Below are 72,089 nucleotides of genomic sequence, written 5' to 3' on the forward strand. Positions count from 1 at the left end.
CTCATAAAAAAAAGAGAAAAGAGAAAAGATTCAAAAAGAGGCTGAATTAAAGAAGAGCTTGTGTGTTAAAGAAAAGAAACTCACTAAGTGGTTGTTAAAGAAAGCATTCCCCTAAGAGATGAAATGAAGAGAGTGATGAGAGCTGATTGAGTGTCAAGGATAAAATGCCATTTGGGGTGAGTAGACTAGAGAAAGAGTCTTGAAAGGTTTAAAGTTGAGTGTGAAAAGCATTTTGGGTGTGGGGTAGATGTAGTTCTATCTTTGTATGCATCCATTGCTTTTTACCCTTAGCATTTTACTAAAGTCTACTAATTTTTGAGTGACCCCCTTGCATGGAGTACCAGTTTCTTGATTGAGATCATTTTAATCTCAAAACCCAGTCCCAAGCCAAATGAATTCACTTGATTTTTATGAACATGATCCACTTGAAACTTTAAATGAATGTCAAAAGGTTGAGGTTAGGAATGCTTGTGAAGGTTGGTGCTTGAGTTTGGTTCATTTGGTGATAAGTATGGCTAATTTTTATGAGTAAACCAGTTTGCATTGCAGTCTAGAATTGGTGACTTGAACAATGAGCTTTGAATTCTTTTAATGATGATCTCTCTTTAAAAAAATATGAACTCCCATGCATCCAACCTCTCTCTCTCATTTGTTCTTGTTTGCTTGAGGACAAGCAAAGGACAAGTGTGGGGGAGTTGATATATTCATAAATTGCATCATTTAGTGTACATATTATAGTCCAAATCATGTCTTATCTCATGCATTTTAGGTCTTTAGGCATTGTTTTAGGACTTAGGAGATTGCATTAGGTCCAAGAGAGTTTTGCATGGTTTGGAGTGTTAAACAGGTGCTTTTGGAGCTTATTTGGAGTGGAGGATGTGATTCAGATGAAGAAATGGAGTTAAAATTATCAAAAATGGTGAAAAGGAGCAATTTTGGGTTTCTCGGCAAAATGATGTACTGATGGCCAGATTCTCGGCCAAAATCCTTCCCGCGGGTTGCTCTCTCGGCCAAAAACACGTACCGCGGTCAAGTCTCTCGGCCAAAAATCCCGGGTGCAGATACATTTCAGAAATCGCGTCACCGGAAAATCTTGCCGGCCGATTCAGCTTACAGGGTCTTCAGAAACGTTGGAGATAATTGAGTCAACAACCCAGGACAGGTTGAATCAGGGCATTTGGAGCACTGCGCTGAAAGATACGGTCACCGGAAGACAGACCTCTCTCGCATCCATTCCGGAGGAATCCGATACTCCTGAATGATCGCCTGTCCGGGTTACCTTCCGGTCTGATTCAGTTGTCGGGTGCTTCATCAAATTTGGAGAAGATTGAATCATGTTTCCAGACCAGGTAGAATCATAGAATTTGGAGGCGTGAGTAGAGAGTTAAGCTCACCGGAAGACACGCCTGTCTCGCTACCGTTTTGGACCGACCCGATGAGCTCCGAAGATTGCAAAGGACGATGCACTTCCAGACCGATTCAGTCTACAAGTCCGTCATCAAGATTTTAGATATTTGATTCCTCTTTCCAGAACATTTGAGATCATTCAATTTGAAGCCATGATCAAGAAGATAACGTTTCCGGAATGGACACATGTCTAGAAACCTCTTTCTGCCCGTGTCAATGTACTGCAAAGATGAGCCCTCCGGGGAACCTTCCATTTCCCAAGCGCTGAGGGTTTCTTCATCAAGATTCGAGATAATTGAGTTCTCTTTCCAGAACAGTTGAGATTGTTCCATTTGGGTTGTGAGGCGTGAGTTCCGGAAGAATAGAGACACACCTATCCTTCGAGCACCAAGAGCGTGGAAATTGTGCTAAGTGTATGGATGGCACGGTGGAATGCCACGGTCCACATCTGACCGTGGCACTTGATGCAATCCTTCGGGTTTTGACACGGTCTCCACACCACGGTCTACACTTGACCGTGGCAAGACAACACTTGGGATCCTTCAGAGCTTCGGGACTTGACACGGCCATGCATCACGACCAAAGGGAACCCGTGGCACCAAGATTCATCCAAGAACAGAAGCTTTGGGACTTGACATGGTTACTTGCCACGGCTTGACCAAGAGCTGCTAGACCGTGGCAAACCTCATTTTTACCCACTAAAGCCGGGTCAGTACCCGGTTTGTTCGGGGCTGACCCGGTCCATAACACTTAATATAAATACTTTTTTGGGAAAAAACCCTAAAAAACATCTTATCTTCTATCTTAGTTTCTCTCTAATTTTCTTTTCTTTTTAGTGTAAAAACGTTTTTGATTAAGAGATATCTTGCTGATTTAATCATCTTAAGGCTGTTTCTTGTCATTGCATCATATCAACTTTGCTTCTAATCATGATTAACATCACCTCTTGCAAAGGAAATGATGTGTTCATCATGATTAGTGAGTAGTCATCTTTTGAGCTTCTAGATTTGTAGATTAGGGTGCTTAGATGTTTGATTTGTGATGTTTAGGGTCTAGATTCTCATTTCATTTCCTTAGTTAGCTGCTCTTAAAGCTAGATCCTTGAGAATCACTTGGATCTAGATCATAGGCATTTAATGCACCAAAAGTGTTTGATGAAATGCCTGAATGAGCTAACTTAAGGGTTTATGCCTTTTTCATCATGGGAATGATTGTTTAATGCATGAATGACATATTAGAACTGTTTCTTAATGCTCACTGATTCATATTTCACAAATGATGATTTGGTTTGAAAATGGATTAGTGTAGAGGTTAATGCCTTCAAGAGAGGATTAGTCTAGATTATAGTTCTAAGTTGAAATGTTTTGAGATCATGTGATTGCTTGCTTTATCTCTCTGTATAAGATTCAGTCTTTCTTAGCTCTTATTTTGATGCACAAAGAGGCTGTCTGGTCATATTAGACTTCGAACCTTATGCTTGTTGATTGCTTATTCACTAATGAGAATTAGTCTTGATTAAGTAATTTTCAAAGGGATTTCTGTCATGGGAATGAATTAATCTATTTTGGAAGTCTAGACTAAAGAATTGCAAGTGTTGCATTGTTTGCTTAGCATCATGAATTCACATGTAAAGCACCCTAATCAATGATCACATCTAGAGGTTTAGCTTTCACTTTATTAGAATTTGAGTCTTTGTTTTGTTTGTCTTGTTTGCTTGTTTAATTCTTAATTACTGCTTGTTCTTGTTCGCTTTATGTTTTTAGATCACCTTGTTACCAACTCATCTGCTTATTAGACTTGAATTAAGATAGCTCCTCATAGTTCTAGTGTCTAGAATCTCTCCATTTGGATTGATACCTCAAGTGCTACAATGACATGAGTAGTTGAGGAATTGATCAAGGATTGAAAAATTCCTACTATCAACCCTAGAGACCGTGGAGTATTGAAGACTCTACATACTTGTTATTTAGGTCGTTTTTAGACAACACCTTCATATTTTTACAGAAACCCTTTTCTTTTAGCTGTTTTATGCGATTTTTAGAGAAGATTGTTCAACTCTGAGTTCTTCAATAGAGAAGTTTTCTTTCATCTCTTTTCTTTACTTTTTGGTTGCTTTTATTAAAACCAATGATGATGTCGACCTCAGCCATGTCTGAGTAGATCCCGAGTTGGGCTTAGGGTTCCCGAAAGGGGCTCTCATAATCGATTAAGACATCTAGGTTTATAGATCTGGGATTTTAACTTTTTCTCTGTTTATTATCGTTCTTATTCCATGTATGCTTGATTGATCACCTCGTATCTGATCTAGATAGTTAGTGTTGCGAAAGTTTTCATTAAGTATCCAACCTAGAATGAAACAGGCAATTTTTCCGGAGTGGAAACCTACCTGCGGCGAAATCGTGAGTACTGACGAGTCCTGTGCAGCTCTTGCGTTCTCTCCCTTCCAGGGCCATAGTGGAAACCTACTGGACAGGGTTGCGAGAAACAGTTGTTATGATCATGACAGTGACGTAGTCATACCGCCGTACTCTAGCTCTAGAACCCTATATTGTGATATCCGTCAATCCCAATCTATAATCCCTAGTGTTAAAACCGATTATGATCCCTGTAGAGTTCCCAAAAGCCCAGCGTTTTTAGCCATAGTTTACAAACCAATCGATTTTTACTTGCTCATTTTAGATCTGCATCTTACTTACTTTAGTTCGATATTTTGCTTGTTTCATTTGTCTTTCATTCGATTCTCTACTTGCTCTTTAGGATAGATTTATTTGCTTTCTTTAGTTTTAGTTTAATCCGTGGATAGATTTATTTTCTTTCTTTAGTTTTAGTTTAATCCGTGACAACAATCAACCTCTAAAACCAATCTAGTCTAGACATAAAGTTAAAAAACCGTAGAAGAATACCAGGCACACAAATCTATGTGGATTTGATCCCTAAATACTACAATTGATTAGCTGTGCACTTGCGGCTTTCATTTGTTTTTATTAAGGGTAAAACTTGTTCCCTCACGCAGTAGACACATCAAGTTTTTGGCGCCGTTGCCGGAGATTTGTTTTGCTGCCTTTGTTATTTTTCTTGTTCTAATTTTTGTTCTAGACACCTGATCTCTAGTTCTTTCTTAAAGTTTGCTGAACTATCTTTTCCTTCTTTTGTTTTTCTCTGAATTGCATGAATACCAAGCGCATACCTGTAGAAAACATTCCAATTCTAGATGATATAGACAGACAGGAAAGAGAGCTTCAAAGACTTAGATGAACGCAAGGAATGGCCAACGACGACCAGCCTGGAGATCCTGTTAACCGAGCTTTAAACATGGACCAAGATGGGTCCGAACATGGACAAAATGAAGAGAACGATCACAGAGAAGGTGATCATGCTCGACAAGATGGAGAAGAGGATGAGGTTCCTCCAAGAAACCATCAAAACCGCTAGAGAGAAGAACGTGAAGACCTTGATGCACCTATCAATGCAGCCGATGGTGACAACCAGGGGATGCAGCCGAATGGACACATTAACCGCCCTGTTCAGAAAGAAAATCAACACCGAAGAAGGAAGGAACCATCGCATAGCTGATTTCGATGCACCTAGGACCATCTCTGAACTGGAATGAGTTTGAAGTCAAGCCTCAAATCATCTCTTTGGTGAAACAAAACCAATTCCATGGAGTTCCTTATGAACATCCAATGGATCATATCGAGCTCTTTGAAGAATTCTGCAGCATGATGAGAACAAACCAAGTTCCAGCAAACTATTTAAAGTTTAAGTTGTTCCCTTTTTCATTAGCAGACAAAGCTCACCGTTGATTGAAATCTTTGCCTGCAGGATCGATTACTAATTGGGAAGAATGTAAAACTGCTTTTCTGAACCACTTCTATACTAAGTCAAGGTCGAACCGACTGAACCTTTCTATGAAGCCTGGGAACGTTTTAAGGAGTATGAACGTGACTGCCCTCACCATGGATTTCCCGGATCAAGCCGGCTGAGCACATTTTACCGAGGTTTGCAACCAAAATACAAACTTTTGCTTGATACAGCTAGCAATAGAGATTTTGGACAAAAAACGATAGCACAAGGAAGAGCCTTCATCGAGAATTTGGATCAAGCCAATAGCAATGATTGTCCTGAATACGATCGCTCGACAAAGCAAAACCGGAACAGACAACAAGGAGATAACCGAGTTGAAGAACATGATGAGCCAGCTTTTGAAAATCAACAATCGCCCAATCCATGCTTGTCAGACCAACAATGGCGCAGAAGACAAAGGACTTAGTGAATTCGATCACATTAATCCAGCCTTTCAAGAAGAAGAAGTGAACTATGTAGGAGCACAGGCACCATATCCAAATCGTTTCAACAATGGCCTCAACAGCAACTTCCGGAATGCAAACTACAACAATCTCTGTTACCGCAACCTGAATGTGGAGAATCCTCAAGATCAACACTACCCACCGCAGCAAAGATCCTTCCAAAATAAGCTCCAAGGTGGAAATTTCGGAGGGACTGGAGCTTATCAGCCGCGACAGCCATATAACTATCAAGGTACGGGTTTTAACAATCAATTTGTACAACAGCAAGGAGTCACAACGAATCAGCTAGCTTCGCAAATCGGAAGACTTGAACAGTTTATCCAACAGCTTGTTATGAGAAACAAGAAGGCATCTAAAGACATGAACGTGAAGGTTGACTGCATGTACAATGACCTGAACGGGAAGTTTGAAGCTTTATCTTCGCACGTCAAAAAGCTAGACGTACAAGTTGCCCAAACAGGCGACTCTATGAAGAGACAAAGTGGAGCTCTTCCTGGAAAAGTGGAAGATAACCCCAAGAGATTTTGCAATGCCATAACCACGCTGACCGAAGAAGAAGCCAGAATCGATGGAAAAGATGAAGAAACCCCAATCTTTGTACCACTTTACAAGGATGTCGATGCCAAGCAGCCATCATTCAAGGTACCTCAACGTTCACCGTTTCAAAGGCTTCCAAAAGCCGACGATCCGGGACGTTTTGTTTTCCAATGTTTCATTTCAGGAATCAAGTTCACAGACTGTCTATGCGATTCCGCAGCCAATGTCAACATCATGTCAAAGACGTTTGCCGAAAAATTGGGCATAAAAATCTTAAGGACATCGACGGTCAAGGTTATCTTCGGAGATTCATCTCAAAAAGATACTGAAGGGGCGATTCATGATCTACAAGTTCTAGTAGGGGACAAGATTGTTCCAGCAGATTTCCAAGTCTTGGAAATGGATCAAGACAAGGAGAGACCACTCATATTTGGGAGACCATTTCTAGCTACTGTAGGAGCAGTAATCGATCACGCAAACCGGCATGCTGTCTTCCTCAATGTAGATCGCAGAAGGTTTTATCCGACTGTCCTAGATGATTTTCCAAGCAAAGGAAACCGGCCAAAAGAGAAAGAAAAGGAGAAGCCGAGAGCTTTTGCAAAGATCAAGATCATCATTCCACCAGATGCAACAGACACTAGTGAGGACCAAATCCAGGAGCTGATCGAAAACACAAAAAGGGTTTTAAACAACGTTAAAGTCCGAAAGAAGAGTAAAGGAAAGAAGACGGCTCCTCAAGGAGAAGAAGTTAAACCTCCAGCGACCGGAAATGATAAAGGCACATCAAGTGGAGTGCCATTCAAATCAGCCTGATCTTTCATGCCTACGTCGAGCTAAACGACTTAAAACAAAAGCGCTTAATGGGAGGCAACCCATTTAGGTACTCTTTCTTTTAGTTTTCTTTTCTTTTTTACAATTTATGTTTCTTTTTCTTTTCAAGTTTCAGGTATTTTTATAAAATAAAAACACAAAAAAAAATCAGAAAATTAGAAAAACCGAGAAAGAAGGAGAGGTTTTTAGCTGCTCGGCCCAGTAGAAACCTGAAAGTTTGACGAAGGCCGCAGGAAAATGGGCCGCGGTCGCGACCAACCGACCCGCAGCGAAAGCATCATTGACTGCGGCATCGTGAATGTGACCGCGACCGAGCTTATGATTACCGCGGTCGCGCGTCTCTTAACCGCGGCCATTGGTCGTTGAGACGGGAACACGGACTTCTGCTGCTTTTCAAAAGTTCCCGGTGATTCCCGGTGATTCCTGGTGATTTCCGATGATTCCCGGAACATTCCCGGAAAAGCCCGTTAAGATTTTCCGTAAGTTTTAATCCCCTGTTGCGTACAAGACAAGAAAGACTTGGAGATTTAGGAGATAGAACATCTTTTTCAATTCATAAGCTTTTTAAGAAATTCTTGGCCCAAACCTCACTCTTTTTCAAAGCTGATCTCAAATCTATCATCAAATCTCTCTTTCCAGCAAGGTATGAAGCTCAAACTCGCCATTTTTAATTGATTTTGGAATTTAGGGTTTCCTTAAAAAACACAAATCTTGGTTTATTAATGGTGGAAATAGCTTAAGAACAATAGATTATCCTTCTAGGTTATCTGAAAATCAATTTTAACACCTAGCTTAAGAGGAATTGAGATTTTTGAGATTTGGATTCTACATGCTTTATAAAAAACGAATTTGGAACAGCAAAATTGATGAATTTTATTTAGTCTTGTGTGATTAGTGATTAGTGATTAGTATTAGGTAACCTATAGATTTGATATGGAAATTGCTCACTTAAACCAATTTTTAGAAGATTTCTATGTTGAGAACATCAAAAATCCGAATCTGGTCATGAACTACTCGATTTCTTTGATTCAATGTCAATTATGCTTGCTTTTGGTTTTAACTAATCTCTTGATACTATGATTAGTATAACTGATCGCTAATGTGTTAAAATAAGCATCCATATTCACTCTTTTTCCAAGAATCATCTCGTTTTATAGGAAAAATGGAACAAACCAGATCCCGAACAAGCCATCGCACTGGTGACAGCTCTGAGGAAATTCCTGATGATAGTACTCCTGGAGAGTACATGCTGAACCAAGCCAGACCGAGAAGAAGAAACTACGTGATGAGGCTGCTCCAGCACTCAAGAGAAACACGAGCAATTCCCGAGCCACCACAGATTCGATATGTTGGGAAAGATACCAACCGAGAGTGGACTATCCAAGATGTTTCAAGAAGCTGAACATCAAACCGACACCCTGCATTGATTATCATACACTCGAGATGCTTGGGATTAGAGAAGATGTAATCTGGTTCATCGATGCACTTAAGCTGAGACCCTACATGGAGCTGAACCTTCCAACTTATCCTGAGCTAGTCCGTGAGTTCTTAGCAACTGTCACCCTCCACCACACGAAGAGGAGGAATCCCAGAGCATCTGACGGCATCTTGTCGTTCTCTATCCGCGGACAGACCTACTCACTCACCATTTCTGCACTTTGTGAAGCTCTTAAGCTTCCATACACTGATGGCATTCACCTTGAAGAAGAACCCGATTTTGACTTATGGAGAGAGATGGGTTATGGCGTCTATGATAGCGGGAGATCCAAGTCAGCCCTTCTTACTCATCCTGCAGTGAGAGTTGTGCAAAAACTGTTAGCACACACGATTTTCTCTAGAGCCAACATGGGATGTGTTTTGAAGACCGAGCTCATTACACTTCAGATGCCATTTATGGACGACCCACGACTTGCCTGCTTTGCCTAGATCATAGCACATAATATGGTGAGGGTGAAGCATGATTTACATGGTTGCGAGGACGCTACTCCAGCTTATGGGAGCGCTATTACAGCAATACTACAGGCTGTATGATTTGATTTCTCATCTGATGATCCACTTCCCGACGTCTGGTATGACCTACTCTATCTCTCTCGCGATCTATCTCTCGTGCCGCTTTCGATCTAGACATGTTCGGTTACAAGTATTGCACTGGCACCGAGGAGCACCGAGTCTGTTTACCCTCAGCATCAGTCCCGAGATTGTGTAATGTAGGACGTTCGCGATGGACTCCGGAACCTGATGAGTTTTTACCATTTGTGCTTCGTCTACCATTCACCATCGGCCAATACATAGTGGCTAAGGCAAACCGCGATGCACCTGCAGCCCGTGCTCACTTTCAGCCATCTGTTTCGACCGGCCACACTTCATCATCGACATCGTCACACACACATTCTGATCTGGAGCACAGCGTTGAGAGACAAGGACGACGCTTTGAGCGCATTGTCACCTTCCTACAGGAGCAACACCAGTTCGAAGCAGACACATTGGAGGATGAGTGATTGATCAGCACTTCATTGTCATCTGACCATCACGGTTCTATCATCATTTTCTTTTCTTCTATCTTAATTTATTTTCACTTTTATTCACCATCTTCTCACCAACTTTTTCACACTGGGGACAGTGTGATTTAAGTCTGGGGGAGGATGTCTATTCGTACTAATCATTTTCTTGCTTTTGCTTTCAAAATTTCAAGTATTTTTCAGGAATGTTTGACACAAACTATGATGATTTAGACCTGCACGCTTCTACACTACGCATGATAGCTCATTTGTGGTTAGCACTAGATTAAGCGGTAGCTAGAGTACTTGCACTACGAACTCCCACCAGAGGACTTCTATTCATGGAGATTCTTTCTGACAGGATATACTAGCTCAATTTATTTGACCTTAATATTGATATCTAATTTTCTCATCATTGATTTTAGGCAGGCATCGAGATATACATCTAGGACGTCTTTTACACTCATTGTTATCAGTCTTTGTCATCCTAGGTGGCCAGTTCATCTTTATCTGGTACCATACCCTAAACCCAAAACCCTCGTTTTCAATATGCATTCTATCTTTAGTTTATATCAGCAGATATGTGCAAAAACGTCGGAGAGAAGAGGAGCGACACAGTTTTCAGTCACTCACGGGGAAGACTGAATGGAATTGGGAAGGAAGAGTATCAGAAACCTTATTAAGCTTTACAAGACTGATTTCTATTGGTAATTTTGTGCTCTCTATGACTCTATATCTAAAGGTGTTCCCTCATCTCAAAAAATAAAATAAAATAAAATTAAATTAATGAAAGAGAGAGAAACAAAAAGCCTAAAGAGTCTTAGATTGTCGAAATTTTTGGAGCAAGAAGCAACCACTATTCGTTTGAAGGGCTATGGTTTTGAAAGATTTACAAAAAACTAAGTCTGGGGGAGTTAGGAGAGAACCTGAGGAAGAAGACCAAGAATCTATGGCAAGAAGAAAGTGACTGAAAACTGTGGATACCAACAGCGTCACTCTCTCTTGCGGTTTTGCATAATATCTTGCATCCTCCAGATTTTCAGGTAACCCGTAAACACTTTAAGTCTACCCCTAGAATAACCCTTTTCACACCTAGCCTAGATTGCCTTGCTTAAATTTTCTTTGATGAGAACCACCAAAATTCTTAATGAATGTTAAGAGCTAGTTGACTGGAAGTTAGATCTTAGTGCAATAGATTTCCGCATGACGGATTAACGCACTAGTTATACCCGTATTGCTAGTGAGAATTTTCTAGGCTATTCCTGATTGATGCATGATGATTGATATTGGTCTACAAGATTGGTCTCTGAGATCTTTTTTAGTTGCTGTGATTTCAAACCTCTCACCGAGATTTGGCCTTTGTTTTGTTTGAGGACAACAAAAGACTAAGTTTGGGGAGTTGATAACACAGGATTTTGACCATTTTTATGGATCACTTTAATGTATTTTACAGGTGTTTTTACTCCATTTTCAAAGGTTTTCAAAGGATTTCTATGTTTTCGGATTTTAAAAGACTTTTCACGTAATTTGGGATAAAGAGGCATAAATTGGAACAAAAATACTCTTTTGGATAAATGCAAACTGTCAGAACTCTCATGTAGAGACGAAGACCTTCTCATTGTCTGATCACCCTCAAAATTGGACAACTTATAGAAGAATCAACCAGCTTTCAAATGCACTTGGTTTGGAGACATTCCAACAGTTGGATCTCAAGATATTCTATTTGCCCCTGAGACACTCGAAGACGGCCAGCAAGTCACGCGACACGCGGCCACCAGCCTATTTCCCGCGGTCACAAGCTTCACGACCATGGCCAAGCCTCTGTTTCCCGCGGTCACGTTACTCCCGGCAGACATAAAGTTAGAAACCATAGAAGAATACCAGGCACACAAATCTCTGTGGATTCGATCTCTAAATACTATAATTTATTAGTTATGCACTTGCGGCTTTCATTTGTTTTTATTAAGGGTAAAACTTGTTCCCTCACGCAATAGACACATCAATCCGCGGATTCTTAACTCGGTGCAGCCATCCGCTTTGTTAGTGACGACCACCGCGAGTTTGGGCCTAAGGATTTTTGGGAGTTTCCACTCTCATGCCTTGGTATTTGCTCTGTGCATCCGATCTAGCTGAGGATCTATCAACCTTCATCGCCAAGTGTGTCCGGTCTTAGGAGATTCATATCAGAGTCACAACAAACCAACTAGCCTCACAAATCGGAAGACTTGAGCAATCAATTCAGCAACTTGTCATGACAAATTAGAAGACAGCGAAAGACATAAACGTGAAGGTTGATTGTATATACAATGATCTAAACGGGATGTTTGAATCTCTGTCTAGTCATGTCAAGAAGCTAGACATTCAAGTTACCCAGACAACCGATTCCATGAAAAGACAGAATGGATCTCTTCCTCGAAGAGTCGTGGATAATCCTAAAAGGTTTTGCAATGCTATTACTACACTGCCGGAAGAAGGAGCAGCAGCCAATAAACAGGACAAGGAGACTTCAATTTGTGTGCCTCTCTATAAAGATGTCGATGCAAATCAACCACCTTTCAAAGTATCTCCGAGTTTCCCGTTTCAAAGGCTCACCAAAGCTGATGATCCGGGACGTTTTTCTTTCCAATGTTTCATTTAAGGAATCAAGTTCACTGACTGTGAGGAAGATTCTCATTGCTTCAGAGAGAATTGAATCGTGATCGAGGTGTCTCTGGAAAGATCTCGATGCAACAAAGCCATAGGAGAAAACGGCATCGTCATCAGAGTTACCGTCAGGCCACAATGAAGCTTTCTTCCTGCGCAAGAATCATCTGCGTCATCCTGCAACCCAGAAATCGGCTCCGACGCAGCAACTTTAAAGGACTGTGGACGACATGTTTTAAATCCGATCGAGCTGAATTTTGGTGGAGGGCTTCACAGTACATCTTTCTCTAGTTTCAACGGTGGGATCAAGATTCCAACGGTTGGTTGTCGAGGTATGAGTGTGTTTCCGAAGCAGCTTTGAAGTGTTTTTAAGAAGGGGCGTTCACCAGCGGCAACCACTTTAACCGCCATATTCTGAAAACGTTATTCCAGGTTATTTTAAATTAAGGTGAGAACAAGTTTGTGGATTTCTAAGATATATTAGTTGATTTAGTAACGTGTGTATGCTTAGTGTAGGAATTAAACATGATTGAAAATTAATATTTGTTAATGTTGAATGATATTGGTTATTGATTGGATATTGATGATAATTCATAATAAAAAGTATTGGAATATGATAATAGGATTGTAAGTTAGTTAATCGTTAACTAAAATAGTATTTATTTGGTTACAATATTGTTTGACAGCTTACAATAAAGAACTAAATGTGAAGTTGTATTGATTGATAAATTGTTTGACGGCCTACAGTGAGTGACTGAATATTGTGAAGCTATAGTGATCGAGGAAGGGCTGTGGCATAGATTGAGTACCAAGCGGTTGCGACCCTTGGGAATGTAAAGTAGATTACTTAGTTTGATTGTATTGAATGATTGCATGACTGTATGATTGTATTTATTTAGAGATATTAGGACCATATATAATATATGATAATATTAGTTATTTTAGGTTGATTATTGCGTGATTTTGATGCCTATATTATGTATATACTTTATTGTTATTTCAAATAATATGTCAAAGAATCTTGTGTGTTCCAAGAGCACATCTTCACTGAGTATTTTTCCCCGAATACTCACCCCTCTCTTTTTTTTCAGGTGAGACCAAAGAGTAGTACTTGTGGCGGTCGTTGTGGTGAATCATGGGCACATTTCTGTAATTATTTTAAGTAAGGATTTTAATTACATTTCCTTTATTTTTTCTCAAATATTTAAGACTTTTCAAGTTCTCGATTTATTTATTTTTAATAAAAGATTTTTGATACTAATAAATATTTAATAAATTTGTTATTCTTTTTAAAAGCTGTTAAATGAGTGTAATTCAAGTTAGGTTATATTTGAGATATTAGAGTGTCTCAATTTGGTATCAAAGCGTAAGGTTAGCCAAACCGGTTCTGACCCGGAAGGCGTTTTGGGACTTGTTGGAATTTTTAATCGGTTTTTAATAAAAAAAAAAAGGGATTTTTTTTCTGATTTATATTTTCTTAATTTTAAAAAGAAGAATTGAAATTTCATATTTCAAAAAAAAAAAAAAAAGGTTTTGAATTTCCTATTTCCCAAAAAAAAACTTCTTACATGGGTAAGAGAGTAAGAGAGCAACGACCTTGACCAAGTCTGTCTTCTTTGATTCTCTAGGTTGAAAATCAGATCCGAATGTTCCTCCAAGATGCAAGACCTTTGTGCAGCAGAAAAGGAAAACAGAAAAAAGTCAAATTCTCCGAGTCGCGCAGCGGAAGCGTTGGGATGTCACGTTAAAAGTAATTTGAACGACACTCCAAGGTATAGTCGATAATCAAGTAGGAAAGAAGCAACCCGCAAATTCGAAGACGAATTCATTTCAAGTAGGGGATTTTGTGACATCTCAAATATTAGTATTGGCCCAAACTTTTTTTTCTTTTTTTTTTTAGAAACATAAACCACCTAATATCCTTCTTAACACCTAATAAGGTCCAAATCCATATTCTAATCTATGCAATTTGTCTCTAAACCAAATCCGCTAAACCAAACCCTAGTAAAACCAAAAATAGAATGGAGAAGAAAAAGGGAGCAGCCGTAAAAGAAAATAGAGAAGAAGAGAAAAGAAGAAAAGAGAGAAGAGAAGAAGAATAGAGGAGAGAAAGGAAGAGAGGAGCTCACGTCCACCACCGGTCACCACCGTCACCACCATAAGGATCCATTGCCACCACAAGTTGCACATATCTAGAGGAGGATCCATGGTCACAGGATCCTCTGATCCACCACAGTCGCAGTTTTTGCTTGCACTGAGAAGAAGAGAGGTTTTGGAGAAGAAAAAGGTTGAAGGCGAAGGCACAGATCCGAGGTGGGGTTTTGTGAGTAAGATTCTCTTTGCTTCAGAGAGAACTAAATCGTGATCGAGGTGTTTCTGGGAAGATCTCGATGCAACAAAGCCATAGGAGAAAACGTCATCGTCATCCGAGTTACGGTCAGGCTACAACGAAGCTTTCTTCCTGCGCAAGAATCATCTGCGTTATCCTCTGCGTTATCCTGCAACCCAGAAATCTGCTCTGACACAGCAACTTCAAAGGACTGTGGATGACACGTTTTAAATCCGATCGAGCTGAATTTTGGTGGAGGGTTTCACAGTACATCTTTCTCTAGTTTCAACGGTGGGATCAAGATTCCAACGGTTGATTGTCGAGGTATGAGTGCATTTCCGAAGCAGCTTTGAAGTGTTTTTAAGAAGGGGCGTTCACCAGCGGCAACCACTTTAACCGCCATATTCTGAAAACGTTATTCCAGGTTCTTTTAAATTAAGGTGAGAACAAGTTTGTGGATTTCTAAGATATATTAGTTGATTTAGTAACGTGTGTATGATTAGTGTATGAATTAAACATGATTGATAATTGGTATTTGTTAATGTTGATTGATATTGGTTATTGATTAGTTATTATGATAATCTCTTTTATATAAAAAGGATTGATTTCCTGGCGTCTCAGCTATACCACATCAAAAAATATTGGAGAAAATAATTGTCCAATTAGAACATTTGAAAGTTACACATCACCAAAAAGCAGAGTTATTGTTTTGTTCAATTAGGCCACCAAACACACAAACGCATAAAAGACGATAGAGAGGAGTCCATTAGACACAGGCCCAAAACAATTTAGCCAACAGCCCAATAAAAATTCTTACCTCCTCCAAACCTCTTTATCACGCTCTCCGTAACAACACTTCTCCGGAAAAATCCCACAAAACTAACTCGATTCGCTTCACTCCATTCCCAATGTAACGCAAACAGAAACTCCAAACTCAATCCACAGCCGTTACGAACCTGTTTCAAAGTTAAACCGTATCCACGTTCTCCTACTGTAAATTCCCATTATGTGGAATTTGAATGAGCATATCATATTTATATAGACCCGCCCTCCCACAACTCCAGCTATACATGTTCTTCAATGATATTTAAAAGGTTAAGCAATGGGATTGATCAAATTGCAATCAGGTCGATTGGTTGGTCAGCACGAATCGACTCCTCCGATACATCATCACAAAACCGCTCTTTTCATGGATTAAACTTCACCATTTCTGGGGCAATTATTATTGGATCACAATCTGTCGGAAGAATGGCTGAGAAGCCACAAATGAAAAAAAATTAATCTACCCTGCCATAAACTAATCTGAGTGCCATAAAGGATGTGATTTTCCGAAAATGCCCTTAATGAAAACTAAATATGGCATTGCTGATTTTGTCTTTGTTTTCTTTTATTTAAAAAATCGAAAAGTTGAGAAATGAAAATTGGAAAATTGTAAAACCAAAACCGAATCTGGTTTCTTCCCATAACCCGAAATTCTGGGTTAACATATTGAACCGAAATCCGAAATCGAAAATTCTTCCCAGAAATCGTTCAATCGAATCTTCGATCCGTTTTCGTTTTTTATCGCTCGGCGCGGTGCGCCGGCCTTCTCTGAACCCGTGGTGTTCGGCAAATCTCGGTGCAGAGCCGTCGTTTGGTAATAAGGTAACTTCTTCTACAGTTTGGGGATTAGGGTTTAGTAATCGATTTGTCAATTCCGGTCGTTTTAGGTTGCACATTGGATAGTAGAGTGGCGTATATATGTCGATTTAGTCTTCTGAGTGTTAAAATTTAACTTGTTGCCGTTGAATCGAGCTGAATCGGAGGTTTGTAAAGTGAATCAGTGAGATATGGGACAACTGGTACAATTAGGTTAACTGAATGGAAAGGAACAACTGGTACAATTGGGTTAACTGAATGGAAAAGGACAACTGGTACAATTGGGATAACTGAATGTAATGGGAAAACCGGTACAATTCGGGTAAGTAAATGGAATGGGACAACTGGTACAACTCGGTTTACTGAATGGAATGGGACAACTGGTACAATTGGGATAACTGAGTTGAATTGGTTAACTTTTCAGGAATGGGACAATAGGGATAATTGGGACAATTGGGACCCGGAATGTATTGGGACAACTGGTACAATTGGGATAACTGATTGAGATAAGTGGGACAACTGGGACAATTGGAACAACTATGGAAAAAAAGGAAACATTGTTATTCGTTAATGACTTAGTTTTTTTGGTTTTGTGAACAGAAGAGGATGAGCGGCCACACAAACATACATTTTGAGTATGGAGGATGTTATTATAAGGAAGGAGAGGAGTTTAAATGGATATCAAGAAGCTCCATCTATGCTATATCATTTAAAACCTCTTTGGATGAGGTAACATATTCGATGGTGGTAGATGGTATATGCAAGAAGATTGGGGTAAACGATAGTGAGAAGAAGCTCAAGTTAAGCTACATTCCGTTGGTAGCTAAGCCACTCAATGAGTCATGCATTGTTGATGATGGTGATGTGTATGTCTATCTAACAACTGTGGATAAAGAGGGACTTAGATCTCTTTTGCATGTGGAGATAATGGAAGATTTGGAAAGAGATAAGATTCAAGAGCTAGAAACAGGCGATATTATGCTTGAAATCGTAGAAGCAGCGAAAGAACAGGACGAACTTGCTATTGTGGCTGTACCTGAGACTGAGACACAGATAGTGATTGATGATACTGTTTCACAACCGGATGATCAGGGTTTAGAAGAGCCTGCAGAGTATGGTATGGATGAGCATGATCACGTTGAGCCTGCTGGGGCTTCAGAACCGACTCAGTTTGTTATTGAATGGGAAGATGGTGCTGGTTTTGAGAAAAATCAAGAATTTCGATCGAAAGAGGCGTTGCGAGTATTGGTTGACAGAGCTTCGTATAAAGGATGTTTTGAGGTTAAAACAGTGAAGTCTGATCCTGGCCGACTCATTCTTAGATGCCGTCAAGCTGAACATGGTTGTTCATGGTATATACATGCTGTAAGAATGAAGGATTCAACTTACTTCAGCCTTAGAGTATACAGGAAAATGCATAGTTGCTCTCGGGTCCTTACCAGCACAATTGAGAACAAAAGAAAAGGTACTCCACAAGTTGTAGCAGATGTTTTGCGTGCATCGTATCCAGGTGTAGTGGACACACCGGCTCCTAGAAGTATTGTGAAGGTTGTTCAAAATGAAGCTCATGTGAATGTGTCCTACTCTACTGCGTTGAGAGGAAAAAAACTGGCGATTAGTCAAGTGAGGGGTAGTCCGGAAGAAAGCTTTCAAAGATTGCATTCTTATCTGTATGTGTTGAAGCTGGTGAACCCCGGAACAGTGACGAGCGTGAAAGTGGATGCTAATAATAAGTTCAAGTATCTTTTTGTTGCTTTGGGTGCCAGCATTGAAGGCTTTAGTTCAATGAGGAAAGTCATAGTGGTGGATGCGACTTTTCTTAAAAATGTTTATGGTGGTATGCTAGTATTTGCCACGGCTCAGGATCCTAATCATCACCATTACCCTATTGCAATGGGTGTAATCGATATGAAAAAGACTCTAGTTGGAGGTGGTTTTTAGAAATGCTGAAAACTGTTATACCAGATAATCCTGAGATCGTTTTTATGAGTGACAGACACACAAGCATAGCGAAGGCAGTGCAGGAGGTATACCCTCTGTCTCAGCATGGATTTTGTGTGTGGCACTTGTCTCGTAATGTGAGGGGTAAAGCAGCCAATGGTTGGAAGGATTTGTGTTCTAAAAAATTCATTGAGTGCGCTCATAAGTACACCGAAAGTGAGTTTCTAATTGCATACACCGAATTTGGTAGAATGTTTCCCAAAGCTGCGGAGTACTTAGAGAATGGTCTTCCTCTTGATAAATGGGCACGGTGGAATTTTAAAGGGGACAAGTATAACTTGGACACAAGCAATGCCTGTGAATCAATGAACAGCATCTTCAAGAAGGCGAGAAAGTATGCACTATTGCCATTGATTGATGCGTATGTTGAGAAAGTGTCTGAATGGTTCAACAGGCATAGGAATAACATAGCTGGTGCATCATATTCGAAGAAACTGGTGCCGTATGTGGAAAACGAGTTGCATAAACAATGTGCAATTGCGACCAAATTAGATGTGACTGAGCTAAATCTACCTGGGCTTGAATACTGTGTTGTTGGAGTTGATGGGAAGAGCTATCTGGTTAATTTGGAAACAAAAAGTTGTGGTTGTCGCATGTTTGATATTGATAAGATTCCATGTGTTCATGCAATAGCCGCAACCATTGCAATGATGCGGACGTCCTCAAGAAGAAGAGACTTACACATTTTCGATTTATGCTCGAGATACTACTTGTGATACTTGGGCGATGGCTTACCACAGAACCATCTATATGGTGCCGCATCATTCTACTTGGATTATTCCGGAGGAGGTAGCTAATTTAGTTGTTTACCCACCAGACTATACCAAAAAAGCAGGAAGAAAGAGGGAGAAGCGGTTTCCTTCCACCGGAGAAGCTCGCAGGAGTCAGAAGGCCAACCCAAACACAAACATTGGCCGTTGGTTTCAACCACTAAACCCAAGGGGCGGTCAGAGCGGTCAGAGCGGTCAGAGCGGTCAGGGCGGTCAGAGCGGTCAGGGCGGTGAGAGCTAGGCCTAAGGAATATTTTAATTATCTTGGATTTCTTGCAATACTATGTATTTTGGAGTAATTTGTATTTTGAATTTCTTGGACTTGGATTTCGAGAATGTCAACAGGGCAACTAGGTGCAATTAGGTGCAACTACGTCCAAACCCAGGCAAACTACAAACAAGTAGGACAACTAGGACAACTATGACAATGTGGACAACTAGAACAACTAGGACAACTATGACAATGTTGGACAACTAGAACAACTAGGACAACTATGACAATTTGGACAACTAGAACAACTAGGACAACTATGACAATGTTGGACAACTAGAACAACTAGGACAACTATGACAAATTGGACAAACTAATTTCTTTAAATTCGTAAACACTAAACAAATCCAAATGACAAACCATTAACTACTGGGTACTCAACGACTACCACTAAACACTTTAAAAAAACCCATTATTTTCTGAAAATAAGATATACCATTTGTGTTTCTAATGAAATAACCCTTATGGTATAAGGCATTTTTTGACAATGGTTTCCATCTTATAAGAGGCTACACGTAAAAATATGGGAATTACAAAAGTAAGGGCGCGACACCCTTGGGGCATGTATAAAATGTTCAAGGGTTAAGGGGACAACTAAAAAAAGAATGTTCTTGTTAAAGGACAACTGAAAAAACTTAAAAATCGTCCAAAGGACAACTTTGACAATTTTGGGACAACCGGACAACTAGGTACAACTATGATGTCAACATAAATTTTGGGACACGGGCATGTATAAAATGCACGTGTTTAGAATGGCGACAAGGGTTTCTTCTCCTCTTATTCTCTTTCCCAATTTTTCCCCAAATAGGTTTTCTAGGGTTTCCGCCGCATAATGGATAAATATCAGATAGCCCTTGCGAAATTGGCTGAAAAGAAGAATGATGGCTCTTGTCTTGCCTAAGAAGGATTACGGGATGACCACTAGATGGGGACCCGAAGTCAATGGAGTCAGGACCATTCTTCCATGCCCTGTACAAAAGGGAATTCCAAAGGTTTGTTATTGCGGCATAGCTCCAATTGGGTGTTTAACTGACAACTCCGCGCTTGACAGGGGCCGAAAATATTTTGGTTGCTTCTACGGCTGCTGTGGCCCCAAAAATTTCCCTGAAGTAAGTCAATTGGGTTTTCAATTTTGATTTATAATTTGAGTCTCAGGGTTTATTTCTGAGTTTGGGGATTTCAGGTTCCCAGTTGTGGCTTCAAGAAATGGTGGGATCTCGCTATAATCGAAGAGATTGAAATGTTGAATGATACTCAAGAAGCCATGCGGGCTTTGTTTGACACTGTTTTCTCGAAGTTAAACCAGTTGGAGTCAAAGGTGGCATCCCTTGAAGCAGCTATAAAAAAGCGTTAAGGATGAAGAAGATGACCTTTTCAGTTTGACCTTTTTTCCCCTTGTTATGTTGCTACTATGCTTTGATTTATTTTGAACTATTTCTCCTAAATAAAACTACGCAGTTGTACCAGTTGTCCTAATATTTCGCATATAGTTGTACGAGTTGTCCTTAATAAAACAAGCAAATTGAACCAGTTGTCCTAATATATCGCATATAGTTGTACGAGTTGTCCTAAATAAAACAAGGAAATTATACCAGTTGTCCTAAATAAAACAAGGAAACACATAATCTTAAACATAAAACATCCTACTTCTTGGCTTTCTTGGCTTTTCTCGCAGAAGTATAAGGCGACTTCTTGTACTGTGAAATCTTCCTGGCCCTCTTAGTTCCACCTCAACCTCTAACGGCCTTTGAGGAGGATGCTTCTGCTGGTGCTGCGCTTACATTGGCCGATGCAGGTGGTGGTGCAGTTGATGGCCGAACATCCCAATACATGAAATCAGCTTCCTCCGATGTGTCAACCAGTTTTACCTTGTAACGGTTGTTCGCCACAATTGCCCTCACTATCCCTTGATGCCAGACATCACGCTGCAACACCTCCACACGATCCAACAAAGCATACGACGAGTTTAGGGTAGGACGTGATGCACCTCGTCGTCCGGTGGCAACTGGTGAGGACGCGGCTGGTGGTTGACCGGTGGCAACTGGTGAGGACGCGGCTGGTGGTTGACCGGTGCCAACTGGTGAGGACACGGCTGGTGGTTGACCTGTGCCAACTGGTGAAGAGGCGGGTGGTGCAGGGGATTGGTGAAGGACTAACTGCTCAAGCGTCGCCACTCTTTTTTCCAACAGACCAATGGTAGCCCTCAGCTCCAACAATGATGTCGACTCAGGTGCTGGTGCTTGAGGAATCTCGACTCTGCTCCCTACACCCCGATGTTGAATCTCTAACTCATACAAAGATCTCCAGAAGATCTTCTTCTTCTTCACCGTGAGATGATGCATCCAATCCTCAACACCTACATCAATGAGTCCTATCCCATCATCATATCCAGGATCTAATATCCGAGACAATAGTTTTTCTTCACCCGAGTCTGCAGGCTTCAAGATGCTATGGATGTCCTGGCAACAAAACAAAAGAAACAAATTAGTGACAAACCAAAATAAAAGAAACATAGTTGCACCAGTTGTCCTAATTGTCCCACGACCAATAATCTGTAATATTGCATAGTTGTACCAGTTGTCCTAATTGTCCCACGACCAATTAAAGAAACATAGTTGTACCAGTTGTCCTAATTGTCCCACGACCAATTATATTACATAGTTGTACCAGTTGTCCTTATTGTCCCACGACCAATAATTTTAATATTACTATGTTGTACCACTTGTCCTAATACCACTACAACCAAGTCAAACATAGTTGTACACTATTGTCCAATAACCAAACCAATCAAATACTAACCTTTACACTTGTTCCAATTGCTGAGTTTATATCATCCAATGGAATGCCTTTCATGCATACATCGGCGAACTTGTGCTTGCACATCCTCGGACAATCTTTCTCTGCAGGTACGGCTTCTCGAAATTTTCGCCCAAGGCTAGGAATACACTCAAAAGCAAGTATCTAGACACAAAGTCAAAAAATTAAACTACTAATAAATGTAAATAATTTAGATTCTATAAACTACTGAATGAGAATTACCTGTAGAGGAATAATGAAACCAGACAAGGGACATTCTGCTTTTTTGCCTTTCATGGTGCCATCAAACTTTGCCATCACACGCCGAATCTCCTTCATCATGTCATCGAATGTGTAACGCCCCCAAGGGAATGATTTACACACATTCAAATCACTGACAACTCTGAGCAAGAACGGATCAATATTACCATCAGTCTTGTTAGTGCAAATAGTTAGTTGTCCTAGTTGTCCTAGTTGTCCAGATGACAAACGTTATTTCATCAGTCACAGTTATTCCAGTTGTCCCAGTTGTCCAAATGCCAAACGTAATTTCTAATCACACATAGTTATCCTAGTTGTCCTAGTTGTCCAAATACCCAACATAATTTCATTCAAATAGTTATCCTAGTTGTCCTAGTTGTCCAATGACCAAACATAATTTCGTTTAGAGTATACTTACCTCTAAATCTTCGTCTGCCTCTTCGCCATCCTCTTCTTCCGCTGAATTTTCTTCCTCTTCATTTCCTTCCTCTTCATGTCCTTCCTCTCCTTCTCCCTCGTCGTCTTTCTCGGGTGTCCCCCCTCCGTCTTCGTCTGCTTCTTTCTCGGACTCCTCTTCTCCACTATCTTTCTTGGATTGCTCATCCTCGACTTCCTCTTCCCCTGTTTCTTTCTCGGATTCCTCTTCCTCGGCTTCTTTCTCTGATTCCTCTTCCTCGGCTTCTTTCTCTGATTTCTCTTCCTCGCCTTCTCTTCCTGAAGCCTCATCCTCAGATACATCTCTCTCGCCTTCTTTCTGGGATTCTACCACACCCTCTTCCTCAGCTACTGTATCCGCTAAACCCACTTTTTCAGGTTCCTCGCGAGATTCCAACCACTCCTCTAGTTGATCCGTCGCACTTTCTTCCATGGGTGTTGGTGCGGTTTCTGGGGCTTCTTTGGTGGTTTCCGTACCGGCTGGTTCTGATTCCGTCAATGATTCTTCTTCTCCCCGAGTTTCTTCATGGGTTGTTTCTTCATCATTCGCCGGAGGGTTTGGTGTTATTCCGGGTTCTTTATCTTCCATATCTGCTTCTTCGCTGCGCTTGGGTACAGATTCGTTCGAATCATAGACCACACCCTTAAGTCGAATTTTAGCCATCGAGTTACGCTGGATTTAGGGTTTGTCTTGATGGAGTTAGAAGGCTCAAATTATGTAATACATAGTACGGGAATTGAAGAAAGGGTTGTTGAAGAAGGAGCAGTTACAAAATCGAGCAAGTGTCGTTTGAAGGGGGAAGTTACAGAATTTTCGGAAGAGAGAAGGAAGTGGGGAAGAATCGGGGAAGATGAAGAGAGAAAGGGGGAGGGAGGACAAAATTTGATTTTCGTTTTTAAGGTTATGTTGAGTGGTTTTCAAAATTAAATTCATTCGGTTCGGTTTTCTTTACCCAATTCTCGGTTTACCAATTTCAATTCCCTGATTTTTGATTTCAAATTAAATAATTTTTTTTTTTTATTTTATCCGGGTATTCGGGTCGGATATAAAACGGGTGGGTTTAACCCAGGTATTTTCGTGATTTTTGAGATATATAAGGATAAGGGTATAATTAACCAGGTTTCTATTAATAAATTTAATTCGAAAATAAAATTGTTTATAGGGAAATGGCTTTTTAGCCAACTTTTTCTCCACATGTGGCTTTTCAGCCTCGCACTCCAATCTGTCACTGTAAGCTTCTTTTTTCCGCCTTAGATCGTTTGTCGAATCTATCGGCTGATCAATCAAACATTAAAGCAGTAAATGTTTTTGATGATATGCAGAATTCCTTTGTACCAATCATGTGGGACAAAATAGTTTGCGGTACAGAGCTTGGGACTGAAAAAATGTTGTTACTACTTCCTTAAAACTGCAGGTATATTCTATCATTTGCTGGTTAAAATCTGTAGTTTAGAATGTCTTTTTTTTTTGTTTAGACGTCATTTTAGTGCCTACATCGAAGCGATATTGTGTAGAGCGAGCTTATCTCCTTACCTATAGCCGTTAATTTGCTAACAAACACAATCTCAACCCTTAAAGTTATCAGTTGGATACGGTCACAATCTTTTATTGAAGCATCAAGCATCAGGTTTGATTCACTTTGAAAACTGTTTTCAGGTGACTTCGTCTCTTCTCTTACCTTCTCTTATTGCTAAAATCATGTTTGCTTCTCTTGACATGGCTTCTTTAGCAGGACTAATTGGGAACATTGAGTAATCAACATTCATATCTTTGGTTGATGTTTTGCTCGATTAATTCGCAGATAAAGCTTCTCTTCTTTCATCTTAAGTTCCCAGTTTTCATTTCAGTTTCTGACCAAGAGCAGTGAATGCTAAGCTTTTTAGGCTGATAACAAGACATAGACTGGAGCCTCCACATTACATCGCCAAAGGAGTACAGTTGTTCCACGAGGCAATTCTTCCAAGAGAAAACGACACTGTGGACTAGCTATTACCATTATTAGTCAGCTCTTACAAAACAGCTCTCTCCGATCCACATGTACAGGCACAACAGGTATGTCACAGGTCACTGATTTGGTTCGATTTATTATCGTTTTTGGTTTATATTGCTGCATTTATTTTGGTTCTTGGTGCTTACTATCTTTTTTTTTTGGTGCTTACTATCATGTGTATGGTACACCATATTTGGATTACCCTAACTCTTCAGCAGCAAAAGAGACGCAAACAGACACTCATTGTGATTGCAAAAAAAAAAAGAGGATGAGTTATATTTATTGACACAAGAGAAAGACTGTAATTTTTCAAGGTAAAGGAAAGATAAAATCTTGCAGAATCGACATTTTAAGTTTCAGGTTCGAGTTTTTAATAGTATATTAGTTATTTGTGGGCTGTTTTTACATTGTCATATTTTGAATGGCTAAACTGATACTACATTATTTTTATTTTTTATTTTCTCCATATTCAAATGAGTTTCTATACTGCAGGATTATGGATGAATTTGTTCAAAATAGATTATAGGTGTTATGATTCACCAAGGTGTGAAATTATTGCTTTTGGCTTGCCAAGTGAAAATCGGAGACGCGTTATTTATTAAAGTACATGAATTTTAGAGTTGTTACAATACCAAGAATACACATGCTTCATCATATAGCCTGAGTCTCCAAGAGAAGTAGAAAGGCTTTAATTTTTTCGTATCTGTCTACTTTTTTTTGGTAAATCATATCTTCATGTTTATAATCCTGAAGATTGTTATGCCAAGTTTAAAACAAAAAGGAAAAGATCTTTATCCTTCTACCTCATCTACTGACTACTATGAAACTGGATCAAAGTCGTACAAATAACAATCAACATCAATCTTAACAGTATATCAAGAGAGGTTTTCCAGATAAAATCTTCAGTTTTGCACATAAACATGCTATGATGTTATAAAATATCATTTTGTATCTAGACAAAAAAATTTTCATTTTGTAAACACATGCACATTCCAAAACAAATGAAATCTTCGCAAAAGCAAAAATATAGTTACGGCATATACTTTCTCTTAAAGTATTTTAGAAATCGAAGCAGTTCAAATTCTAATTTAATTGCTAACTACAAAAACATCAGTTGCAATGTATATAAAAAAGTCAGACTAAAAACATATTAACCAATTCAGTTTTAAAAAATAACATATTAACCGTTATATTCATCAGAGTAGCCATACAACTCGACGAGAAACTCCAAATCGTCATACACCACTCCAAACAACCGCATCATCGTGACAAAACAACCAAAAAGAAAACATCGCCTTATACAATCATCAAGGAAAAGCGAGGATTTACTCTTTGTGATTGAAAGGTCACGCAGCCAATAAATCAAAGCTTCCGGAATAAGACATCTTTCGATACGATTTGGGAAGTGTCGATTTAACCTGTAAAAGGATAGAAAAACGAAAACAAAACAAACAAACCTAAGTCGGAAAAACAAAACCGGATTAAAATCGGAAACAAGATTGGACTGAACCAAAACTCTCAGACTATTCGGACTATGAAGAAGGAGATCTCTCTGAAAGATTTTAGAGAGAGAAGAGAGAGAGTCTCTTTTTTCTGTTTTTTTTTCTTTTCTAAAATTTGTGTTGAAAGTCTTTCACAATTTTATTTATTTGATTTCTTATTCTGTTCAAGGAGATAGACAAAGAAATTCTAGCAAATCTCTTTCACACAATGACTAATATTTCGTTGTACGGGCATAAATGTTTGAGTTGGTTTGCTCTGATTAAGTTTGGTGTGCTTTTGGTTTTTGTTCAATTTTTTTGTATTGCAGCATCGATTTTGTGTGTTAGGTTTATAGTTTAAACTTATAATTACCTAATTATTCTATCCCTTTTAAGGTTAGAAGCTATTTATCTGTGGATTAGTAATTTGTCAACAATTTATGAATTTTCTACCACTCTTTACTTATACAGTAAAAGTATTATTTTTATAGTTTTAAATGGTATATTTACATACTACTGAAGTCGTTAACTCCACAAACCATTTGCTATAACTATGTTTTATATTTATAATGAACTAGATTTTAACCCCGTACGTCTGCACAAAATTTTTTATTTTTAATATAAGTTGCATTCATTTTTTTGTTTAGATATAATTAGTTTTTGTTATTTATTTTTTTAAATCAAAAAATTGTTATCATGTTTTAATTTTAAACAGTAAAAATTTGTATATTAGTAGAATAAGAGTATGCGTTAATTAAGTATACATTGATCTAATGTTAATTATAAACTTTGTTAAATTTACACATAAATAATCTTTATATCTATGAATTTGCTAACCCGTCCGTTTAGTTGTCTTAAATCATTTTTAATATCTTACATGTTTTGACAAACTAAACTGTATAAAACTATAATTATAAATATATAACTCTATAAATATTTACTAATATTGAATATTTGGACCAATTGATTATGAAAAAATATAGTAAAATATTTATTTACTATTTGTGCTATTACATATATATATATATAACACTACAAGAAAGATCGGGTTTTACGTCGGCATATATCGACGTAAAATCGACGTAAAAGAGCATTTACGTCGAATTAATGACGAAAAAAAAATCGTCGTAAAACGATCGTCGTAAAACCGAAATCGTCGTAAAATCGTCGTAAAATCGTCGTAAAATTACCAACTCCGGAAAATCGTCGTAAAATCGTCGGAAACTATTCGTTGTAAATGCGACGTAAAATTTCCAACGGAAGTACAACGAAAGAACTCCATCATAAGGACGACGTAAAATCGATGTAAAATTACATCGATTTAACAACGATTAGGAGACGAACAATTTCAATTAAGGGAAACTAATTTTTTAATTGTCGATGTTAAATCGTCGTAAATTTTCGACGTAAATCCGACGTAAACTTATTCGACGTAAATTCGTCGTTAAATATTCGACGTTAGATCGACGTAAATTTACGACGAATTTACGTCGATTTATAAATTAAATATTTAATTCGATTTTAATTTAATGAATGAATTTTGAAAATAATAAAAAAATAAAAATAGAAAAAAACAATTTAAATTGAAATTTAAATTCAAAAATAATTTATAAATAAAAAAAAATTTAATACAAATTGTTTTTTACAAAAAAACCTAATCTACAATGTGATTTCGTAATCGTCGAGGTTCAGATCGACGTCACGAGGAGGCTCTCCGTCTTGGCCGCCCGTCGCTGCTGGGCCGTCGTTTCCCGTCTGCACTACCGGAGCCGAAGACTGACCGCCCTGCGTCTGCTGGTCCGATGGTCCAGTACCGGAAGTACCACCGGTCTCAAAAACCCTTCGTGCTCGCTGTTGGCTCGCTCGGATTGCGGTGGCCAACTGCGAAACCGCTTCCGCAACGATGTCGAAGAGATCATGTATCTCGGTGAGCTCCTGCTTCTGGGCCACTTGCTCATGCCTGAGAGTGGTGATCTCAGCATTGGCCGTAGCAAGCTCCTGGCGAAGCTGACTCGGATCCTCCTGCGTGCGGAATCCGGAAGCCGAGGCGGCAGGACAGTCTCTAATAGAGCCCATCCTTAAGGTTCGGCCCTTCTTCTTCGGAGCAACCTACAAATGGAAAATAAAAACATTAATTATTTATTAAGTAATAAATATAATAAATTTTAAAAAAATTGAAATAGATCATACCTCTTCGAAAATCTGGTCTTGCTCAGCGACGGTCAACGGTACTTGGATAGTACCGTCAGGTGTGGCCTGGGTCTCCCGCTCGGCGATCCGCTGCATAGCGGCATTGTAGATCTCCTCGGACCGAGCGTCGACAAAGCTCCCGTCCCTCTTCCGGTGAGTGGTCTCGAAGAGCTTCGTCATTGGAGGTATTTCTCCTCCGTTCTCCTCGGCCTACGAATTAGTAAACATTAGTCAAAATTATTTAATAAATTATAGCAATAAATAAAATTAAAATAAAATAATAATTACTTACCATCATGAGACGTCTTCCCGCAAAAGATATTTGGCCAGAAGTGTGCGGGGTCACTAACTTCTCACCAGTCACCGGATCGACCCGGTTTCGGACGGCCGAACACTTAGCAGCGGTGGTTTGGGCATGCGGGTCCAGCCAGTACACCTTCAACCCGTTCCAACAGGTAGTGGACATGGAGCTCGGCTTTGCGTCGTCGCCGTCGGTCTCCCATTTCCGCTTCCAATCGGAAACGGTGTTGACTAGGCGTTTCTACGCCTTCAGCCGGAAAGCTTCGCGGACCGTCTCGTTGATCCCGATGTCCCAGTTCCACCGTTGCTGCAAAAGAAAACAAAAAATTAGATAAATAATATAAAAGTAAGATTAATTGAATTTTACTACAATTTAAAATGATATAAATAATATTTAAAAAATATTACCGCAAAGCACTTGTACCAGGTGTCGAACGTCTCTTGCGACACCTTGCTCCAATTGTAGTGCGACTCCACGAAATGACTCTTAATTGTGTCGGAAACGCTCCGACCAACACAATTATCCAAACTAAACCTATGAAACAAAAAAAAATTATTACATTAATATTTAAGTAAATTAGAGTATTAATTTAAAAAAATATAAAAAACTAAAAAGTTTACTTACCAATAAGAGCCTGGTTCCGCTTTTCCGGGAACCAGACGTCGTAAAGCCCCCCGTTCCGGTAGGGCTAGTAAATCCTCAACCGTAAACTGGGCATACGGATGAGGAGGGGCGGGTACCGGTTCGGCAGCCGGCGGTGGAGGTGGTGGTGGAGGCGATGGTGGAGGCGGTGGTGGAGACGGCTCCGCGGTATTCGGAACCTGGGAGGCTCCAGAAGATGAAGGGACATCGGTCCCGGTGTTTCCCGAGGTAGACGCCCAGGAAGAGTGTCCGTCCGCCATGAAATTGATGTAATGCGTCCTCCGTCGAGTCATCGTCTGCAAAACCGATAAAATTTTATTTTTCAAGTTAATTACAATTAATTTTTAATTACGATCCTAAATCTAAGAAATTCCGATCCTAAATCTAACAAATTCCGAGCCTAAACTAATTCCCGACCTAAACCGTTTGAATTTCTAAACTATTTAATAATAAAATAATTTAAAGTAATTAAAAAAAAATAATTACCTTTTTTTGCGTCAAAAAGAGGAGGAATGCAAGAGAGGAGGAAGCAGAGAGAGAGGAAGGAGAGATAAGCGACGAAATGAGGAAGGGGTGAGGTCCTATATATAGAATTTATATTCGTCGTAAATTCGACGTAACGATTACGACGAATTTACGACGGATTCGTCGTAAATTCGTCGTAAAGGTCCCACCGTATAACAAAGCGAATAAGGCAAACACACGTGGCTGTATCTGGGCTTTGCGACGATTTTACGATGATCCGTGTTATTCGTCGTAAAATCGTCGTAATGTTACGACGATTTTACGACGAATCGTATAAATCATAAAAATTAAGACGGCTGTGTATCCACAAATCTTCGTAAATTCGTCGTAATATTACGACGAATTTACGACGAATTATACCAAAACTGATGAAATTCAAAAATTGAAACATCCATACGCACATACAAGTATGTCTATTCATGATAAATGTGGTCTGTATAACTTTCTAGCATGTTTACATAACTTAATGAAAAATTTAGTAAGATGTAAGATAAATCCATACATCTTGTGTAAATGTATATAACACCTTAAGATTACTTGATAAACACATATATGTCAAATTTTGAAATTTTTTTTTTTGTTTAGAAAGTTGTTTTACCTAATGAGATGGTAAGCCATTTCATTCTCTTCATCAAAATTCCCCCTGAACCCCATAAAAGATTGATTATAAGATTTAGGGGTTACATTTCGTCGTAATCTCGATAGTATATTACGACGAATTTACGACGATCACTCCCATTCGTCGTAAAGTCGTCATAATAAAAACCACATTTCTACAAGTTCCTGAACCTTATACTACAGACCCTTATATAATACATCAGTTTACTTAGGAAAATAAACCCAAAAACCATTCTGTAAGTTGGGAAAGCTAAACCCTATAGGGTTTAGGGTTTGCATTTTACGACGAATTTACGACGAATTCCAAAAAATCGTCGTAAATTCGTCGTAAAAGTCAACATATGTCCAGGTCAACACTTTAACAAATTTTCATCAACATTTAATTAGTTTTCATTAATTGGCTTTAATTTTTCAAAAATTTAAATTTGACAAATGTTACATTGAAACGTTCAAAGCATGCAATTAAATGTCAACATATTTAATTAGTCTTCATCAACATTTTCCTCGGTGTCCTCATCATCAGTAACCATTTCATGCATCCTATCATGATCTTCACCCTGAACTTGACTACTTTGATAATCATTGGACGCTTCAAAATCCACATGTTCTTGATGATTACTACTACTCCGTGCAGCCATCTGACCACTACTTTGACCATATCCCTCTCCATGCTGATACCAAATAAAATATTAGGGCATGAACCCTCTATTCAATAAATGCTGCCAGACAGTGTCAATAGGAATATGTTTCCTATTTTTGCATTTCACACAAGGACAATACATTTTGCCGCTTTCAATTACAGTTTGCATTAGGCCGGCTTGGTACATGAATATTTCCAATCCATTTTTGAAGTCTTCAGTCAACGACCCATCACCATTTTTGGGCGTCTACATCCACTTTCGTAGATCGTATATAGACATTTCAAAAACAAATATTTGACTTTTTGTTTCTGAAATTTGATATAAATTTCAACTACTAAAAATTTTACTTAAACATTCAAAGACTCAAAAAATTTGTGTCTTTATAAGTTTTTTTGGGTTGATGGAATAATGAGAGAAGAAAGGGTATATATAGAATTTTTTGTTTTGTTACCAACATACTACCATTGCATATTTACATCAAATTTACGTCGAAATAAAACTTACATCACATTTACATTGATTTTACATCAATTACGAGATAGAGGACAAATAGTCGTATTATCGACGTAAATATTACGACTACATTACGACGAAATAAAATTCGTTCTTCATTCATCGTAATATCGTCGTAACGTTACGACGATTTTACGAGGGTCATTTTTTACGTCGAATTTACGACGAAATTTTTGATCGTCGTAAATACGACGTAATGTTGTCGTAAATTTACGACGACTAAAAATCGTCGTAAATAATTCGACGGAAAAGCCCCTCATTCTTGTAGTGTAAACTGGCTAACCTGTTAGTTTAATTGTCTCAAATCATTTTAATATCTTACATGTTTTTATAAATTAACTCGTAGACCTTAAGTATATATATATAACTCTAATCAGCTCGATCATATTATTGTATAATATAAATATTTATTAATCTAAAATATTTGATATTTTAGACTGATTGATTATGATAAAATACGATAAAATATTTATTTACTATGCATTTTTATAAAAATATTATTTAAATTTTAAATTTTAAATTAAATCTAACATGTATTCAATGAATTCTAAAGTATTAAAATTATTATCTAAATTTTCGTAATAAAATTTAATTATATTTTTTGTTAATTTTTTTGAATTTAAATTAATTTAAATACAGATTTTTGTAATTAAATTTAATTATCATAAATTTCCAATAATTTGAAATTTAAATTAAAAATGATCTAGATTTTTTGAAACTTAAAAATATCTAAATTAATAACTAATTTTCGGAAATTAAATATGAATATAAAATAAAATATCATAAAAAAATTTTAAGAGTGTTTGGAAGCAAGTAGTAAAAGTGCTTCTGTTTTAATATAATAGATATCTATAAAGTACATTAATATTTTAAAACTTAAAAAAAAACAGAAATGATTTTACTAATGATATACATTTCTAAAATATGAAGTATGAACACATTGTGTATGTGCTGTATATAGTCAAAATACAAATTGTAACATAACAAGTTTAAAAACAAATCAATGAAAAAAACCGGGCATAGCCCGGGGCCAACCCTAGTTCATAATAAAAAGTATTGGAATATGATAATAGGATTGTAAGTTAGTTAGTCGTTAATTGAAATAGTATTTATTTGGTTACAATAATGTTTGACGGCTTACAATGAAAAAATGAGATGTGAAGTTGTAGTGATCGATAAATTATTTGACGGCCTACAGTGAGAGACTGAATATTGTGAAGATGTAGTGATCGAGAAATGACTAACAAGCCATTGTCAAACCCTGTTGAGGGCTGTGGACAGAGATTAAATGTCGAGTCCTGTGATTGGGCGGAGGCATTAATCGTTAAACTCATTTATGAGTTGTGGCATAAAGTGAATACCAAGCGGTTGCGACTTTTGGGAATGTAAAGTAGATTATTTAGGTTGATTGTATTGAATGATTGCATGATTGTATTTATTTAGAAATATTAGGATCATATATAATACATGATTATATTAGTTATTCTATGTTGATTATTGATTGAGTTTGATGCCTATATTATGTATACACTTTATTGCTATTTCAAATAATATGTCAAAAAATCTTGTGTGTTCCAAGAGCACATCCTCACTGAGTATTTTTCTTCGAATATTCACCTCTCTCTTTTTTTTTCAGGTGAGACTAAAGAGTAGTATTTGTGGCGGTCATTGTGGTGTTATGTCTAAGAGTCATATTCATATTTCTGTGATTATTTTTAATAAGAATTTTAATTATATTTCTTTAGTTTTTCTCAAATATTTAAGATTTTTCAAATTCTCGATTTATTTATTTTTAATAAAAAGATTTTGCTATTAATAAATATTTAATAAATTTGTTATTTTGTGATGTTATATTTGCGAGATTAGGGTTTCTCACATCCCTCTCCCATTTTCCCGCAGCACAACCAAGGGCAACATCGACCGACATATGTCGGCGCATGTTATGGATCGTCATTTAGTTTTGACTCCAATGATTACGAGGCAGCTGAACCTAAAACACTTAAAACGGATCCTTATTTACTCCACAGCTCCAGGTATTAAAAGATGATCATTTTCTTTTCCTTCACCAAGGATACAATAAGGAACATACTTTCATACAACAAATCAAGACAATCTAATATAACTTGTGCCAAGCTGCTTACTAAGAATTTAGTATTCCGTGTTCATCCACGAGCTAGACATTAAGATTCAGCACCTCTTTATCATACCCGATTGCCTTCTTCTAAAACTCAGAAGCCATTGGACGTCTAAATTGATTGTCAGCACCTCTTTATCATTCCCACCACGTTCCTACCAATCTCTTTCTTGGTCTGTTCAGAAACCGGAACATCTCCAATGTACATATCAAAAAACGCCCCTGCAACGTTCGCATATCTCAGCCCTTGGGCTTTTGTAGGCACTGTAGGTGCAAAAACAAAAACATGAAAAAAAAAACGATAAGAAAGAAGAACTAACGGCAAAGATCCTTGCTACGGACAGCTCCAATCAGATTACCGCCAACTGCAAATGTTTTTACATATTCAGGTGAGAAGAGAAGGAAGCTTCATTTGTATACAAAATTCAAAATAATGTAGCAAATCAGATTTTCCCCTAATGTAGTAATTACTCACTCTCTGTGATTAGTTGTCCATCAGCTGTTCGTCGAAAGTCTATTACTGTTCCCTGCAATGAGACAATAAAATGAGGTCGTACGCCTCTATGTGTGTTTATATGTAAATATTGAGTTTCTGCCTTTGCCAATGAGTACCGCGGGTATTGGAATGTCTTGTGTGAAGAATGAACCAAAATCATTCAAGCAATGGAAATTAGTTTTTGGATTTGCCTGAAATAAGAAAATGCAGAAGCTTATAATATGGCAAAGTGTGATTTTTTCAGTGTTTCGATGTATCATTTACCTTAACCAAACGAGCACGGAGAGATTTCTCAAAAGCACTGAAAATAGACAAACAAGGCAAAATAGACAAACAAGGCAGTAGATTATTTTTTCCCATCTATCAGTATAAAGCACATGAATGAGGCTGCAACAGATCATCAAATGGCAAGTAAACATACTTTACAACAAAACAATATCCTCCTTGAAAATCTCATCACACTTACTCTCTCACAGTATTAATCTTCAAGCCACTGTAGTTAACCACAAGCCTCACACTCATGACGATATCCTCCCTGAAAAACTCAGATAAAAGGGTTTCAGAAGAAATGTCTAATTAGACACTCAAAGGTACACCAACTAGGCCAGATCGGGATTCAAACCAATAGAAGTGTACACATCTGTCAAAGACGTACTACAATGAGCAAATTCAAAAATACCTAAGAAGGTCTTTGTATAAGTCATCGCATTTGTCGAGTTTGCTCGCTGGAATAGAGGCATACTTTGGGCCAAGCTTCTGGCAGACCGAGGAAGGATGAACATCTAATGCACAAAATTTCCAGTTAGAAGCAAAAGATGACAGAGGATTCTATAAAGACAGGATACAAAGCACGAATGCACTTACAAAAACCAAATGCATATACTTTTAGAGATTTGATTCTGATAATTTGCATTGTCCGAGATCCAGTTGCAACAAGCACCTTAAATTGAGATAAATCCATTTGTAGATCGTGAAATCTCTTCTTTGTTGACTCTAACATAAGATGTGATGACAAAGGAAAGAAAATTGGAGAAGGAAAAGCTCTAGTAACCTCAGAAGTAAGTCCAGAAGCATTTTTCTTCAACAACATTGGGAATTCAATCCCGGTTCGAGGCTCAACTGTTTGTCTTTTCCAGTCCAATTTTTGAAAAGTCAAAGCACTATATTCCTCACGACCAACCTGATAAGTCCTATGTTCAATGTTCTCCGGTAGTTTAACATCATTACTTCCTAGTGGCAGAGCAAGTCCATTCATCGTCCTAATAAAAGTCACAATCAGAAAGTGCCCCCAAAAGAGAGTTATCAAGTAAACAACTCTGATAAAACTTACATATTATGTAAAAATGGTATCAACGAAACAGCCAAAGAGAGTACAGAATACGAATGTAGCCTCTCAGCTTCATTAACGAAATGCAAAATAGTGGATTTAGAAATGTTTCCAAAGAAGCCAGGGGTTATTTCTTTTGATCCATAGTGGAAACGGAAAACAGAGAAGGTTGGATAACTGTTGATACGCTTCGAAGAATCATCACAGCTTAAGCTGCATTGATAGTTAGTTATCTCCCTTTTTTGCAAATTGTTCCCATTTGAAAACCAACAAAGCAAAGCTCCTGTAAACTTGGAGATGCAACTAAATGCTTCGAAGGCGAAGCGTCCGGGTATATGTAATTGGGAAAACAACCCATTTGCTAAAAAACTCCTCGTTGGCAATACGTTTCCACCATTAGAATCCATAGCTTTGAAGAAACCAGAGATAATTGTTCCAAAGGTTCTGCAAGAAAAATCAAAGAAAAACAAAATTATAACCATAATCAATTTTTCTGAAAAAAAAAAAAAACATAATCACGAAAGATCCAAACAATCGATGATAAACCCTCAAGAATCAAAGTTACGCCAATGCAAAGATATATTCAAAAGCCGAATTAACAAAAGAATCACGAAAAATCCCTAATTTAATGGTCACCCGTAATGAAGCAAAATAAGCCAAATTTCGTGATCGTTAATAATTCGAAATTAGAGAAATATAAGACGCGATTAACATCATTATCATATAAACACCAAACGCCAAATTAAATTCACGTTTAAAAGATTGCACGCGACGTAAGAGTGAAATTGAGGGAAACCCGAATCAGAAAAGACGACGAACATAGGGAAAGCGTTAAGCTTTTTGTTTTTCTATCTCTGTTGTTTTGGGAATATGCTTTAGCTTAAAGAACAATAACGGCGAAGAATATTAATTTCAGCGTCCAAGTAAAGTTCATTTTTAATTTTTTTAACGTCTGATTCATTCATCATCAATATATAGTACAATCAAATTAAAATTTTAGCTCTAACCTTTCTCGTTTAATTATAAGATTCTAATTATCTTTTGCTTCTCCTTAAAAATGGTTATGTTGGTTTAATTTAAGTTATAAAAAATTATTAAAAATTGGTTCAAATGGTTCAAATTTTTTTTTTTAAAAAATGCATCAATTATAAATACCAAATTATCAAACCGTTTACAGATAGAGATGGGCTCTTCGAAATTTGGAATTAAACCCATCGCCGGACTTCGAAAACAAAACACATAGCCGATGATATTATTCTATAAGGTTGATAGACCATATCTCAACTATGGTTAATTATTTGTCGTTTTGTACTTTCGTTTCCATTTCGGCTATATCTCAACTAATATCGCTGTGTTTGATAGGCCACTAAGTGGTTTGTCCGCACCCAGCACAGACTGATGATCTTCAAAATTTGTTTAAGTTTAAAACATAATATTCAAATCATAATTGGATTTTATTAATTAACATTTGCATAACTTTGATTTTTTATACTGTTAAATCAATATACTTGCAAGATCAAGTTATATCAGCTGATCATAGTGCAAAAAAAATGTTCAAAATAAACAGAGCTATTAAAAAGACCATTTCATAATAAACATTAAAGTTCTCATGTGAAGAACTTGTTCCAAATCCCTGGGCATCTAAGGTTCATCAAGGCTGTTCTTGAGAAAAAAAGAGAAAGAAGAAGAGTTGGTGGTGATCTATGGTTTACCAAGCACAGCAAGGGTTGAGCCTAAGTCTATTCCCACGCTTGGGAACCCAGGTAGATTCTCCATATCTTGAATTCTTTGATAATTGGAGATTGATGATGCTCTTTTTGATTCTAGAGCTAGTGTGAATGTGATCTCTTGTGCGATGGTGAAGAGTTTAGATATCATATTTGGAGTTGCATCTTCAAAGGAACCACTTGGAGTTCTTGAGAATTACACTCTAAAGATTGGATAATGCCTTGTACCAACAAACTTCATGGTAGTGTAGATGGAACAGTCCAACAAGCTTCCTCTCATACTTGGAACACCATTTCCTAACACTGCTGGTGCAAGAGTAGACTTTCACACATGAGAGTGATGCTCAAGAATGTAAATGATAAGCTTTTTCTACCCCATCAAACCTCCTCAAATAACCTTTTGTGGTACAGATGCTTATGAGGATGATGAATCTCAAGCTAGAGCGGGGGTGTATGTTGGTAGCTGATATATTCATATTTTTACATGTTTAGCATGCATTTTTAGTCCAAGTATTGACTCTCATGCATACATATAGGTATTTTTCTTTGAGTTTTATCTTTGTTTTAGTTTTTTTAGGAAATGCTTTAGGTCCCAAAGAGTCTTGCATATTTGGAGTATTTCTTAGGTAATTTGGAGGCATTTGGGAACCTGATGGAGCTTAGACCGGATGAGAAAGCCCTTATATTGGTGTATGTGCTCAAACAAGTATCTCCACCTGGTGAGACGTTTGACAGATTGCCTGAGACAAAGGCTTTACACTTCGATTCAACCTCCGGTGTCTTCACCAAATTTGTAGAGTTACCGAATGCAGATAGACTCTTCACCAAAGATGGAGCTGATTGAGTCACCTTTCTCTTGGAGCTGGAAAATTATGCAGCTCAGAGTGAAGACTGGTCCAATACAATGAGATGAGCACCGGGAGAATGATGGCTGGAGTATGCAACTTTCTGGAGATTTCTTTGTTCAGACATAACACTTAGGAGTATACCAAGGTATTAGTGGTTGGAGTAAGCCAAATCTTAAATCATTCCATTTCAGATCCACTCCGAGTAGGTTTATCTTTATGTGAAGCCCCGTGCAAACCTCAACGTTTTTCGCACTAGGATGAAAATCAGCCAAAGGCATCCCGGTGCAATCTCCAGCGGTTCAAGACCCTTCTCCACTCCAGGAAGCTTCATGAGGATGTGTACCCCGGAGTCAGATCCGTCATTCTTCACCCCAGACTCAACACCGGCAAAATGATGCCCGGTGCATTCTCCACTGTTTTTGCATGCTCCTTCACTCCAGACAGAACCTCAGCCAAACACATCACGGAGTCAGCTGCACCTTCAGACACATGTTCTGCACCGGCCATAACGCCGGCCAAATGGTACCTGGTGCCAAGTTGCCAGACGGTTTTGGTATTTTCTTTCCGGGTCAACACCTGGTTTGTCCCGGGTTGACCCTGGACCATGAGACTTAGTATAAATATGTTTTGGGGTTTTTCCACCAGAATGATCCTTGATCCTTTAGACTTTTTTTACCTCTTTTGTGCTAAGAATCCTTTGAGAGAGATATCTCCCTTTGATCTTAATCCAAGAGAGTTTTAAAGAATTTTAACATTAATCCATCACTATCATTACATCTTCTACATTTCTTCATCAACTAATCATGTTTAACTTCTCTTTTTGCAACAGAAATAGAGAGTTAAATATGATTAGTGAGTAGTCACCTCATTAGGGTTCTAGATATGTAGGTTAGGGTGCTTAGGGGTTTGATTAAGATTCCTTAGGCTAGATTTCTGTATCTTCTTCTTGCTTAGCTAATCTTAATACTGGGTTTCTGATAATCACTTAAACCCAGATTTTATTCATTTCTACACCCACAAGGTGTTTAATGAAATGCCTGAACCAGCTAAGTCAAGAGTCTATTGCTTGATCCACATGAGAATGTTTGTTTAGAGAATATATGACATATTAGGATTGATTTCTAATGCATTCCTTTCATTGTGTCTCTAATGATGATTATGTATAAGCAATGTTTGGTTTAGTGTTTTAATGCTTGAGAAGGTTAAGACTTGTTTGGAATCCTAAGCTGATTGGATCATTCATCATCATTGTCATTAGCTCCTTAGTTAGACCCTGATGCACCCTAACCAACTATCATGTTTAGAGCTATAGTCTTTATCATCATATATTCATCATCAATATCTGTCTTACTTGCTTTGATAGTCTTTAATCATTTGTTAATTGATGCGATTGTAAACGGGGTTGGTCGGTTTTACTAAGCTTCAGATTTTAAATTTATAACCCATAAATGTCTGCAAGTGCACAGATGTGCGCTGTAGTACTTAGGGTATCGATCCACAGAGACTTGGTTGTTTCAGTACGAATTCACGATAATGCTTAAATCAGATTAGAACTAAACAATTTGGGTTTTGGTTTTGGGTTTTGGTTGTCACTAAGTCTAAACTAGAAAGCTAAACAAGTAAAAGCAATTAAAAACGAAAGCAAATGAAAGCAAGTAATAAGCGAATAAATCAAAGGCGAATTGAAATCAGGAAAAATGGAATAAGAAGCAAAGGTTGTAAACGATGAAAACAAATGTTGGGGCTCAAGGGTATCGCAGGGATTCATGGACTAAGCTATGTCGATTTTTAGCAAGTGATAAAGGTAATCAACTACGTATGTTCTAGAACTCGAGGCACGGAAGTATGAATAGCCTACTTTCGCAGCACTAAACAACTATCTCTCGCAATCTTGATCAGTAGGTTTCCACTATGATCCTGGAAGGGAGAAGATGCAATAGCAGAACAAGACTCATCAACATTCACAACTCAAATACAGGTAGGTTTCCACTCCTATAAAATCATTGCTCGTTTCACCCTAGTTCAGACAATCAATGAAAGCTTTCAAAACATATCATATCAGATCGGCTTCTAAGTGGCCAGCAAAGAATCACGCAGTAAAATCAAAGGCAAACGAAGAACATCTAGAAGATTATAAATCCTAAATCTATCGATTCATAAGCAAAGACACACAAAATTCCCTTTGAAAAATCCCTTTAAACCCAACTGGGTAACTACTCAAACATATTGTAACAAAGCATCATAGAGTATTGAAAGTTGCAGGAAATTAAAGAAGATAGGGAAGAAAAACGAAGAACGGAGAAGCAGATGGAGGCGCGATGGCTTCCTCCAGCGGCGGCTCCTTCTTCTGAGACGGGGGCAGCGGCCTCTAGAGTTCCACACGACATCTCTCTCTCTCTCTCTAAGGATGTGTTTCTATCGATCTCTATTGGTCTCCTCTCTTTAGAATGACCTAAAGAGAGTATTTATAGCTTCTGGAGTGGTCTTGGACACTTAGGGCTTCAAAAATAACGAAAGGAATTGATCTGGGCTTTAATTAAGTTGTCTGGAAAGTGAAAGTTCTCTTGCCGCGGTCGCGGTGCTTCTACCCGCGGGAAAATAGGTGTTGGCCGCGGTCTTGGCTCATGCTCTCTTTCGGAACTGCATTTTCTGTCATTCTTGCATCGGGAGTATCTGCAGATCTAACCGTTGGATTGTCTCCAAACCAATTGCATTAGAAAGCTGGTTGGATCCTCTATGTTGTCTCAAATTTTGGGGGTGATCGGACGGTGAGAAGGTCTTCATCGCTTGCCATACGTCTGACGGTTTGCATTTATCCGAAATTGCTCATTTGTTACAAATTTCATATCTTTTGCCCAAGTTTCCTGAAAAGTCTTTTGAAACTCTAAAAAATTGAAAAAGCTTTAAAAACCATTGAAAACAGAGTTGAAACACCTGCATAAGATACAATTATGATCCATAAAAGTGGTCAAAATACGGTGTTATCAACTCCCACAGACTTACATTTTTGTTTGTCCTCAAACAAACCTAAGTCAGGAAAGAATTAAAAAAATCGCAGGAACTAAACAATATCTTAGTGACTGTCCTTCTAAACCATAACTTACCGTGAAACATCTATTTGGATCTAGTCTAGAAAATTCTCACTAAAATACAAGCGAAACTAGTCCGTTAATCCGTCATGCGAAAATCTACGCACTTAGATCTAACTTCCAGTCAACTAGCTCTCTACATTCATTAATTATATTGTGAGTTCTCATCAAAGACATTATTCAGGGTAGACGGCATTTGGCATTAAAGGCTATTTAAGTGGTGGAGCTTAGGTGTTTAGGGTTACCTGAAGAATCTGGAGGATGCAAGATATTATGCAAAACCGCAAGAGAGAGAAGGACCTGTTGATGACCGCAGATTTTCAGTCACTTCTCCTTTGCCAAATGTTGTTGCATAATCTTCCTCCTTTGTTGTAAAACAGGTGTTCCCCCAAGACTTAGATCTTTTCCGGGAATCATAAAGATAATCTCCAAAACTCCATATAATCAAATCAAGCTTGCATTAAGTATAAAATTCGATCACTCTAGACTCTCTAAGGCTTTTATTTCCTATCCTTTCCAATTTTCCGTTTTTTTTTAGAAAAGGGAAATGCCTTTTGAAGAGAGAGATACTAGAGGACGAGATTACACCAAAGTTTTGAAGTTTTTCCAAGGCAAACTGAGTTTTCTCCTTTTGTTGATTCATTCCAATGAAATCGGAGGTCTCCGTCTTCAGTGACTGAAAACCGCGTTGATCCTTTTTCTCCAACGCTTTTGCACATATCTGCATATAGAACAATGAAAAACAGGAATGCATGTGGTTTGAAAGAGGTTAGGTTTGGTGGGGAACTAGCTAAAGGTGAACTAGTCATTCCGGATCAACAAGGAGTGGTAAAAGGGTAAAGGAGTCTTGAATGTATAATTCGTTTCCCTGATCTAATGCTTCAATGAGAAAATTAAGTCAAGATTAAGTCCAGATAAAATGAGCTAGTATATCATGTCAGGAAGAATCTCCATGAATATAAGTCCTCTGGTGTGATTTCGTAATGCAAGTATTCTAGCTACCGCCTAGTCTAGGCCTAAATCACAAATAGAGCAAAAAAACGAGGAAATAGCGTAGAAGCACACTGGTCTAATTCATCATAGTATTGTTTATTGTGTTCCTGGTTTGAAAACGTTTTGAAAAACATTTTGAAAACGATTTTTGAAAAAATTTATGAAAAAGTTGCTGGGAAAAATTTTATGTAAAACATTTTGAAAAACATTTTATTACATTAATTGCTGCAGCAGTGTCTTTAGGAGGTGTAGGGATGTTTGTTTGGTCCTTGAGATTTAGATAGTTTAGAGGTTTTCTATAAGTTTCAGACTTATCAAGCATACACGCGCATTCAATCGAAATTTCTTCAAGGAAATTGCGTTCGTCTTTTGCGGGTGAAAGCGTGACACTTAAAGGGTCATCTAGAAGCAGATCTTCATAGACTTCCTCAATAATTCCGTCAAACTCATCAATCCAACAAATTTTGCCATCCAACGTTGGTTTATCGAAACTTTTGTTCATGTCAAACTGCATAACTAAGCCAGCTAGATGAAGGTCAATTTTTCCTTCAGGAACATTGATTATGGCTCCGGCTGTAGATAGGAATGGTCGTCCAAGAATAAGGGGATCTTTAGGTTCTCTTTCTAGTTCTAGAACTACGAAATCAGTTGGTATGGAACATTTTTCGATTTCGACAGGAACATCAATTAAGATACCTACAGGTTGTCTAATAGAACGATCAGCTAATAGTAAGGAAATTTTAGTGGGCTGGAAAGTGTGATGTCCTAAACGTTTTGCTACTGAAAGAGGCATCATGTTTATGCTCGATCCTAAATCACAGAGAGCAAGCTCAAAAGCTACATCATTGATGGTGCATGAAAGTACGAAGCTTCTAGGATCATTTTTCTTTTCATGGATTCGGCTTTGCAGGATAGAACTACATTCATGGGTTATCATCATAACGCCTTCTTCAAGGGTTAAAGAATTTGTTAGAATACCCTTCATGTATTTTCTTAAAGCGGGAATCATAGCACAAGCTTCTACGAAAAGTAATCTCACATTTAATTGATCGATTAGCTTTTTCAGCTTAGTTTTTTCTTTCTCCTTCTTTGGGTCTCTTAAGGCTCTAGGATATGGAGGTTTAGGTTTATAGACACGAGTTGGTGGAGGTGGAATTGGGTCTTCTCCGAGGATTTCCCGGGATGTATCTTCTCTTACTTCTTCTCCATCCTTCTCTCCTACCACTTCTTTTTCAACATCTTCAACCGTGATTCTTTCTCTTTCTTTTTCCTTTTCCTTACCCTTTTCTGCATCTTCGGGATCTTTAGGAAATTCAGGCTCTTTGTAAGCTAATCCACTCCTAAGTGTGATAGCTTTCACATGATTGGAGGGATCTGCTTCACTTGAGTTTTCGAAAGAATTTTCACTTGGCTCCTCCTCAGAATTTTCTATGTTTTTAGAATTAGTTTTGATCATCAGGCTAAGGAGGGTGGAAAATTTTTCATTGAAATCTTTCTGCTTCTCTTTTAGTTCAGACCTATATTTTTCAAGCTCTAGAATTCTTTTGTTTAGATTTTCAGCTTCAAAAGAGAGAAAACTAGAATATGGAATATGATTAGATTGAATAGCCAGGTTAGGTTCGGAAGGTGGTTTCCAGACAAGCTCGGAAGACGGTTTCCCGCGGTCAGGTTGAACATGACCGCGGTGAAATGAGTCTTTGCCGCGGTCAGAAACAGCACGACCGCGGTGAAAGCTTGCTTGGCCGTGGTCCGAATGAATGGACCCGCAGCGATCAGAAACAAATGGAAAATCTTGGATTTGATAGACTTCTGCAGTGTTCATCATCTCATGATCATAAGAATCCGTTGGGTTGTCCCAACCGTCAAAGTTACACGTATTGTGTACCTTGTTTGGTTGTTGCAATCCAATATGACTCATTATGTGATGGATACACTTCATAACTTCTGAAATCTCTTCTTTCTTCTCAGGAAGTGCAGAATTACCAAAGGTTGCTTGATTACGGATGTTGTTTGCGAAGTTGTTGATGAAAACAAAAGCTTCTTCTACAGATCTAGTTGAGAAGTCTCCATTACTTGCTGTGTCGAAAGAGTGTCGTAACTCTGGAGTAATACCTCAATAGAAGATACCCAGCATGTATTCGTCGGTATATCCATGGTGTGGACAATCTCTTTGGTATTTCCTAAATCTTTCCCAAGTATCTAAAAGATCTTCATCTTCTTTTTGTTTAAAAGTTCTTATCTTGTTCCTTAAGAGATTAGAACGATTTCTAGTATAAAAACGATTTAGGAAAGCAGTTCTATATGCTGCCCACGTTTTTAGTGAAGCAGGTTGCAAAGATTTTAGTCATTTGCTGGCATTGTCTCTCAAAGAGAATGGGAAAAGACTACACTTGTGGTAATCCCCATTTGCTGTAATGGTTGCACATAATTCTTCGAACGTCTCGATATGGTCAATCGGGTGTTCGGATATGTAACCATGGACTTGATTTTGTTGATCTAAATGGATATAGGGTACCTTGATTTCGGTTTTGCCATCCTCTCGTAAGGCTGGTTGAATAGCTCATCGATCTCCCAAAAATTTCTCGAGAAAACTTCCAATTAGTTCATCATCATCTTCATGTTTTGCCGATCCGACTAGCTCATTGTCATCATAGATCGGTTCTTCAAACTCGTCATCAGTCAGGTCATCGTCGCTTGGATCACCATCCACACGATATGGTGGATCACCAAGAGTCCCGGGAACATGTTCCTGTTCTCTCATTGTCGAAAAACCGGAAAAATTCAAAAGAAAAAGTAAAAGTAAACAAGTGTTCTAATGGAATTAAGCTGGGATTCGCAACGAAACAAATCAAAGTCCCCGGCAACGGCGCCAAAAACTTGATGCGATTGTAAACGGGGTTGGTCGGTTTTACTAAGCTTCAGGTTTTAAATTTATAACCCCTAAATGTCTGCAAGTGCACTGTAGTACTTAGGGTATCGATCCATAAAGACTTAGTTGTTTCAGTACGAATTCACGACAATGCTTAAATCAGATTAGAACTAAACAATTTGGGTTTTGGTTGTCACTAAGTCTAAACTAGAAAGCTAAACAAGTTAAAGCAATTAAAAACGAAAGCAAATGAAAGCAAGTAATAAGCGAATAAATCAAAGGCGAATTGAAAGCAGGAAAAATGGAATAAGAAGCAAAGGTTGTAAACGATGAAAGCAAATGAAAGCAAGTAATAAGCGAATAAATCTAAGGCGAATTGAAAGCAGGAAAAATGGAATAAGAAGCAAAGGTTGTAAACGATGAAAACAAACGTTGGGGCTCAAGGGTATCACAGGGATTCATGGACTAAGCTATGTCGATTTTAAGCAAGTGATAAAGGTAATCAACTACGTATGTTCTAGAACTTGAGATACGGAAGTAAGAATAGCCTAATTTCGCAGCACTAAACAACTATCTCTCGCAACCCTGATCAGTAGGTTTCTACTCTGATCCTGGAAGGGAGAAGATGCAATAGCAGAACAAGACTCATCAACCTTCACAACTCAAATACACGTAGGTTTCCACTCCTATAAAATCATTGCTCGTTTCACCCTAGTTCAGACAATCAATGAAAGCTTTTACAACATATCATATCAGATCGGCTTCTAAGTGGCCAGCAAAGAATCACACAGTAAAATCAAAGGCAACAGAAGAACATCTAGAAGATTATAAATCCTAAATTTATCGATTCATAAGCAAAGACACACGAAATTCCCTTTGAAAAATCCCTTTAAACCCCAACTGGATAACTACTCAAACATATTGTAACAAAGCATCATAGAGTATTGAAAGTTGCAGGAAATTAAAGAAGATAGGGAAGAAAAACGAAGAACGGAGAAGCAGATGGAGGCGCGATGGCTTCCTCCAGCGGCGGCTCCTTCTTCTGAGACGGCGGCGGCGGCCTCTAGGGTTCCACACGAAATCTCTCTCTCTCTAAGGATGTGTTTATATCGATCTCTATTGGTCTCCTCTCTTTAGAATGACCTAAAGAGGGTATTTTTTAGCTTATGGAGTGGTCCTGGACACTTAGGGCTTCAAAAATAACGAAAGGAATTGGTCTGGGCTTTAATTAAGTTTTGTGGAAAGTGAACGTTGTCTGGCCGCGGTCGCGGTGCTTCTACCCGCAGGAAAATAGGTGTTGGCCGCGGTCCTGGCTCATGCTCTCTTCCGGAACTGCATTTTCTGTCATTCTTGTATCGGGAGTATATGAAGATCTAACCGTTGGATTGTCTCCAAACCAAGTGTTTGAAAGCTGCTTGGATCCTCTATGGTGTCGAAAATATTGGGGGTGATCAGACGGTGAGAAAGTCTTCATCGCTTGCCATACTTCTGACGGTCTGCATTTATCCAAAATTGCTCATTTCTTCCAAATTGCATATCTTTTGCCCAAGTTTCTTGAAAAGTCTTTTGAAACTCTAAAACATTGAAAATGCTTTAAAAACCATTGAAAACAGAGTTAAAACACATGCATAATATATAATTATGATCAATAAAAGTGGTCAAAATACGGTGTTATCATTAATCTTGTCTAGTTTCATTTCATCACTTATTACAAAACCAAATCATTTTGTTAGCTTGGATTAGGACTGCATTCACATAAACTGGTATCTAGACATCACACATTGGATTGACCTTCAGATACTGAAAAGACATTGGAGAATTGAACCCACAAGAATCTGAAAAAGAATTCAATTTGGCGTTGTTGCCTTTGTGTGTGCATCTAGTACTAGTTTTTGAATACATTTTGAGATCAAGCATTTTTCTTTTGTTTTACTGAGTAAACCATTTGAGTTCTGTCTTTGAGTTTAAGGCTTATGAACCTGAGACCTAGAACTAGAAGCAGAAGCTGTGATCCACCAGAGCCCTTCATTGACAACATTCATCTGCTTGATAGAAGAGGTAGAAGAGCAAGAGAGAGAGCAGAACATCTTCAGAGGCTGGGTGTGGATCAGCAAGGGGATCAAGCAGAGCATCAGGCTGATGTTAACCAGAACATGGCAGCAAGGAATGAGCAGAAAGCTCATCTGAATCAAAACCAAGCTGCAAGGAATGAGCATCATGCTCAGGTCAACCAAAACAAGCTGCTAGGAATCAGCATCAGGCTCATGTAAACAAATACCAGAACAGGCATCACCAACCTCAAGGTGTTGCTCAGAATCAAGCCCACCCTAACCCACCCATGCGTCAAGCTCAGCATGAAGTGAGGAATCCAATCTTTGTTGGGCCAATGACAGGGCCAATTCTCATCATAATAGACAGGGTATCCAACCTCCAACCGTGGAAAACAACAACTTTGAGGTGAAAGCATCTCTCCTCAACATGGTGCAAAACTCAAAGTTTCATGGGCTTCCAGTGGAGGATCTCTTAGATTATCTAGACAACTTTGACAGGGTTTGCAACCTCACCAAGATAAATGGTGTTTCTGAAGATGGTTTTAAACTCAGACTCATCCCCTTCAGTCTAGGAGATAAAGCACGCCAATAGGAGAAGAATCTACCTCAGGGTTATATACAGACTTGGGAGCAATGCAAGCAAGCCTTTTTTTCAAGTACTTTTCCACCTCTGGGACAGCAAAGTTAAGGAACCAGATCTCATCTTTCACCCAACATGATGAGGACATGAGCATAGAGCCGCTTAACAACAACAAATTCCCCACCATGTATGAGCCACAAAGAACAAGATCCGGTGCAAGAACCCTTAGAGAGAAGTTTGGTGAAGCTGTGGAAGGATTAATGGCACAACAAGAGATTGAAGACCTTGGAAAGAAGATGAGCACACTCGGCATCACAAGTCCAGAAGACCTAGAAATCTCCAAGGATCAAGCTCGCGTGAATAATGTGGAGATTAAAGCCTGTCCTCTCTTAAAGACTCATCTCGGCCCAACTTTGTTCTCCATCACACAACTCCCAAATGACATCACTTAGACAAGACGCAGATGAGCCTCAAACTTTCCATTTTCTGGTAAGTCTTTCAATTTGAATTAAGAATAACGAGTTTTCCTTTTTGTTGTTTTGCAGGAATTAAAACTTGAGTCCTTAAGTTATTTTCTCTTTTTATTTTAGCCTTAAGTTTAGAGACAGAAAACTCTCGTGGAATAGTTTCCTTTCTTCTATTTTTCCTTTTGATTTGCCCTAGAAGACACCAGCCGACGAACCATTTATATAAGGTTCCACATGTGGATTTGTAGTCCTCACATTTGCTTTTGATATCAATAAAACTAGAAGTTTTCTTCTTACTTGTGAGTTCTTTAAATCTTGTGCGGCTTCCCCTTGATTCTGAGAGTTCTTGACTGTTACAACTCCATCACCGGTTGTGTGTGTGTTGCATCGATCCATCTTTCACATTCTACCATCTCATTCACTAGGTTAAACAAGGAGAGCGTTTAGGCCAATTGTTTAATCTCCATCTCTCTATCCACATTGATCCATCATCTTGTCTAAGTAGAGAGAGCCGTTAGGCCAGCTACTTGACACCATCCCTATCGGATTATAAGATCATATCTTCGATCTTATATCAACTATTATCAGAGCTTAAACGCTCCTACGCCAGGTTTTTATCTAATCTGAAGCACTTTCCCTTGTTTAGTTCTTATTGCTTTGTTATTTGCATCCTCTTAAATAATTTTTTTTAAAAAAAAAGAAATCCATATAGTTTTTGTCTAGATCCGTAGTTAATCATTCAACTAATCTGAAAATCCATAAAAAATTTACTATTAGTGCATCTTGATTTCGTTTGCATTAGAAGAAAAGCCCCAAAAACAAAATATAGTCTAGTTTGAATTCAGATTTGCTTTAGCCTCTTTGTTTTTGATTAGTTTTGAATATACAAGTTGCTTTGATCTATTGTTTTTTTGTTGAAGTCCTAGTACCATGGAAGATCAAAGCATTCCGGCTCAAGACACCATCTTGCAAGCCATAGCCGCCAAGAGACAAGACATGGCCGCGCAACTAGGGCACATGGAGGAAAGAGTTGGCCGACTAGAGGTGCCAAGAAGAGAAGCTGTCCGACCTGTTCAAGTTCCACTTCAACAACAGCAGCAACAACAACAAGCAGGAGACGAGAATATGGACGAGATGGAGGATAACTTGCCTAACAATCATCCGAGACAAGATCCACCCGACATTAGAACACACCAGCGGCTCCGAGATCCTGTCAACCGAGGCTGTAATAAAGACGATGAAGGTAACATGCAAGGTAATATGGATGTCAAACTAACAGCTCCCACTTTTTCAGGAAAAGTGGATCCTGATGCCTACCTTGAATGGAAGAGAAGAATGGAGTACATCTTTGAGTACTACGGGTGTAACGACCAGAGGTAGGTGGCGTTGGCAGCAGCTAAACTCACCGATCATGAAGCAAATCACCACTTGGGTCGCAATGAGATACAACCTAAGAAAGATGTATGAAAAAACGATTCCGCAAATTGGTGCAGGGAAACAAGTCGGTAGAGGAATACTTTGAGGAGTTTGAAACACTCCGAAATAAGCTGGAACAACAAGATATTGAGGAAAATCTCATGGATCAATTCCTTGATGGCCTTCAAGATCGCATAGCTAGAAAGGTGGAGAGGCAACCGCATCATGACATTTCCGAGCTCTTGCATCTAGCCATCCAAGCTGAACAGCACATAAAACGCAAGACAACCTCCACAAACCGACCCAAAGCGAGCCAAAACTAGAGTCGTCCAGCCCCTAAAGTCATTGACAAAGGCAAAGCAGTGGAGAACAACTCCAAATACCAAAAGCCGGCAGCCGAGACTTTCAAGAGTAATAGCCAAGAAACAGGTAAGTATCTGAACACATCTAGAACTAGAGATATCATATGTTTTAAATGTCAGGGTCGATGGCATATGGCAAGAGATTGTCCCTATCAGCGCACCATGATAGTAAAATTAACCGGAGATTATGAGTCTCAAAATGAACAAGAGGACGAGGAGGGCACTGAGGGTGATACCGAGGTAACTTATCTAGACACTGGCGAGATGTTGGTGATCAGGAGGGCTCTGAGTGCTCTAGCGTATCCCGAGACAGTTCAGAGGAAAAATATTTTCCACACAAGATGTACCGTGCACAACAAGATATGTAGTTTAATAATTGATGGAGGATCATGCACTAACGTGGCCAGCAAGCTTATGGTTGACAAGCTAGGGCTTGAAACGATTCCACACCCAAAGACATACCGCTTGAGGTGGCTTAATGATGACACCGAGTTAAGAATAGCTGAGCAAGTAACCGTGCCGTTTAGTGTAGGCAAGTATAGCGACCATGTGCTATGTGAAGTGGTACCTATGAAGGTCGGTCACTTGTTGATATATCATGGTTTTTATGGTTTTTGACCATGATATAGGTCTTATTTATAGGGTCTTTTTATTGTTTTTTGAGTCTTTTGGAGTCTTTACAGGTTTTAGGTACGTTTGGAGCTTAATTGGATATATTGGAGCACTTTGGAGCTAAACAGAGATCAAATTCGTGAAGGATATATTATGTGCTTTAGTGTCGCTCGACACCATGGAGAGTGACGCTCGACACTTATCGAAGAAATAAGGAAAACTCGATTTTGTCGAAGTTTTGAAGAAACTCTTGGGCCCAGAAGTCTCCAAATATTTACAAGGAAGCCCAGCACGTGTTTTGAAGTATTTAATAGGGTTTTTAGCCTCCATATATCGATACCTTAGATTTTGTGAAGAAAACATCTTTTGCTTTTGGCTTATTGCGATTTTGAGAGCCTGGGGAGAAAAGTCTGAACTCTGTTCGTTTAGAGAGAAGATTTCGAACCCCATTGTCTAATCTATTCATCTTATTTTGCAATATATGCAATCATGTGTGTTGTTTCAATATCCATGTCTGAATAGTTAGCTTTTTAGGTTTAGGGTTTTCATTAAGGTTTTCACTGGATGTTTGATTTATTGATTAGTTAGGGTTCACAATCTTGTTAGTTCTTCACCATAGGTTGTTCTTAAGCTAATTCTGGACTGATCACCTAGAACTTAGTTCATTAGGTTGCTTGACTGTGATAACACCGTATTTGTACCCATTTTCACTATTGACTTCAAATGCTTTTTCAAAGGTTTTAATCAGTTTTAGGAAATTTTAATATGTTTTCTCTATATTTGTAGTTTCAAGGCTCTTTTCAGAAAATTTAGGGAAAAAATGGCAAAATGGAAGAAATCCACATTTTTAGCTCAGAGTCAGACCGTCAGAAGTTCAGGCTCAAATGAAGACTTTATCACCGGATTTTGACCATTTTTATGGATCACTTTAATATCTTTTACAGGTGTTTTTACTCCATTTTCAAAGGTTTTCAAAGGATTTCTATGTTTCTGGATTTTAAAAAACTTTTCAGGTAATTTGGGATAAAGAGGCACAAAATGGAACAAAAGGACTCTTTTGGATAAATGCAGACCGTCAGAACTCTCATGGAGAGACGAAGACCTTCTCACCGTCTGATCACCCTCAAAATTGGAAAACTTATAAAAGAATCAACCAGCTTTCAAATGCACTTGGTTTGGAGACATTCCAACGGTTGGATCTCAAGATATTCCATTAGCCCCGGAGCCACTCGAAGTCGGCCAGCAAGTCACGCGACCGCGGTGATCAACCTATTTCCCGCGGTCAGAAGCTTCCCGACCGCGGCCAACCAGCTAATCCCCGCGGTCACAACACTCCAGACCGCGGCAATTAAGCTCCGACTTAAAGCCCACTTATCTGAAGCCCAAAGTCATTCTCAGCCTCAATTCCGGAACCCTAGAGACCATGGAGTATTGGAGACTATAAATGCATGTCATTTAGGTCGTTTTTAGACACCACCATTCATACTTTACAGAAACCCTTTTCCTTTAGCCGTTTTATGAGATTTTTGTAGAAGATTGTTCAAGTCCGAGTTCTTCAATAGAGAAGCTTTCTTTATCTCTTTTCTTTACTGGTTTTCATTACTTTTATTAAAACCGATGATGATGTCGACCTCAGCCATGTCTGAGTAGATTCCGAGTTGGGCTTAGGGTTCCCGAAAGGGGCTCTCATAATCGATTAAGACATCTAGGTTTATAGATCTGGGATTTCGACCTGTTCTCTGTTTATTCTTGTTCTTAATGCATGTATGCTTGATTGATCACCTAGTATCTGATTTAGATAGTTAGTGTAGCGAAAGTTTTCATTAAGTATCAGCCCTAAAATGAAACATGCGATTTTTCCGTAGGATTGGAAACTTACCTGCGGCGAGATCGTGAGTATTGACGAGTCTTGTGCAGCTCTTGCGTTCTCTCCCTTCCAGGGCCAGAGTGGAAACCTACTGGTTAGGGTTGCGAGAAACAGTTGGTTATGATCACGACAGTGATGTAGTCATACCGCCGTACTCTAGCTCTAGAACCCATATATCAATATCCGTCAATCCCAATCTATTTACCCTAGTGTTAAAACTGATTATGATCCCTTAGAGTTCCCAAAAGCTCAGCGTTTTTAGCCATAAGTTACAACTCCATCGATTTTTATTGCTTTCTTAGACCTGCATTTCAATTCCCTTAGTTCGATATTTTACTTGCTTAATTTACCTTTCATGCGATATTTCACTTGCCTTATTAGTCTTTCATTCTATATTTTGCTTATTCTAATTGCATTTCATTCGATTTTCTTACTTGCTTTTTAGGATAGATTTATTTTCTTTCTTTGTTTTTAGTTTAATTCGCAAAACAAACAACCAACCTTTAAAACCAATTTAGTCTAGACATAAAGTTAAAAACCGTAGAAGAATACCAGGAACACAAATCTCTGTGGATTCGATCCCTAAATACTACAACTGATTAGCTGTGCACTTGCGGCTTTCATTTGTTTTGTTAAGGGTAAAACTTGTTCCCTCACGCAGTTGATACGACATCACTCATCTCTTCTAAGTTGTTCATATTGCATGAGAGTAGATTCATGACATATTCTCTGAGCCTAGGATCGATCAGAGCCACGAGAGTGCTGTATCAGATCATCCGTACCTAGCTTCAGAAGAACATAGTCGCTACAGGAGTCAAGAGCTACCTGTAGAGAAGACGTGAGCAAACGAATTCAATAGTTAATGCATGATCTTATCTCTGGCATGAGAGCAAGAGTTAATTGTCAGATTTGATTGATTAGTTGATTAAGATGGCGAGAGTTGGTTAATCATACACATGTCTATTCTAGTTCCATGCACATCCCGGAAATAGATGAAGATAAATCGTTCGGAGGCTAATTGGAAATGCTTTGACATCGATTATAGTAAACCAGAGAAGTCTAGATCGCCACCTATGAGTTTAGATTGTATAGTTTGAGTCGACATCCTTGAGATATTCTTTTAACAATTCATTTGCATTGCATATTATTTCCCGTAAATATTAGATTAGGTTTAGTTTAGGATTTTTAACCAAAAGCCCAAAATCTCAATGAGTTTATGACTTTGCTTACTTTCCAAGTTTGTTGTTTCTTGCAGATTAGACATCTTCTCTGTGGATCGACACCCTAAGTCCTACAACGTACATCTGTGCACTTACAGACACTAGGGTTTTATAAATTTAAAACTTCAGGACCAATGGGCTTGTAAAAACGACAACCCTAGGCCCGCACCCATCAAGTTTTTGGCGTCGTTGTCGGGGAAGGAATTAGTCGCTTGAGGTCTAAACCCAGGAGGTTGAAGTCGAGTTTCTGCCAAAACACCATAGGAAGTAAACCAAACTCATAAACACCATAACTTTTTATTTTTCTGCTTATTCTTTCTTCTGTTTGCCCTAGTGATGCATGTCTGCGTGAGGGTTGTAAAGTTTTACCCTAAATGAAATCCATAGCCGCAAGTGCACAGCTGATAGATTGTAGTACTTAGGGATCAAATCCATAGGGAAGGAGGATCTTTCTTGCAAAAGCCTTCGAAAGAAATATAATGTAAGGAAGTCTAGAACCAGGCGATTTTTGTAAGTGTTTTGGTGGTGTCTTTAAAACGTAAAAACTAATGTTAACGAGAAAATACGGGAATTAAAATGACCTAATAATTAAACTTAATGAAATCGACTAAAAACGAGAAAAAAACAGCTAAACCTAATTGCTTAGATGAAAATGATTAAGAGTATGAAAATGATGAATTAAAGCTTGAAATAAAATCGATGTAAATCTATAGAAAACAAGGCGCTGGGTTTCAGGGAAGTTTTCTCTGGGGTATGAACGATTCAAAACATTTCTAAAGAGTAAATTTGATAAGATCTTAGCTAAAACTTTTCGAACTAGAGTCATGGACGTATGAATACGCCACTGTCGTGATCATAGACAACTATCTCTCTCAACCCTGACCAGTAGGTTTCCACTCTGGCCCTGGAATAGAAAAGATGCATTATGTTTAAGACTCGTCAGCATTCACAAGTCGCCCGTAGGTAGGTTTCCACTCCTATGTTTGTTTTGCTCTCCCAAACTAGATCTGACACCGGATGAACACTTTCATGTCACCAAGCATCTGGATCAGATTGTAGTTCATGATACTACTCTCATGCATTAAAAGTAAATTCAGAAGAAAAAGTTCTAAGATTCGGCTTCAATAGCTCATGGAATCATCATCGAACATATGTATCCCCATCGAAAATCCCTTTGACCCAATAATAAAACTACTCAGACATGATGAACGAAATCAAAAACTTAGTAATGAAAAGTAGAGCAATAATCGAAATTGAAAAAGAAAGAACAAGGGTTCAAGAGATAAATCTCTCTCTCCCTAAAAGCTAAAACTTAAAAAGTATTCTAAAACAATCAGAGCATATGATGTGGTACGAATTAAGGTTCTTAAAACATGTATTTATAGTGCTCAAGAAATCTCTGGCCGTCACTTAGGGTTTTTCCAAATGAGAGAATCATTTTGGGCTTCTGACCGTGGTGAAATGGCTGTTGACCGCAGGTGGAAATGCTTGCCGACTGATTTACTGGACATCTTGCTATTCCTGTAGCTTTTGATTGAACTGTTGGATTGCCAAGCTGTAAAGTGTGCTGGAAAGCTTATAGTTCCATTTTTACGATCTACAAATTTGAGCTGGATCAGACGGTGAGAATGCCTTCAATCGGGGGTGAACTTCTAACAGTTTGACTCTGAGCTGAAAATCTGGTCTTCTATCAATTTTGTTAAGTTTTTCCTAAGTTTCCTGAAAAGAGTCTTGGAACTACAAATACTAGAAAAACGTAATAAAAGTACTTGAAAACAATAAAAAACATAGAAAAAGTATTTCAAAATGATCCATAAAAGTGGTCAAAATACGGTGTTATCAACTCCCCCAGACTTAAACATTTGTTTGTCCCCAAACAAAGCAAAAGTCTAATCTGGTTAAGTGAAAACAAAAATAGGAAATGCACAAATGTCAGAGACATGAACTCCTAAACTAGGACCAAAGATCGTGCATCAATCCACAACTTAGTCTAGAAAATTCTCACCAATACACAAAAGATACTAGTCCACTTTTTCCGTCATGCAAAACTTAAACAATCTAAATCTTGATTCCAGTCAACTAGCTCTCTACATTCATTAAGTGCAAAAGTGAATTCTTATTAAAGACATCATCAAGAGTAGATGGTGTTTGGCATTAAGGGCTGTTTAAGTGGTGGAGTTAAAGTGTTTCGGGTTATCTGATGAATCTGGAGAATGCAAGATAACAGGCAAAACCGCAAGAAAGATAGGGATTTCGATTTATAGGGTCCATTGCTTAGGGAATGAAAACAAAAAGAACCGAAAAATGGAAATATGCAGAAAAATTTGTTATAGAGAAAACGGTTGACTTCCCCGGCAACGGCGCCAAAAACTTGATGCGTGTCTGCATGAGGGTTGTCAAGTTTTACCCTAAATGACATTAAAACTAATGTTAACGAGAAAATACGGGAATTAAAATGACCTAATAATTAAACTTAATGAAATCGACTAAAAACGAGAAAAAAACAGCTAAACCTAATTGCTTAGATGAAAATGATTAAGAGTATGAAAATGATTAATTAAAGTTTGAAATAAAATCGATGTAAATCTATAGAAAACAAGGCGCTGGGTTTCAGGGAAGTTTTCTTTGGGGTATGAACGATTCAAAACATTGCTAAAGAGTAAATTTGATAAGATCTCAGCTAAAACTTTTCGAACTAGAGTCACGGACGTATGAATACGCCACTGTCGTGATCATAGACAACTGTCTCTCTCAACCCTGACCAGTAGGTTTCCACTCTGGCCCTGGAAGAGAAAAGATGCATTATGTTTAAGACTCGTCAGCATTCACAAATCGCCCATAAGTAAGTTTCCACTCCTATGTTTGTTTTGCTCTCCCAAACTAGATCTGACACCAAATGAACACTTTCGTGTCACCAAGCATCGGGATCAGATTGTAGTTCATGACGCTACTCTCATGTATTAAAAGTAAATTCAGAAGAAAAAGTTCTAAGATTCGGCTTCAATAGCTCATGGAATCCTCATCGAATATATGTATCCCCATCAAAAATCCCTTTGACCTAACAATAAAACTATTGATGATGAACGAAATCAAAAACATAGTAATAAAAAGTAGAGCAATAATCAAAATTGAAAAAGAAAGAACAAGGGTTCAAGAGATAAATTTATCTCTCCTTAAAAGCTAAAACTTAAAAAGTATTCTAAAACCATAAGAGCATATGATGTGATACGAATTAAGGTTTCTAAAACATGTATTTATAGTGCTCAAGACATCTCTGGGCGTCACTTAGGGTTTCTCCAAATGAGAGAATCATTTTGTTCTTTATAAATGGGCCTTCTAGATCGGAGTTAGCTAGCTGCTATCGGGAAATGTATGGCCGCGAAGAATGGATGCTTGGCCGTGGTTGGGTAGCCTCTGACCGTGGTGAAATGGCTGTTGGCCGCGGGTGGAAATGCTTGCCGGCTGGTTTACAGGACATCTTGCACTTCGCGTAACTTTTGATTGAAACGTTGGATTGCCAAGCTGTAAAGTGTGCTGGAAAGCTGATCGTTCCATCTTTGAGATCTCCAAATTTTAGCTGGATCAGACGGTGAGAAGGCCTTCAATCGGGGGTGAACTTCTGACGGTTTGACTCTGAGCTGAAAATCTGGTATTCTATCCATTTTGTTAAGCTTTTCCCAAAGTTTCCTGAAAAGAGTCTTGGAACTACAAATACTAGAAAAACGTAATAAAAATATTTTGAAAGCAATAAAAAACATAGAAAAAGTATTTCAAAATGATCCATAAAAGTGGTCAAAATACGGCTTGAGCAGGATTTAGAGGGACGTGGTTTCCCTCTTCATCAGGTTGTGGCTGTCCATCTTCTTCATGGGCAGCATCTAGGTCATCACCATGAATTGAATTACGGTCATCGTCTCCAATGTGATCCTCCTGATCACGGTTTAAAAGGTCTTCCTGATGGGCATTAGGATTGGCCATCTTGAGCGTTCTTCATCTGAGTTTCCTAAGTGGTCTTTCGTATTTGTCAATCTCGTCTAAGGGCAATACGATGTCGTCAGGATTTTTTCTAGTTTTCATGCAACTGTGAGCAAAGAAAGCAAAGATAAAAAGAGGAGTTAGAAAATCTCCAGCAGAACTCAAAAATCTTGAGGTTTAGGATTGAAATTATTTTAAGAAGTCAAGTCAACAGCGACAGATCCCCGGCAACGGCGCCAAAAACTTGATGTGAGTGCAGTGGACAACACAAGTTTTACCCAAGACAAGCTGCAAGTGCACAAAAAACGCAGTAGTACTTAGGGATCGAATACTGAAGAAACTATTGTATTTTTTTATTATTTTTGACTCGGTATGCTCGCCTATCTTGGTTGCGTGTATGCTTAGTACACCAGATGCAATTAGATTTTATTTTCTCATATTGCATGCTGCTAATGTCTCGAAAAAGTACATTAACGGATGAAAAGACGCCTTTGACAGACAATTGTTGTCATTTAAAATAAAACCTATAAATAAATTAATCTTTATTTTAATTAGATATATTCAATGTTGTATGTTTTTATAAGTTTATTGGGTTGAAAAAGGAAATAACTGTCTAGAATGTAACGCGTATATATATGTGTTCTCTTTCCTTTTTTTTTTTTTTTTACTTTTCCTTTTGTGTTCTTGACAGAGAAAAAAAAAATGTCTCATGTTGTTGATATCTCTAGGTTAGATTATTACACCACCGGTGGTGAAGTTCATGTGCAAGTTGTTCGACTCTGGAAGAATGTAAATTTCTTTGGTGATACAATTGAGATGATTCTCGCTGACGATCGGGTATTTTGTTATGTAGTTGTTATTTCTTTATATATTTCATAGGGTTGTTTTTAAAAGCAATTTTTTTTTTTTGGATTTTACACTTGAATTTATGCGAAATCGATCTTAGGGTCATCGTATCGGCGCAACTGTCATGCCCGATGAAATCGCTCTGCATGGACCTGTACTTAAACAAGGTTACTGGTTTAGGGTTCGTCGATTCGTTGTTAAGAAGGCCAGTGGTTCGATATGTAAGATTAGCCAACTCTCATCACCTTAATCATCTAATCACTTGTTCATGGCAATTAACTCTCGCTCTCATGCCAGAACAAGGTCATTCTTTGTAGATCGGAATCCATCTCTGCTTACGTATCCTCCATAGGTAGCTTTCGTCTCCTACGACAATGACGTCCATAAGATCCAGTTCAGGCAACCCAGATACAACACTTTCGTGGCTCGGATTAAACCTAGGATCGGATTATGGGTGATCAATCCAGAATTACCGCTTTGAGATTTGGATGAATGGGAGAATCATGTTAAAAATCGAAATTATTTTCCTAAAAACCTAGATGTCATTCGAACATGGGGTCCCTTTGGATTACCCTTTCACCCAACTAGGTGACTACTCAGATATGGCTGAGGTAGACATCATCATCGGTTTAGAACTAAGAAGAAGAAAAGTAAAAGAAACAAAGTAGCAGAAAACCTTATCTTATTGAAGACAGAGTGGCGATGTAGAGCTTCTAAAAATGCATAAAAAGAAAACCTAAAACTACAAATGAGTTCTCTCTCAAAGAGAAGAAAGAGGCTCTCTTACAAAAGACCTAAAAATGAGTATTTATAGTGTTTCTCCAAGTTTTGGGCGTCTAGGGCTTGTAAATTGGGTGCAGGAAGTGTCTTGGGCCTTAGTTGGGCTCCTGAGGTTCGGACATAGGTCCACCGGGGGTGGAACCTCCTGAGCCGCGGTGGGAAGAAGGCTGGCCGCGGGTGAAAGCACTTGTGCTTGACTGGGCTTGTATTGATTGGCCTTCAGTGCATGGATGCTATCTGGAGATCTAACCGTTGGAATGCTTTGATTCCAAGTGTGTCGGAAATATGGTTGTCTCCTCTATTATGTCTCCAAATTTGGGGGTGATCGGACGGTGAGAAAGTCTTCATTGGTTGCCTAACTTCGGACGGCCTGAATTTATCCAAAAATGTACTTTTGCTCCAAAATGCACTCCAAAGTCCCAAGTTTCCTGAAAATCCTTTTAAAACTACAAAAGATAGAAAACACTTAGAAAACCTTTAAAACTGATTAAAAACACCTGCATAAGATACTGAAAGTGATCCATAAAAGTGGTCAAAATCAGGTGTTATCAACTCCCCTAGACTTAAACCTTTGTTTGTCCTCAAACAAAACCAAAGATCTGAATCTGGAAAAGAGGTTTGAAAATCGCAGGAACTAACAAAATCTCAGAGATCATGCTTCTAAACCAGAGTTAGTCATTATGCTCAAATCAAGGATAGTCTATAAATTCTCGCAAAAGCACAAGCATAACTAGTCCGTTGATCCGTCATGCGAAAAGCTACACACTTAAACCCCTCCTCCAGTCAACTAGCTCTTAACATTCATTTATAAGTTCTAGTGGTTCTCATCAAGAGGGGTTCAGCAAGGCAATCAAGACTAGGTATTCAAAATGGCTGTTTAGAAGGTGAGGTTTTTAGTGTTTAGGGTTACCTTTTCTGGATAGACAAGACATTATGCAAAATAGCAGAGATGGTGGAGCTGTTGATATCCACAGTTTCCAGTCACATTCTTCTTGCTTTAAGATTCTTGATCTCCTTTCTTCAGGTTCTCATCATTACTCCCCCAAACTTAGATTTTTGTCTAGGTTTTAAAACCAATGCTCACAATTGAATACTTGTAGTCCTTGCTTCAGATAATTTAGGCCAACCTAGACTCTTTTAGGCTTTTTGTTTTTCCTTTACTTTCATTTTTTCGAATTTTTTTGTTTAAAGGGGAAAATGCCTTTGGATATAGAGTCTTAGGAAGCACGAAATTTACCTTTAAATTCAAGCTTTGTGAGGCACCATTCTGCTTTGATAGATTCTTGATGCTCCACTTTCCCAAATTTCTTCAGTCCTCTTCTTGAGTGACTGAAAACCATGTCGCTCCTCTCTCTCTGGCGTTTTTGCACATATCTGTCAATATAAACTAAAGAGAGAATGCATGAGGTTTAAACATAAAGGTTTGCGTAAAGGGTGTGGTACCAGCTAAAGATGAACTGGCCATCTAGGACAACAAAGAGTGGTAACAATAAGGTGAAGATGTCCTAGATGTGTATCATGATGCCTGCTAAAACCAATGATGAAAAAATTAGATGTCAAGATTATGTTCAAGTGAAATGCGCTAGTCTATCCTGTCAGAAAGAGTCTCCATGAGTAGAAATCCTCTGGTGGGAGTTGGTAGTGCAAGTACTCTAGCTACCGCCTAGTCTAGTACTAATCACAAAAGAAACTAGCATGAAAAGTCTAGAAGCACATGGGTCTTACTCATCATAGTTTTGTGTCAAACATTCCTGAAAAATACTCAAAGTCTTTTAATAAGCATAGAAAAATTTTAAAAATTGCAGAAAAAGATAAGAAACAAAGAAAAATAGATTAGTACAGATAAACATCCTCTCCCAAACTTAAATCACATTGTCCCCAGTGTGAAAAATTTGGTGAGAAGATGGTGAAATAAAAGCAAAAGAGTCTAAAACAAAAGAAAAGAAAAATAGTGATAGAACTGTGGGTATGATGTGGTGATGGATAGGCGCCTATGTCTCATGGCTGTCATCTGTCTCTGTGGCAGAGGAGTCATCATCAAACCGGCGGTTCTTCAGTAGCCTCTTCATGCGCTTGTTGATCTTCTCTTGCTGGTCAAGCTTCTTCTTCAAAGCTTCAAAGTCTGCATCACTCCTAGTGGATGCTCTAATCTGAGAAGAACTGGCTCTGGATGAAGATGGTGCAGGCTGAAGTCTCCTGCTGTTTGCAGCTATCTCTCTCTCTTGGCTTTTTCAGCCAGAAATTGCTTCATGGTCAGAGGTAAGAGTGGCAAAGATGGTAGGAAGTCGCTAGTCTCTGGTTTCCATCCTAGGTCTGAACCATCTCGGAGACGGGGCATTGAATCCGATGGTAGAACGACCCTGTACTCGGTAGTGCAGAACTTGTAAGCAAATCTAATTGGGTCCATCTTAGGCCTAGTGATAGTCCTATATCTAGAGAACTGAGAAAGATCAAACCAATCATCTCTAAGAGGTGTCTCAGCTGAAAATTCAACTTCTGCTGCTATCATAAGCGAAGTAATGATGCTCCCAAAAGCTGGTGAGTAGTCTTGACAATCAGATGTAAGCATCTCATGCTTAAACTTCACTAAGTTCCTTGCAATGATACAAGCAAAACAAGGAAACCTGGGGTGATCTGCGAATGGTAACTGTAGGGACACCAACTCTGGCTTAAGGACATTCACTTGGTTAGCTCGCGAAAACACAGTGTGTGCTAGTAGTTTCTGCACATAGCGGACAGCAGGATGAGAAAGTAATGATGCCTTGGACCTTTCTTTGTCATAAACTCCATAACCCATCAGTTTCAAAAGATCCTCATCTGGATCCTTCTCCAATGCAATCTCATCACAATAAGGCAACTTCAAAGCATCACATAACTCTAAGATGGTAAGAGAGTAGGGGTGACCTCCAATAGAGAAGGAGAATGTGCCATCTAGAGCTCTAGGAGTAGCTCTCTTCTTGTAGCTCAAAGTTCCTGATGCAAGGAACTCCTTGGTGTGGTTCTCATAGGTCTAAAAATTCTGCTCCATGAATGATCTCATTCCAAGCCTATCAAGATACCATATCACATCTTCTCTGATTCCAAGCATCTCAAGAGTTCACTAGTCAATTGCTTGAGTTAGCTCGATCTTCAGCTTCTCAAGCTGCGCCAAGTAGTTGATGTCTGGGTCAATGCAACAAAATTCACTTTCGGCCTAGAGGAAGACTTGACTTTCCGAGGGAAAGATAGCTGAGTGGAGGCTCGCTCAATCTCTCCTGAAAAGATTTTTCTTTGCACGGCAATGAAGGTGGATAGAGGTTCATCATCCCTCAGTTGTGTCTCGTTCAATGCGTCATATGTCTCCTGCGAATGGGGCTTTTTCGCATGAGAACTCATCTTGGTTCGAATCAGTCAAACTTGAGAGAGATCCATGACCAGCAAAAACGAAACTCTCGAGACAAAGAAAGAATCAAGATGCTTTGGTATCGATTTTTATGAATAAGGTGTTTATAGAGATATCACAAACACATTCTCATGACAAACAAACTGTTAATTCATCCCATATTGCAAAATCTGGAAATATCTGGTCAAGTTCGATATATTGATGTCCAACATATGAGATTTCTAAATCAAGATGATGTTTATGCTCACTGATATGTAATCTAATCTGATTTTCTATCAACAAGTACCAAACAATCTGGATCTGCTAAGCTGAATCAAACAGATCTCCAAATTTTGATTTGTTCAAGTTCTAGATCTCAAAATTTTCAAAAATTTCAAATCTCCATGGTCTAAGTGTTTAATCATGCAATTAAAACCACCCAGTAGTCTAGTCTTAAGTTCAAAGACAATCTCCAATCATCCTAAGGTGAATTTCTACTTATTTAAGAAAACCCTAAATCTGACTTCTTAAGAAAAAGTGAGAAATTTGAGCTCATACCTTGATGAAAGTGTTATGTGATGACAGATTTGAAATCTCCTTGGAAAGAGAGTGAGATATGTTCAAAAATTTGGAAAGGATTTGTCAAGTTTGAAATCTGTCTTTTTCTCAAGATCTCCAAGCTTGTCGGGGAAGATGAAGACAAAGACCTTTTTGATCTTTTAATTTCTCTTTTTCTTTTCAAAAGGTGTTTTTCCTAAGAAAATTTTATTTTAAAAAGTTTAGAAGACTTACCTGGCGTGTATAACACGGGTATTATGCTTTGGGAACTTCCCGGTTAAGTCCCGGAATAAAACGGGAAATTGAAGTTCCGGTTTACGGGAAACAGGGAAAACTCGCCTGGGAACCAAACCATGGCCGGCCGCGGGTGAGACGTGCACGGCCGCGGTGGAGATAGGCTTGGCCGCGGGCGAGGTGTGTGGATCGCGGTGAATGATGGGCCGGCCGTGGCTGAAATGATCGCGGCCGCGGAAAATGCATTCGGAAACTCCTGGTTTCTCTCGTTTTCTTGTTTTCTCATCCTACAATTTTTGTGTTTTCTGAATTTTTTGAATGTTTTTGGTTTTTCTGGGTTTTATGAAAGACTGAAATACTTACCTTGCGCAATAGGTAAGTATGTTTCGATGTGTTGTTTAAATTGACTTATGAAAAAAAAAAATATGTATATTTAGATCTACATGATTTTGTTATTGAAATTTCAGGATTAGAGAGAGATTATATGGGTCGGTACAGATGATGTCTAATGGTTTGGGCCGATTAGAATGATTCAAAATCGATAATCCATATATATTATTAGTTTTTTTAGAAATTTTTTTTTGTATTTACAATACTGTTTTGGGTCAAGAAATGTCGTGTTATAACCAAAATTCGACTCTTCCTTTAACAAATAAATTGTGTTAACCAATAATCTATCTAGAATATTCATCATAAATTGCAACTTTCCAAAAATAGAACATTTTTCTTTTGGAAAATACGTAAAATGCACTGATTCACGCGACACTTTCCATAACCGTTATTTGGGTGTTATATATATCCCCATTTTCTCATATACATTGTTAAAAATAAACAACAAAGTAACCCTTCTCCCCATCTGTTTCTTTGGCTTTATAAAAACATTGTCCAGGAAAATTACGTTCACTAGCTTGATGTATTTTTTTTTATTATTTTTGACTCGGTATGCTCGCCTATCTTGGTTGCGTGTATGCTTAGTACACCAGATGCAATTAGATTTTATTTTCTCATATTGCATGCTGCTAATGTCTCGAAAAAGTACATTAACGGATGAAAAGACGCCTTTGACAGACAATTGTTGTCATTTAAAATAAAACCTATAAATAAATTAATCTTTATTTTAATTAGATATATTCAATGTTGTATGTTTTTATAAGTTTATTGGGTTGAAAAAGGAAATAACTGTCTAGAATGTAACGCGTATATATATGTGTTCTCTTTCCTTTTTTTTTTTTTTTACTTTTCCTTTTGTGTTCTTGACAGAGAAAAAAAAAATGTCTCATGTTGTTGATATCTCTAGGTTAGATTATTACACCACCGGTGGTGAAGTTCATGTGCAAGTTGTTCGACTCTGGAAGAATGTAAATTTCTTTGGTGATACAATTGAGATGATTCTCGCTGACGATCGGGTATTTTGTTATGTAGTTGTTATTTCTTTATATATTTCATAGGGTTGTTTTTAAAAGCAATTTTTTTTTTTGGATTTTACACTTGAATTTATGCGAAATCGATCTTAGGGTCATCGTATCGGCGCAACTGTCATGCCCGATGAAATCGCTCTGCATGGACCTGTACTTAAACAAGGTTACTGGTTTAGGGTTCGTCGATTCGTTGTTAAGAAGGCCAGTGGTTCGATATGCATAACCGTAAACAGGCATCGGTTTATTTTCGGATCTCATACGGTCGTGATTCCTATCTCTCCAATAACCCATAATTTACACTTGCATCTCAATTGCACACGCTTCTTTGACATCGTGACTCGCAGATTAGATTTTGAGTTTTTGATTGGTAATATTGGTAACCATCTGTTAGTTTTGTGACAATTTTAGTATAATATATCGTTTTGTTAATATCACTTTTTTTTTTGTATTCGATATAGATGTAATGGGAACCGTGTTGAAGATGGGTGATCTCTGTGAGATCAACAGCGATGCTTATGAGGACAATGCAACATATGTTCGATTCAAACTTCTTGATGCAGGGTAAGATCTATGAGTTTATATCCATATGTCGTTTGTTTATGCAAAAAAAAAAACAATGTATCGTTTTGGTTTTATGACATCTAAATTGGAAGAACCTTTTTGTTCTATTTTAATCAATTAGGAGAGATTGTGTATTGCCATGTATCGCCCGTGGGAATTTGGCTAAGAATCTACATAGTGTTTATCAGCGTAATCAAAGTGAATCAGTGGTATTTGTGCTGAGGTTTTGGAAGATGACTAATGGTCAAGGTAGGTTTTTATTCCTCTTTTTTAGTATTTTAGAATAGCTAATCTTGCATTCTTCTAATTCTGATTCATAAAATTAATGATAGGTGTTGATAAGAATTCAGTTGTCCTATGCTCTTACCCTCCTTGCTCTGATTTCCTGTGTAATCCTGTTGATGACGAGATTGACGATTTCAGGGCTAAGTAAGTATTAAATTTATTTTTTCTTTATTGACATATTTTGTGAGTTGATTTTTAGATATATTGATCTAACATATCGATTTCGTTTTTTTTTTGTAGGCGATACCGCCTTAACTAATGTACCATCGATGGAATGTCAATTCCTTATCTTTCTTTTTAATGTTTGTAAAACTATTATATTATGATACTTATTAAATGATATCGGTTGTTGTTTAATCTACTATTTCGGTTAGACTCTATGCATATTTCATTATGTCTTATTTATATTATGAATGTTATGAATGATTATGTCTTATTTATATTATGAATGTTATGAATGATATCGTTACATTGTCTTTAGTGTTTAGAATAAATTTGTATATCAATGGTTTTGAAGTGTTTTTTTTTTTTTGGTGATGTATGGTGATTTGAAAAGTTGATTTGTAAACTATAGTCTACTCAAAGGGCTAAGTATTCATTGCGTTTTTGAAAAAATATCTGAAAACTTCTGAAAGATTTATAGATGGATATCTATAGTTTTTGATATATGTATATCTATAATATTTTGTAGATGTATATCTCCAATATACAATAAACTTAACATTTTTTATTATATATATAATATTAATGCCTAAACCGCATGTAAACGATAAACGATTGTGTCTTAATCAATTGGCGTGTAAATAAAATAAAGGAATGGATAATCAGGCATATGTCATTATTCTTAATAATGTTCTGTCAAAAAATACCGCGTGTTGGATTATTAAAAAGTATGTCAATAACATATATAATAACTGATTTGATTCTAAATCTGTTTGATATAAACGATTTATTATGTTACATTTAAATTATATATCATCTGAGCCCAAAATTTGTATACATCTTATGGGCTAAAAAATTCTGTGTTGTAACCAAAATTCGACTCTTCCTTTAACAGATAAATTGTGATGGTCTTGAATGATCAAGAGGTTAGTCCTATAATTTATGAATATCTCGGTTATTGCCCTGATCTATTAAATTTATTAGTAATTAATAATGTTTTCAATATCAATCATATTGTTAATGTGTTATCTTAATATTTTCTAATTTTATTACGTATAATAATTCGTTCATCTAATTAAAGGGTTTTAAAATTCAAAATAATGAGAAAAAAGTCAAATAGAATTGTCAAACAAAATAAATGAAAACATCAGATGAAATAGGTAGATTCAATGACTAGGGAAAATAGGTGAGTGATCAAAAAAGTAGTCATCTTTAATGTTGTTAAAATCATCTGTGTAGTCAAGCCTGCAAGAACAAGATAAATAATGAGTCGAATATTCAACAATTTTGTTTAGTAAATTTACAAGATGATAACGGTGAACAATGCTTACATAAAATGAGAATTTTCGACTTCAGGAATTGGTGGATCGAACAATATTTCAGAGAATTCTCGACCAGAACAAACACATATTTCATCTGTACAATATAGAAAATTGTATTAGCTACAATTGATATAAATATAAATTGATATATGGTTGGTCGATAGAATGAGAAATAACCTCCATATCGACACATCTCCCAAAATCTCAATACACAGAAAACGATTTTGCGACAAGGAGTATTTTTCCATAAGGACTCAAAATGTTCAGCATCTCTTCCCCACGCTATGCAATTGATGTCGACACCCCTAAAAATCAGAATTAATATATCATTTTCCTTAACATCGAGAATATGATAGTAAAGATTTATATATGTATTAGTCTTTGTATCAATGGATTCTTACTCGAAATCTCTAATTGTAAATTTTAGAACACTTGAGTTGATTCTCTGATTTCCGATCCAAAATTGGTCTTGACGTTCCAATTGACAAACTTTAATAATACCTCCGATCAAATCAACTAGCATAAAGCAATATATTCATATAATTAAGTAGAGTATTAATTAATCTAATTGAGTATAATAAAATACTAAGAAAACATACCAACGTCTATGTTTTCCATCAGAGATTCGTCAAGGATACTTCTAAAATTAGCAAATGAATACAACTGGTCATCTGATTTAGGCGATGTCTTCTCAACATGAGTATCCTCATCGATACAGATATGGAGACCATTGACTGTAATCCTCGAAGTTCCCATGTGTGGAGTAATTTTGAAGTTACCAATGAAGTACCAATCTTTATCACACATCATGCCTTCATAATGGTCTACTAAACGATTCAGAATCGATGCACGTATTCGATCACCCTAGATTTTCAGTTAAAAAATAATAATGGTATTGATAATATATTAAGATTCAGACAGTAATATATTAAGATTCAGACAGTATGTTATTTTTGAAGTTATACTTACATGTTCGTCTGCAAATATAAACGATCGCTGAATACCGTGAACACCTAGGCTTTTCTCGACACTCTTGATGACTTGAACACAGATAGAAGATCGATCAGATGCTATACCTAAATCAGAAATCATCGTGCAAGAAGACATTTTTTTCAAAAATAGATGCAGTTATTCTTAACAATGAATATAATCTGATTACGAGTAACAAATGGGTACTATTTTAAATTGGAAACCACCGTTACGAAAACCAATAGTAGTGTTTGCAATGTTTTGAAAAATAACGGTCATATTTACCACCGCTAATTTAGTTGAATATATATGTCATGTTTTGTTATAATTATAATCTAATAATTATGAAAATCAATAATAGAAAGAACCTCATCAGAATCATTACTAGGTGATAAAATGACATATAATTGTTATGATTATTAATATTTATTTTATTATGATAATAATTGTGATACTAGCTTTTTTAGAGGCTTAGACATAGAATTTTTTTTTTCTGAAGGAATATTTATTAGATTTTATTTCGTTTATTATATAAAGTACAATTTTTACTATATTTGATTAATATTAATGGTATAATTTTATTTTATTTATGTAAATAAGTGTTGTTCATCTTAAAAAATGATATGTACCGAAAGTTTAACAAAAAATATTATACAATTTAACTATTATTCATAAACTCAAATATAAAAATATTATACGATTTCTTAAATATATAAAGCCCGCGCTTGACAAAAATTGAAAATAAAAATGTGATGTTTATGTTACAAAAATCTCAATAATTAAATTATAATAAAGTTTATATAATGATTATGCCTGCGTCGCGCGGACGGATACACTAGTATAAGTATAAAATCAGCACGCGTGATTAATTTTCCCATTTGATAGACAGATAAGAATTTAACCCGAATGATTCGAACCGATCTTTTCATCTTAACACCCTCAACCCGAATGATATTGGTAACATTAAGATAAAAGTATATTGATTTTTAGTTTCTTTTCTTTTCCCAACTACCCATCTCTTCTACAAGCCCTGAAATGCTGTACATTAAGCCTCCATCATCAGAATAAATGCATCACCACCATTTCTTTCAAATTCTGGTTTAATTCTACCAGAATACCGAAAAAATTCTATCTGAATTCCAGTTCAGTTATTTTTTATTATCATTCTTAACCTCTTTAATTTCTTCTATTTTATCCATTTTAAGATCGAATAAGAAATGAACTGCAATTTCGCCATTTCGGTAAGAAAAACCTCAGAAACTGAGAAGTGGAGTGCATGATATATCAAAAGGACCAAACTGTAGTAATATAGAAAATGGCAAAAATTGAGAAAATCTCAAATCAACTAAAGCAACAGAACATAACAAGAGTAAAACGAGGCGACAACTAATCGAACAAGCCAAAACCAAGATCACCATCACTCTCTTCTGCCGGCTCATCCTACAAAACAATTACACAAAATGAGAATGAATAACCAAATCTGACAAGAAAGAGAAAAAAAAACTTACACAAAATTAATATTTTAAAATTATTTTGTACCTTCTTCTCTTCCTTAGCAGGAGCAGCAGCTGCAGCTCCTCCAGCAGCAGCAGGTGCAGCGGCAGCAACTGGCGCACCTCCTCCACCGCCACCAGCACCAACATTCATGATGAGGTCAGTTACATTACGCTTCTCAGCCATCTTGGCAAATAGCATTGGCCAGTAAGACTCAATCTCAACACCAGCAGCTTTGACCAATGTTGCAATCTTTTCAGACTATATACAATAGATTTAAGGATAAAACAAAGACAAAATAAACTTCCTGAATCCAGAACAATGACAATCTAATAATCAAAATAAACCTCCCGGACCATTAAACTAACAAATTATGTAGACCAGACTGAATACAAAGCACAAACATAGATCGTATAAACATGTTTAACTAATAGCAAAACAAGTTTTTTGAATTCAGATTGAATACAAATAAAAATTGACCTCCCTAACCATAAAATTAACAAATAATCTACGAGCACATTGAATACAAACACAAGCATTGACTATGCAAACACGTTTAACTAGAGCCATACGAGTACCCTAACACTAAAACAACAAGTACCCTAACACTAAAACAACAAGTTACAGAGACCATTGACATAGCAGTCAAGTTATAAGCTAAGACACCTCGATAACCCTAAACCAAACAACTTAGCGAGAGCTCAACATAACAACGAAATGAGTACTACTAATTTCGACAAAATGCAGTCTCGATGATGAAAATGATCAAAAAGAATAAATGAAAACGAATTGCTATTACATGAGATTTAGATAACGTCTCAGTTTAAGGATACAGTAATGGCAATGCCCTCGTCCTCAAGGATCATAACAGCGTAGCTGCAAGCGAGTTCTCCGACCGTCGACATTGTCTCTGCAACAACAAAAAAAAATATAGAACAGTTTTATAATCTCAACAAAGACTGATGATTCAGTAACGAAATGTTGAGGATGAAGACGAAATACCTTAGACTGTGATTGGAAGCCTCGACAATTTCTTTGGTGGCGCCGCTTGAGAGAAAGATTTAGGGTTGGCAAAATATGCAGAAATCGTGGGTATAAATAAAGCTAATCAGCAGAAACTTTGGGCTAGGGATTGCTTAGTAGGCCCATTTGAAACTATGTGCAGATTTTATAAAGATTGGGTTTCTTTAAAATATTTTCTTGCTTTTTGGAATCTTTTAAATATTAGGATGATTAGGTAAATAATTGAGAGTTTTTTCCTCTCTCTCTTCTCTCACCTCCATCTTTCAGAGAGAGAGAGAGTTTTTCTCTCAGTTTTGTTGTATATATTCCGATCAATATCGGACATAATAATTCCGTTTAACGGATTAGAATTCCGGCGATGACCGGATTTAGTTTTCCGTTATTGAATCTCCTTTTGCTTTCTAAGTATGATTCTTCAATTTCTGTGAAGATTTTTCTTTGTTAGTCCTTAGTGGAGCAAAGAATTTTTTCCCAACTGAAGAATTGGTTTTCATGGGATTTATGAGACAAGCAATTGAGTTTTCAGTTTCGGATTGTGTGTTAATCCTCTGCAGATCTATCTAATGAAGATGGTTACAATCTACTTCTTCATCTTTTGGTTTCATCCGCTCATTTCGACCAAGAGTTATATCTCTTTTAAGTCCCCTAATGAAGATGCCTTCCATGGCAGAGGGTGACAGGTCATGAGATTGGTGATGGACGGCAGCGATTTTAATGGAGAAGTAAAACTTCTAACCATAGCCTTTTCACATCTAGATCTGTTCTTTTGGAGGATTTCTACGGTGGTGCTTGGGGGAAGAGACGGCGTAGACGATGCTGTAAACCTGCCGGCGGCGTCTGAGAACGTTGAATCGTGGCAGAGATGGAAGGACGCCAGCGACATTTTTTCTTCAACCCTTGATTGGCCACGTGTTAACACGTGTTGTTTTTCTCTACACCCTTATCTTTTGTATTTGGGTTACTATTGGGCTTTAAATTGTAATAAGTTAAGGGTTGGGTTAGAAACTAATCACCACTTGTAATGCCTTTGGGCTTTTAGTTTATAAAACGATGTGACGTCAAAAAAAAAGGTAAATACTTATTTTCAATTATCATAAAAAAATAATCATGATATCATTGTAATTAAACAAGTAACAATTTCTCCTTCGGCTAGATGATTTTATCCTTGGTAGAGACAAAATAGAAGTATTATATATAATTTTCATGTTTTATTTACGGTGCATTTAAAATTTTCCCATATTTTTTATTACTTCCAAACTATTAATTTATTCAATTTTGTATTAGTGTAAATAAAAAATAATGATTCTTTTGGATCTATTATGATTTGGATTTTCAAAAAAAAAAATCCAAAATTTTTGTAGGTGTCAATAACGACAGCAATAAAGATAGAAAGTCTATTTTAACATAAGTCTATTTT

At 37.7% G+C, this 72,089-nt stretch overlaps 3 protein-coding genes, 1 non-coding gene and 1 pseudogene across 4 annotated transcripts; 2 read left to right on the top strand and 3 right to left on the bottom strand.

The window, feature by feature from the left end:
* Nucleotides 1-5,280: 5,280 nt before the first annotated feature.
* On the bottom strand, nucleotides 5,281-5,370 carry LOC112089631 (annotated as a pseudogene).
* A 12,763-nt stretch (nucleotides 5,371-18,133) lies between these two features.
* LOC112089119 lies at nucleotides 18,134-18,907 on the top strand. Its single transcript, XM_024160096.1, has one exon. It carries the CDS (start codon nucleotides 18,134-18,136, stop codon nucleotides 18,905-18,907), a length of 774 nt encoding a protein of 257 aa, XP_024015864.1.
* A 14,734-nt stretch (nucleotides 18,908-33,641) lies between these two features.
* On the bottom strand, nucleotides 33,642-36,475 carry LOC18025471 (fatty-acid-binding protein 2). The gene is made up of 11 exons (XM_024160271.1): nucleotides 36,336-36,475; nucleotides 35,587-36,027; nucleotides 35,308-35,515; nucleotides 35,121-35,196; nucleotides 34,936-35,038; nucleotides 34,723-34,791; nucleotides 34,521-34,557; nucleotides 34,373-34,447; nucleotides 34,236-34,287; nucleotides 34,081-34,125; nucleotides 33,642-33,982 (listed from the first exon to the last, which is right to left on the bottom strand). Exons 2-11 carry the CDS (start codon nucleotides 35,988-35,990, stop codon nucleotides 33,885-33,887), a joined length of 1,167 nt encoding a protein of 388 aa, XP_024016039.1. The 5' UTR covers nucleotides 35,991-36,027; nucleotides 36,336-36,475; the 3' UTR covers nucleotides 33,642-33,884.
* A 7,912-nt stretch (nucleotides 36,476-44,387) lies between these two features.
* LOC112089602 lies at nucleotides 44,388-44,495 on the top strand. Its single transcript, XR_002901234.1, has one exon. It is a non-coding gene; the product is annotated as a small nucleolar RNA R71 (small nucleolar RNA).
* Nucleotides 44,496-69,368: 24,873 nt separating this feature from the next.
* Nucleotides 69,369-70,787, bottom strand: LOC18025472 (60S acidic ribosomal protein P1-2). Its single transcript, XM_006408677.2, has 4 exons — nucleotides 70,652-70,787; nucleotides 70,483-70,559; nucleotides 69,695-69,910; nucleotides 69,369-69,595 (listed from the first exon to the last, which is right to left on the bottom strand). The coding sequence occupies exons 2-4, from the start codon at nucleotides 70,552-70,554 to the stop codon at nucleotides 69,542-69,544; spliced, it is 342 nt and encodes a 113-aa protein (XP_006408740.1). The 5' UTR covers nucleotides 70,555-70,559; nucleotides 70,652-70,787; the 3' UTR covers nucleotides 69,369-69,541.
* Nucleotides 70,788-72,089: the final 1,302 nt, after the last annotated feature.

The sequence above is a fragment of the Eutrema salsugineum genome, unplaced genomic scaffold (assembly GCF_000478725.1).
Source record: "Eutrema salsugineum unplaced genomic scaffold, Eutsalg1_0 scaffold_12, whole genome shotgun sequence".
In the NCBI taxonomy this organism is placed as follows: domain Eukaryota; kingdom Viridiplantae; phylum Streptophyta; class Magnoliopsida; order Brassicales; family Brassicaceae; genus Eutrema; species Eutrema salsugineum.

Coding starts and splice junctions, on each gene's coding strand:
- LOC112089119 (XM_024160096.1), top strand. CDS start 18,134: ATGCTGAAAACTGTTATACCAGATAATCCTGAGATCGTTTTTATGAGT.
- LOC18025471 (XM_024160271.1), bottom strand. CDS start 35,990: ATGGATTCTAATGGTGGAAACGTATTGCCAACGAGGAGTTTTTTAGCA. Junction 34,288..34,372: donor AAGACATTCCAATACCCGCG/GTACTCATTGGC, acceptor GTCTCATTGCAG/GGAACAGTAATAGACTTTCG. Junction 34,126..34,235: donor TGGACAACTAATCACAGAGA/GTGAGTAATTAC, acceptor AAACATTTGCAG/TTGGCGGTAATCTGATTGGA.
- LOC18025472 (XM_006408677.2), bottom strand. CDS start 70,554: ATGTCGACGGTCGGAGAACTCGCTTGCAGCTACGCTGTTATGATCCTT. Junction 69,911..70,482: donor ACGAGGGCATTGCCATTACT/GTATCCTTAAAC, acceptor TATTGTATATAG/TCTGAAAAGATTGCAACATT. Junction 69,596..69,694: donor CTGCTAAGGAAGAGAAGAAG/GTACAAAATAAT, acceptor ATTGTTTTGTAG/GATGAGCCGGCAGAAGAGAG.